Raw genomic sequence first — 72089 nt, 5'->3', positions numbered from 1 at the left:
AAGTGATGAAAATAGGTTAAAATATGGTGAGTTTGGTGTAGTTGCAGAAAAATGGAAAAAATAAGCAAAAATGGGCTCAAAATGTTCAAAAAACCTTCTTAGTTTCTTGAAGGCATCTGACCGCAAGGTTGAGAACCCCTAACTTAAGGTGTATATACAGTATATAACATAACATAACATAATAATATATATATTATTGGTTCAATATATTTATGTTATTGGTTTATTGGTAAAAACAAACAGACTCAAAAACAGTCTGAATTCTCATATTCATAAGCACGGACTCTGCTCAGCCACTTTTTTAAAAAAAAAACAAACACAAAAAACACTGATGTGTAATATCATTGAACCGCATATATAGACAATGTGCTTTACACCAGACACTGTATATACAGTAGCAATGTAGTTGTTTATTTATTTATTTTAATACAAAATGTACGTACTGTTCACTTTACCTCCTTTCAGTTACTATTTATTTATGTTATATTGTTTATTTGTTTATTTTATTTCTTGCACTATTACTGGAGTTGGCTTGTTTTAATCTCATGGTACATGTGTACAATGACAATAAAGGCATTCATCATCATCATAACCTTTCATCATATCTACATTTTTACTTTAAAAACTGAACAAACGTTCGTCTTTCCTCTCATAGAACTCAAGATATAAATTCAATTTAATTAAAAAAAGCTTTATTGGCCTGACAAACATGTTTACATTGCTAACGCAATTCTTCTTTAAATCTCATAGAAAATAACATTAAATCTGTAATCACATATTTTACAGCAGTAATTAAGCTCTGTGTGAATTCAGTGCAAAAACATTTTCTATTTTTACGTCCGCTGAGAGGAGGGACAGATAATCACCATAACGCTTACCAAAAACAAGTATACTGAAGTGATGCCTACATAAACTGTAAACTGAGTTTATAATAAAGATACTCTAAACACACTTAAATAGACTTATTTTTCCTTTAGTGAATGTATGAAAGTGAGCTGGAGAAAGATGAAGCTCAGGAGACATTAAGGCCAGAAAAAGAATCCATTAATTCCATCCACCCAGCGAGCATGACGTGATGCTTTAATCCACATCAGGATCACATCTGTACAGCACCGTGGCCCCGCCCCCCCCCATGCCTGTAATCCATCCATATGATCCGGAAACCCATGTCACAAGCAAAAAGGCTGACCTTTGACCCCACGCACCTCCTCTCTGCTCCTCCTGCTGCTCAGGACAGGAAAGGAAGAAGGGCGGAGGTCCCCCCCCCCCCCCAGGAGTCAGTGTGGCCTGTACGCTTGCATCATTTCCACTGCTCAGTTTTCCCATAATGCCACACACAGTGAGCTGCTCCACCACCAGGAGAGGAAGAAACCATCTGCTGCGTCACCTCCACTCACTGAAGATCATTTCAACACATTGTCAGGACATCTCACGCACTTTGGTCTCAAAAATTCAGAATTTTTCCCAATTGTTCCATGATTATTCAATAATCAAGCTGTAAATCTTTAGTTTTATCAGGTGATATGAACAACTTAGTGAGGGGGTGTGTCCTTATTGTTCTTCCATGTTTATCTTCCAATATGTCAGGAACTCCATCACATAGAAAGGTATATATGGTCTAGTAATAAGCTCCACCCACTCTCTCAGAATATAGAAATAGATCTGCTATACATCCTATATATCTGGTGGACATGTCAGCTCCTCTAAATAGTCACAAAGTCAGTGTGTGTTTGGGTCTGGAACATGTTTGGGTCTTCAGTAAACTACTTAGCATATGTCTCAGCTCCCTGTAATGTGATCAGTATAGAGCTATGAACATAGACTGTTCACATCACTAATGATTAGTCACAGATATGTGTTGGTTCTTGAGGGAGAGTCTTTTAAAAACCAAAAAAATACTTTTGTGACAGATTTTCATTGGCCCATAACTGAGTGTAAGAAAAAATCTGATCTATGGTGAATTTTTTATTGTTTTTGCTGTGTTTTAATATTTATTTTCTTCTCTCACTGGCACCTTGGAGTTGCACTCAAATTTCATTGTACCCTGTACAAGGACAATAAAAGGATATTCTATTCTACAGTATATTCTATTCTATTCTGCACGTACGCATGGAGTTACCGAGAACACGCAGTAGGAAACGATGTACACACACACACACACGTGAGAATAAGGGTTTAATGCACGGGGTTCTTGTTTTTGTGCACGCAGGGTGTTGGTTTTTTTTTTACGCGCGTGGCTTTTTGGCATTAATGTGACGCTATACTGATCTGTTTTAATTTATACTATGAATATCATTATTTCTTTGGATGTAAAACAATTTTTCTTGATGCGACTTCTTGTTTTTTATTTTGGACCAGTATTCATCCGATCAAACTAAAAATGCACAGTGGGCCTATTGAATAAACATGGAACAATTGGTAAAAATGTCGTGGGCCATTTGTAAAATGATCCTGAACTTTCTCCATCAGCTTTTATCCACAAAGGAAAAGTAAACGCACAACTGATGGTCAAGGAACAAAGATTTATTCATTTTCTTTATTTATTTCTTACAGTTCTCCCTGACCGATCCTAATCATTGTTGATCATGGAAGGTGATATGTGAGAAGAGAAGTGTGAGACATGGCGGCTGTGTGCGAGCTGTAAAAGCAGCTGGAGTCCTCCTGTCCTGTGGATGTTTGTGTTGTGGTGTTTGCACACAATGATTAGCTCAGAGGATGTCATGTGTGTGTGTGTGTATTCCAGACCTCCTGGGTGGGGTTTTATCCGGCTCCATATCTTGGATGTAGATCTTCCTCCAGCGCCAGACTCTGGTGCCAGGGAGTCCAGCGAGGAATGATGGGAAAAGGCTTGTGTTGACAGAAGCTGCAGGACAAAGGATGTTGGGAGTTTGTTTTAGCTGTTAACGCGGTTGTAGGTTCAGTTTCACTGCGTCTCTCCAGCCTCATTATTCTGTTTGAACAGAAAACATCTCAAACAAACAGAAAGCAAAAAACACAGAGCGATTCCCAAAGCAGCATCTGTTAGAAATCCTACTGCAAACTCAGAGGCAGCGGGAGTTAAATGAGCATCTTTCATTTTTTACAGATTTGTATAATACGAATGAGTTCAAATCCTGTCTGATTACTGTTGTGTCCTTGGGCAAATCTCTCTTTATCTGCTACAGGAAACTAAGGCCCTGTTTACACGAGAACATTTTCTCGTGAAAATACAAACCTTCTGTTGCATTTTGGTGATGCGTTTTCATGGCAACGGCGTTTTGGTGTTTTAAAACAGAACTTTTTAAAACGGGCTTCAGAGTGGAAGTTTTTGAAAACGCAACCCCCTCCGTATCCGTGGAAACAGGGAAACGAATCGTTCTGTATCACAAGCATGTTCACTGAGGCTACAGAGCCTCAGATGTTAGCTTTAGCTTTAGCTTTGATCTGATCTACAAAGTTAGACCTGACCCAGTCTGTAGCCGTCAGAAGAATACGCCCTGAACCAGAATAAAGGTGATCTCTCTTTAATCCTGAACCCTTTGATGCTGCACTATTCACACCCGTGTGTGGCGCACATATAGGTGTGTTTATTTAATAAATCAGCTTTATTTAACAGCAAATCGTTCTGCATTAAACTGTAAACATTTCAAACAGCTTCACGCTAAGCTACACACGCTACGTAGCGGTTTTATGCTGTGACACACACAGCTACACAACAAGTCAAAAACTAGTCATTTGTGCATTTTATAACATAATTTATACATTATTCACATCCTCACCAAACTGAAAATACAAGGATCAGTCTTAGTCGAACGTCAGGAGGGAGATGACCAAAAACTATAGAATAAAATCTATTCAGAAAGCACTAAATACTGTTTTATTCCACTTATTTACAAAATAAGATTCTTTAAAATGTGTGTTATCGCTCATTCTTTCCATCATTATGATCTATATTTGTTTTTTCATAGAATAGTCAAATGTTGTAGTTAGACATAAAGGGGACGAGAGCTAAAACAGTTTGAGAATCACTAATGTAGATGATAAATATCATTTAAATGAACGTTTTCAGACTCACTGACGCTCCTCTCACCAATTATAAGTTCATTACATTACTCAGCAGTTCTGCTCACATCCAACATTCACGGTTCTCAGTCGGGGGTCGTGGTCTGAGGGGGAGTTGGGGCTCGGCCTGCGGGGGCACAGGGTCCCATGAGGAGGAGGGTGTGAGGAAGGAGAACGTGATCCTACGTCTCCTTTGTGTCTCCGGCCTGAGTTACTGCAGAGATGTTCCATGAGGTCAGCAAAGGAGGTGCAGTTACACAACCAGGGACAGCTGAGGCTGGTAGTGTGCCATCGCTGCTTATTAAAGAATGAAACCAGAATGGAGGACACACCGCGGGAATATTTGGAGAGAGAGGAATGTGGTTGTGTTAAAATGAGAATTTAATGGGGAAATATCAAGCTTTGCTGCAGATCTTTGATGGAAACTTATTTTTCTTTAAGCAGGAAAATACTTTGGTCACACTTTTATAAATAAGGCTGACATTATGCTGTCATTATTATGACATGATATCTGTCATTAGCATGAATAACGTGTCATGAAGGCTGTCATTAAGTGTCATTTGTTACCCTAACCCTAAAACCTAGACCTAACCCTAGACCTATCCCTAAACCCTAGACTCTAGAACTAACCCTTCATTACCCTAAACCCTAAACCTAACCCTAAACCCTAGACCTAACCCTAAACCTAACTGTAAACCCTAAACCTAACCCTAAACCCTAGACCTAACCCTAAACTTAACCCTAAACCCTAAACCTAACCGTATACCCTAAACCCTAAACCCTAAACCTAACCATAAACCCTAAACCTAACCATAAACCCTAAACCTAACCCTAAACCTAACCATAAACCCTAAACCTAACCATAAACCCTAAACCTAACCATAAACCCTAGACCTAACCCTAAACCCAACCCTAAACGGTCAGGAATTAACCTGATTGGCTGTTGATCGCTTCAACCAATCAAACGTTGGCTCTGTAAACCCTCCACAGCAGGGAAATCTCCAGTTTCACCAACATCCTGTTTCTCCATCTTTAAACTGTAACATCTGTTGGACTTTGAGGGTCCTGCAGATGTGATAAAGTGCTAAAGAGGCCGTTCTTTCCTTCCTGAGAGAGGAAGTGTTTGTGTTAGATCTTCTGCTGCTCCTCTCCTGGTTGTGGGTTCAACTCCTCAGAGACAGGAAGGGTTCCTCTTTACTGGGAGCAAAGTTCCATCTGTACATTGGTCATAAACTGTCTTTGTATTGATCTACATATGGATTCAAATGCATTCTAGTGTTTTCTGAACATGAACGTGACCAACTTTAACATATATACAATGTACCAGAGCAGTTTGATGAGAACAAACACATGTTTTGATCATAAACACTAAAACATCTATACCTATATTAACTAATAGTACCATTAGAAATAAGTGTCCTGTCTCGTAGAATCATCTGTTTAATATCTTACTTGTCTTCCAGTGGTTTGTCTTTTTTGTCTTACTGTATTCTACCTTTTTCATGGTATCGTATTGTATCGTGCAGGCGCGTCTCACCCGTGGGGGATGCGACACTCACACTTTCATAGAAGCAAAAATTCATCCCCCACACTTTCTACAGAGGGATTCATTGTTGAAAACATATTGGTCCTGTTAGATTGATTGAATGTGATCAGCCAATCACAGCCAGCCATTTGACAGAGTTAACAGTGATGAATAAAGTGTTTGTAAAATGGCAAAAAATGATCCAAAAGTGGCAAAAATGTGGCAAGAAAAGAGTGAAAAGTTACTTAAATGGACCAAAAGAGGAAACGACTGGTATGTAATGGTTAAAGGTAGTTTAAATGAGCAAAATGTGGCAAACAATAGTAAAAAAGGGCAAAAATGTGGAAGAAAAAGAGGCAAAATGTGGAGAAAAACAGAAACAAGTGTTATTTAATGGGTAAAAAGAAGTTTATTTAGACGAGAATTGGCAAAAAATGGTTAAAAACTCCTCAAAAGTTGGTTAAAAGTATCAAAAAGAACTTGAGGAAAAAAAATTATATTTATTGGCAAAAGGAGCTAAAAAAGTGTCACATTTTTGGGGAAAAAGGGCAACAAGAGCCACATGTTGAGAATCACTGACTTAATAACGACGTTATCATGGTTTTAGTAAATTAATTTGTCCTAAAACATTGGAATCTTTGTCTGACTACAACATTTTACTTAATGATGGAATATATGAGTGATAACACACATTTTAACAAATATCATTTAGTAAATAAATGAATGAAACAGTATTTAGTGTTTCCTGAATAAATTGATTCCTATAGTTTTTATCATTTACAGTCATTTCCCTCCTGATGTGGAACCAACACTTTGTTTTTTTTGTTTTATGTTCTAATCAAGATCATTTCTATCATTTTGTGTGTTTTTGGTGTTATTTAAATTATTCTGTGTGTGTTTTTTTGTGTCATTTCATATGTTTCTCTGTTGTTTTTGTGGATTTTGTAGTGATCTTGTGTTTTTTTCTTTTATTTGGTGAGTCTGAATTGTCGTTTTGTGTGTTGCTGGTAATATTTAGTATGATTATCATTTTTAACTAAGAATAAAAATGATAAAACCCCATATTTTTAATGCTTTCATTTGTTAATTTTCATCTCTTTCTATGTTTTAATCGTCATTCGTGCTCGTGTGAACAGATACGGAACAAAATCATAGATAAATCCCCGGTTAAGGCCTTTTGTAGATATATAAATAAAATAGAAAACACAGGCAAGTATCAAAGGTTACAGATGTTACAGATGCAGGAGGACTGTCACCCAGCGGTGCCGTTTGTGCACTTTTGTTCTTCTCACTGAGTTTATGAGAACTCCAACTGTTCAGGATGTGCTCAGGAGGAAACATTCACAGTTTGTTGTCTTTTATTATGGGATGCACGCTGAGTTCAGCCTCTGCTATGAAACCAGATACTAGCAGCACCACCTGAGGGAACAACTCTAAGATGAACAAACAGAGATGTTTCTGCTGTGGGAGGAAATGTTTTTTCACTGAAGGAGTGAAAGAGATTCTTGTGAAATCGTCAGGAGTGAGAAAGTATTTTCTAACACGCCTTTCAACATGTGATGATATTAAGATCTGCCAAAATAACTTTATCTTAAATACCAATGTGTTCCCAAACACAATCTAACTTTATTGAAGTCAAAGTTCAACTTAAACTGCTCTCAGACCAGACTAGCAGAGACAGGCTGGGTTTGCGTCCACGTTGAGCTTTTCTCTTATCAGCTGCTTTTTAAAGTGACAGTGTTATGAAAAATTAACTTTCTAATGGTTTTTCTACAGTGATATACATTCCTTTAGCCTCACTCAGAGGGACACAGTTAATAAAGTTATGTTTCCTCCCTTGTTATTCCACGTTTTGTATAAAATCAGCTCCAAATGGGTGAGATATAGAAAATAAACCTCAAATACTGAGTTGTTGGGTTTCTTAGAACAGATGGAGATGTGTGAACAATAACAAAATACTGGATCTTTAACTCAAATTGGACAGTGTGGATATCAATTTCAGCAAAAAGTTAACATCTTGTTTCCCATTTTATTCATTGTTGTCAAAAGTTAAATGTTTTTAAAAAATGTAATTTGACAGTTTGATAAACATTCCACTTGTTTTTCATATTTGTACTTGAATTACAGTTAATTACCATTTACTTGTTCTCGCAAGTTAAAGAAAAATAAAATAAATTGTATTTCATACCATTTTGTACTTGTAAAGGTGACATTTGTAATTATTAATATTGCGATATATCTTGGCTAGGGTTAGCAACACTGCTGCTAACGTAGGGACTTTGTCGTTACATTTAGCAATGTCGGCACGTTTTCAGAACCCAGTTGTTCCATTGTTTTCTCAAAAAGCAACAACTAAGAAAATTATGCGAGTTAAGGAACTAGAGCCAACGCTGTGGTTCTCAATCTACGGCTCAGACGATGGTGTCGTCTACGACTTCTAGAAACTTCCAACTCCCAGTGAGGAGAGTTGGATTACAAGCTCCCTTTGGATCAGGATCAAAGTCCACTTCTTTGATCTGGATAAGAGTCTGCATGTTTACACCTGATCAAACGATGCAGGCTTAGCTTAGCTTAGCTTAGCTTAGCTTAGCCTAAATCAGAGATGAGCAACTTTTATCACAGTCGAAGCAACAAAAATGTGATTGTCTGATCCGAGGGTCACATGAACCAACATTCATCCCAGTATTATGAATAATTACAGCTCCGAGCCTTATCACAGAAAATAACAATGGTTTTGTGTGTATTTTCCTTTCATTTTGTGTTTTTCTTGTTGTTTTATGATTTCGGAGCCCTTTTTGTGTCTTTTTTAAGATGATCTTAGTGAGCTGCTTGGTGCTATAAAGTTTAAGAAACATTTTCTTAGTGTATTTGTGTTTATGGAGTCATTTTGTGTGCGTTTTTGTTATAATTTTCTTTGATTTTAGCTCAATTTCTCATATTTCTGGAATCTAGCGTGTATAGTTCTATGGTTTTTTCTGCTTTTGGGGTAATTTTATGTGATTATAGCCCCTGAGCTGCTAGTTACCAATGTCTGGCTTGTTGTAACTGTACTGTTGTTCACGACAATCAAGCTTGTTTTAGCTTCACCTGACACTAACTGATTCTCACTAGGTTTACTTTGTCAAATCTGCATTAAAATAATCAAACTATACTTGAGTCATCTTGACCAAGTTTAACCTACTTTGACTTTTACTTCAACACATCTTGTTACGTTCTTTCTTGCTGTGAAGCCAGGTGCATCATGGGTGGAACGGCACAAATCACAAGTGTTGCTTTTGTTAGTCTGAATGAAAAACATGTCCGTGGGGATTTTTGCTTGTTTTCTTTTGCTCCTAAACAGTGCAGATGTTCCCTGGCTTTCATTTCAAGTGTGTAGCATCTTCTGCACGCTAGCTAATTTACTTTTTGCTTCACCCGGCCTCGTGTGATGAGAAACAGACTGTTTGTGACGTCAGACGCGCTGTAATAAGTGATTGGGTGTTTTTGATTCTGTTGCCTCGGGATCTCCACGGACCGAGGTCAGAAAGTGAGTGTGTGTGTGTGCGCAGGGAGAGGTCTGAATTCAATCAGAGATGCTGACAAAGCTTTACGCTCTGCTTGGAAACAGATGTTTGCGTGCCTTTGTTGTGCTCAGCAGAGATTTAACCGTGAATGTGCTGCAGTTTTCTCCAGTTTTGAAACCTGTGTTCGGTGTCTCTGAGCTCAGCTGGTCACATGAAAAGGACATGGAGTGGTGAGAAGAAGCAGGTTCCCATGACATGACAGCGTTTGTTTGATGACCTCTGTGGGTGTGTCAGACACACCTTTGGTTTCCTCTCTGGGTCGTTCCTTATGGTTCTCACAGAGGTCGGAGGACGATCATCAGAACAGACATTTCTGACAAGTCATCTACTGATCAGTGATGGTGGAGATGGAGGAACTCCAAGTAGAACAGAACAAACATCAGAGGATCATTAGCTGGGTTTCCATTAGTATAAGTGATTGTGCTTTGAATGTGTTTCCATTGAACGTTGTTTTGGAGCTTCACAACTTCCATAAAATCTCTGTGAGACTTCTCAGCAGGAAGATGGAACATTCCAAACCTCCTGAGGACACTCTGTATTCCTCTGTTGTTTCATGTCTAATAATCACTAATCATTATTAAGTCTAATGCTAAGAAATATCTGAATCTCCTCTTCTGTCCACACGTACTGCGCTGTGAAGTGGTCATGTGACCAGATGTGACGAGTATTTGTGATGAAACGAAAGCTATTTCCTCCTGGGATTAATGAAGGAATTCTGATTCTGAAAGTGTTTCCGTTGAGCTTTTGCGACACATTTCAATATCGAAACGTCTGAAATTCCTCATCACGAAAGCGTCAAAACTTTTTAGCAATAATTGAGTGTTTTTTTTACATATTATTTCGATGGGTAATGGAAACACTACTACTGACAGGGTTGAAGACAAAGACCAGGAACCATCAGCTCCAACACCAGGACTCTTGAGAATGAAAGAGAGAAAACACAGACTTGCCAAAAGAAAAACATGACACAGCCTAGATATAGAAATGTAACTACTTTGAAGCTTTGTTTAATCTAAAACCCTGAAATTGTGGATGGATTGATTTAAAATAGTGTGGAGGAAAAGAACTAAACAGTGAGAAAGAATCTACTCAACGGTAAAACCAATGTTCAGGGAGTCAGTGTAGGAACAAAGAAGTGAGAGACGACCACAACCATTGGGTGTAGGCGGGGTCGGGATCCTAATCCAACAACACACCCATCAAAGTGGGAATGAAATAACTGAACTGGTTCTAATTACACACCAGAAGTAGGTTTTAGCTTTAGCCTTATTAAAAGACTTTAGTTTCTTTGTTAGCAATTAGCAGAACACAGTTAGCAGATTCCATTTATGGTAATTGGCAGCTTGGGAACATTCAGATTAATTTCAACCTTTAGTTTTCACCAGGGGTGGATTGTGACATTTTTGGAACCTTTTTAAGGGCTCATTTTTCATCCCAATAAGCCATCTTTTGCTCAATAAATACCACTTGTTTCTTTTTCCTCTGCGATATTTTTGCCCTTTTCCACTATTGTTTGCCACATTTTGCCCATTTAAGCTACCGTTAGCCATTACATACCACCTGGTTCCTCTTTTTTGCCCATTTGTTGGCCACTCTTCACTGCTTTTGGCCCATTTTAGTCACTTTTCACTTTTTTCTTGCCAAGTTTTTGCCACTTTTGGACCATTTCTGGTTACTTGTTACCATGTGAACCTCTACTCCGCTTGTCAAAAACCACAAAAACCAAAACGTAGCAGACCAGACTGGCCCACTGGAACAATGCCAGATAGCCACTCCTCCCATTGCCAATAAAATGCTTATTTTTAGGCTGTTTTTGATTCTTTAAATACAAAACATTTAAGAAAAATATGACTTTGCCAAAAGCACTTTTGGGTAACTACTGCAGTGTGTTGTTGATGCATTTTTATTCCAAGCAGCGAGCGACACCTTCCACTTCATCCTACACATTGTTTCTATTTATAATCTATATTATATTCAGCGATCATCAAGCGTGGTTGGAACTTCTTCTCCGTAGTTAAAATGTGCGTTCTCACCCCACGTCCCATCTTTGTTTCCAGTCTCTTAAAGCTGGGGTTCTCAACCTTGCGGTCAGGATGCCATTTGGGGTCATGAGGCATTGTGAGGAGGTCACCAGATGCCTTCAAAAAACTAAGAATTTTTTTTTTTTTTAATTTGGGCCCATTTTTGTTTATTTTTCCCATTTTTCTGCAACAACCTCAACATTGCTATATTTTAACCTATCTTCATCACTTTTTCTTGCCATATATTTGCAACTTTTGTTGTATTTTTCTTACATTTCTCAAATTTCTGACACTTCTACATCAAATTTCAATGTTTTTTCTGCATTTTTTTCCACTTTCAAGACATTTCCACCACGTTTCCACCTAATGTCACATATGTTGACCCATTATTGTCACTTTTAACCTCTTTTCACTATATTTCACGTTTATTCTTTTGCCAATTTAACCACATTCACAAGTTCCTACTTTTTCCACTTTTTTTTTTTTTTTTACCACTTTTTCTTGTCATTTTTTTTTGTTGCTCTTTTTAAAGCACCTTTGCTATATTAAATTCCATTTCCACCATTTTTGGTCACTTTGAACCATTTTATTAGTGATTAAAACAAGGATTTCCATCTTTAAGATGACTATAATAATAATAATAAACGTTCCTGGATAACAGTGGATATTATTCAGATGAATAAATAAATGTGGTTATCACAGATTCATAGAACAATGGACCATCATTTTACTGACTTAATGGATTCATGCTGGTTCTTCCAGTCTGGAAGCTGTCAGCTCCTTTCACTCTGAGTCCCATCAGACTGGGTCTTTGCAGCCATTTAATTGGCTGAACTGGGTGGACTGGGATGCCTGTGATGTCGAGTTCGTTACGTTTCATTGAGCTTGATTTGTCTAATCGCTGTGTTGAAGTCTGGAATTTAACTCTGAATGTTCCCGACTTATTGTAAGAGTTCACACTAGGGATGGACGATATGGACTACAGAGTTTATCATCATCATTTCTGGTATTTATCACGGTAACAATAAAAATGACATGAGAAAAATGTAATTGAATGCATCATCACTAGAATCTGCTTCAGTAATAAAACATTAATTACTGAGAACATTACTAACAGGATATTTAGGTGTAATAATCACAATATTTACATTACTGTCTAATGTCTGTGAACACGTGAAATATAATTAAAAATATTGCATTTTACAAGTTGGGATGGATGAATAGCGACATTAGCTTAATGCTAACATTCATGTTATCTTTTATCCTTCCAGTTAAATCAGTGGCTCAGTGGTTTGATGACATAGACATCCCCATAGGAAACATTGGACGTGACGCTTTGACCGACAGTAGAAAAGATGTAGGAACACATTCAAATGGGAAGGAATATAAATAAAAATATTAATAAGAACATAATTACAACATCCACTCGGTCCATGAATGGATTTTAATTTGCTTTTGGTTTCGTCGTTTTATTTGGCGTCCATAGGTTGTCATAGCAACCACAGAAGAATGTCCGTCGTGACGAAAAACATCTACAGATCGTTTACATCAACTGATTCTATCGCGTGAAAGTTAAGGCTGTAGGTTTGTCACGAGAAATGTCATCAAAACAATTCTAAAGCCATAATCTATTTTGAAATAAGGCAATTTGCCACAAAAAATACAAGATGTCCCCCATGTTTTTCATTGTAGGCAGGGGGCGGAGTCTACAGTCACGTGACCTGATGTCAGCCCATTGAAAAGACTGAGCGGGACAAACTGTAAGAATGTTACGTTCCACGAGCGTCATATCTAAAATGTTCACAACTTGGGAGCAATTTTGGTTGATCCTTACACGTACCTGATCCTTACACGTACCTGATCCTTACACGTACCTGATCCTTACACGTACCTGATCCTTTCACGTACCTGATCCTTTCACGTACCTGATCCTTTCACGTACCTGATCCTTTCACGTACCTGATCCTTACACGTACCTGATCCTTACACGTACCTGATCCTTACACGTACCTGATCCTTTCACGTACCTGATCCTTTCACGTACCTGATCCTTTCACGTACCTGATCCTTACACGTACCTGATCCTTACACGTACCTGATCCTTACACGTACCTGATCCTTTCACGTACCTGATCCTTACACGTACCTGATCCTTACACGTACCTGATCCTTACACGTACCTGATCCTTACACGTACCTGATCCTTTCACGTACCTGATCCTTACACGTACCTGATCCTTTCACGTACCTGATCCTTACACGTACCTGATCCTTACACATACCTGATCCTTTCAACGCTTGCGCGTAGCCTACGTCACTTCCTTCACTCTCAATCTTTACGACAGAGCTCCTGGGACGTGATATTTGAATGTAAACCGAAGACAACGTTTCTTAGTTATTTCAATAGTTCACATGCAAATATGTGACGTTTTTTATGGTGTTTGTTTTTGTTGATTAAGAAAAAAAAAAAGACAAGAAAGAAAAACCACCGCAAGACGATATAGACAAAAACTGATATTAATGATAACGATAATACAGAACATTGACAATAGCAAAACAAACTCTGCTGTAAAATAGGCCGATCAGATGTAGACGCGTTTCATGCATGTGTTGGAAGGATCTGACATGATCAGGTCTGCGTATGGATTCAGCCGTGACATGGCCTCGCTAACATCTGACACTTAATAATAATAATAATAACGATAACAATGGCTGGGATTTATATAGTGATTTTTTCATGGAGATTCAAAGCGTGTGCAGAAACCATTATTCATTCACACTAGTCATACCGGTGGTGGTAAGCTACAATGTAGCCACAGCTGCCCTGGGGCAGACTGACAGAAGCGTGGCTGCCTACGGCCCCTCTGACCACCACCAACAGTCATACATCACTATTAATACGAGGCAATGTGGGTAAAGTGCCTTGCCCAAGGACACAACGGCAATGACTTGGATAGAGCGGGATTCAAACCCCCAACCCTTCGTTATTGGACCACCCACTCTACCACTGAGCCATGGTCGTCCACGGTTACCTGTCATTCATTTATCATTCCTATGGTGGGATGACATATTGTTACTGATGGGAATGTTTTTGACGATCACATATGGTGGTTGTTAGTTGACGCCCGGTCAGTGTTTGTAGTCATGCACAGACTCAACGTGGACGTAAACAAACCTCAGAGCAGAGCTTCATGTTTATTGTTGATCCAGGCTGACGGAGTGGAATGACAACCACGTGAGGAAGTGACGCACGCGGTCTTTACACGACTCGCCGGCCGTGTGCGACGAGGCCTAGCGCTCTGACGGAGAACACCTGTCAGACTCCAGATCAAGTCTCTGCTTTTTACAGCTCCACTCGGCCTCCTTCTAACGCTACATCAGCCAGAGCAGGAGACGCCATCTGATCCCCCCCCCCCGTGTGTGTGTGTGTGTGTGTGTGTGTGTGTGTGTGTGTGTGTGCGTGCGTGTGTGTGTGTGTGTGCTGGAGATCTCCCCAAAGTGACAACGTGTGTTGTAGGTTCTCCTCTGACGCAGATAAACCGTTGAGTTGTAGTGTCTGGTGTCACGGGAACGCATAGCAACGCAAATGCTGCCTATAAATAAAAGGTCCATGTCCAGGTCTATTTTAACCCCCGACAGGGTCGAACCAGCGAGCGCCACTTCCTTTTACTACACAGCATTTACACGCACACGTTTCAGCATCTGCTCGACAGTAAAATACCTCCTGGATAGTTTGAAATAAAGTCAACAAACCTAGGATGAGGTTAAAATTCTCACGTAAAATGAGTATTTGTCACCTACAAACACATGATGGAAGTCATTTTTAATCACAAATTTTCCTCAAATCCTTCCACCAAACTTCCCACAATTAAATAAATATTAGTCACAAAATCAAAGAAATGTAAGTGAAGATCCTGCTGAGACTGATATCATCATATTATCAGTGTTTTACATACTTTATCTATTATGTTTTTCCATATTTGGCCCCTAAACTACAATGAGTTTATGGCCCCTGCCTTAAGTAGTGCAGGGGAGGGTAATCCAAAGGTGAGGGACACCTGAGTGGAAGCAGACAGAAAATCACAACAGATTGACAACAACAAAAATCAGGAACTAGAGAAAAACAAAACCATGGCGACAACCAGTGCTATAGGCTAATGCTAGGCTAATATCAATGCTATGTTAATTTTAGGTTAATGTTAATGCTTTTGCTAATACTAGGTCAATGCTAAGATGATGTTATTGCTAGGCTAATGCTAGGCTAAGGATAATATTAGGTAAATTCTAATAGTAATGCTAGGTTCATTTCAATGCTACGTTAATATTAAGGTAATGCTAACGGTAATGCTACGTTAATGCTATGTTAATGCTAAGCTAATGCTAATATGAGGGTAATGCTAATACTAGGGTAATGCTAAGTTAATGCTGTTGCTTGGTTAATGCTACGCCAATGTTAGGCTAAGGCTAATGTTAATGCTAATACTAGGTTAATGCTAATACTAATGCTAGGCTAATGCCAATGTTTGGCTAATGTTAGGTTAATGTTAATGATAAGGTTAGGTTAATGCTAAGCTAATGCCAATGCTATATTAATGCTAAGCTAAAGCTAGGGTAATGCTGGGCTAATGCTAAGCTAATGATATTCTAATGTTAATGCAAAGGTAAGGTAATGCTAATGCAGTGTTCGACGACGCTACCACCTGCATCAGAGTATTTGCATTTTCTGCAGGAAAATCAAAAAAAAAAAAAAGTTGTTATTGTGTAATTTTGTTAATTATTCATATTATTATTAGTTATTATTTCTTCACTGCCTCTGGCGTGGAAGGTTGTGGGTTTGAACCAATGAGCCTAAATCATTTTGTTTTCATGTGAAACTAAACTAAACCTTGCTTTTGCAATGCTTAACCAAAAAAGCCATGGCATCTTTTATTGTGAAAGGGCTGAATCTGGAGAGGTTCTTTAGTATTCCTGCAATAATCAGGAAGCAAGAAAATAAACAAAATTCATGATAACAAACAATAAAACCGGGAATCTTAAATTTAGCAGCCAGAATGAGCTACTAACGTCAGCATTAAGGAAGGCAAGCAGGACTGCAGCCCTCCAGGACCACAAACCATGAGTTGAGAACATGGTTTGAACTCTGGAGCTTCATAGCTGAGTGTGTGTTTACACTGTGACGGACTGCTGACGTGTTCAGGGTGTGTCGCACCCTGGGAAGTCTCCGGCGCCGTCTGACCCAGAGGATGGATGGATTTCAGTGTAAAGCGTCTTCACGTCGTGTGTCAGCAGCATCTTTTAATTTCACCTTCACCCTCGTCGTCGTCTTTTTTACGGAGAAGGAAATGTTTCCACCTTCATCTCATCAGGGTTCAGACCAGGACTGACGCTTTCCTCTGATTGGTTGAAATTTTCCCTGTGTGTATATTTGCGTGCGCCACATCAGCACATTTCCTCTGATTCAGCAACTCAAGATTTAAGTCCTAAAGGAGTTTTACAGTCATTTGAAATATTTTACTCCCATTTTGTGTTTTTGTGATTGTTTCCCGTTTTATGCTTTTAGTACATTTTGTGCATTTTTGTATAATTGTGTATATTACTCTCATTTTGTATGTTTTCTCTCAATGAATGAGTGATGACACATTTTAAAGAATCTCATTTTGTAAATAAGTGAAAGAAACAATATTTAATTCAAAACCTTTTTTGGATCTTGATCCCATTTTCATATCAAGAATTTCTGGCGACCCCAATAACATGTTTTTTTCTAAAATTAGTTTTTGATCATGTTTGAGCTCAGATATTAATTTTTTTTGTTTTTTGTTTGACTGCATTTCAGGTAAACTAGATTTCACAACGTGAAGGTCTAGAAATAGTTATTTAAGATTGAGTTGTTTTATTTAATTTTTTATTTTTAAATAAAAGAATAATTACAACATTTCAAAAATCTATTACAATTTTTCAGAAAGTTCAGGCGACCCCACATGGGGTCCCAACCCCAAGGTTGAAAAATACTGATTTAGTGGCTCCTTAATAGATTTATTTCTATAGTTTTTATAATTTCTAGTCATCTTGTGCCTGGAGTGAGACCAAAACTTACACTTTATTAATTTTCCACTCTGTCTTTCTGTCAAGTACCCTCTGTAGTGCCATCACGTACCGCCTAGGGGTACACGTACCCCCATTTGAAAAACATTGATCCAGCTGATACACAAACTCAGATATATTAACATTTGGGCTGTTATTAGCCATTTTTTGTACTTAAAAAGTGGTTTAATTTTTATTTTTGTTCTAATGATTTTATTTTGAAAAGCTGTCACTTCTGCTTCTCCTTTACTGCATTTGATTAGACGAGGACTGTTATAAATGTCATATTAACATTACTATACACTACCAACTCAATGACTATATACTGTATATGGGTTCAAGTTTCAAGACATTTTGAATTTATTGAGAAACCTTTTTTCTGGATTTTGGGTTACAGCCAATCAGAAGTGTTCTCTCTGCAGCCAATCAGAAGTGTTCTCTCTGCAGCCAATCAGAAGTGTTCTCTCTGCAGCCAATCAGAAGTGTTTGGGCGCCGATTGTAAAGCTGCTCATGTTGAAATAAATAGCAACATTTAGCAACAAACCACATTTAAAGAAACGTACACATTTCTAATTGTACTTTTGACCAGATTTGCTGCAACATTTGTGTTAAATCTAAATGTTATATCTAAATTTAAATGTTAAATCTAAATCCAAATGCTAAATCTAAATGTTATATATTAATCTAAACATTTAATCTAAATGTTGAATCTAAATCTACATGTTAAATCTAAATCTTGAATTTAAATGGGAGATGTTTAATCTAAATGTTAAGTCCTAATATAAATATTAGATGTTTAATCTGAATGTTAAATTTAAATCTAAAAGTTAAATCTAAATCTTAATGTTTAATTTAAAGCTAAATCTAAATGTTAAACTTAAAGCTAAATCTAAATGTTAAATCTAAATCTAAATGTTTAAATTAAATGTTAAATGTTCAATCTAAATGTTAAATGTTTAATCTAAATGTTAAATTTAAATCTAAATGTTTAATCTAAATGTAAAATTTAAATCTAAATGTAAAATTTAAATCTAAATGTAAAATTTAAATCTAAATGTAAAATTTAAATCTAAATGTAAAATTTAAATCTAAATGTTTAATCTAAATGTTAAATTTAAATCTAAATGTTTAATCTATGTCTAATCATCGCATTTCTGCTGTGTATAAATATGAAATTAATGACAAAAGGTAACTACATGAACCGAATAAAGCATGTTTGGCACAATTAAAGACGATGAAAGGGAAAGAAAACAGAAATGTGTAAACTGTTTCTATGCTACATTTTTTATTTTCCGTGGCAGTGTTTGCGTTTATGATCCACAGATTTAAGTAAATTACATTAATATGTTTTCCTGTTGCTGATAGAACACATTCAAGACTCATTTTAGGCAAAATTAAAGTAGAAAATAAAGGATATTTTGTCACTGTTTGATGCTTTGTGGTGTTTATTCTAGTTGCATCTCCAGGAATAAGGTTGAGTAAGTGTGAACATTAGTGACTTTATTCAGCCTCCTGGCGTCGTTCCAACAGTCAGTTCATGCAAAACATCACATGACAGTAACCTAATGTACAACACGTGTCAAACTCATGGCTCGGGGGCCAAATCCGGCCCTTTGGAGCGTCCGATTCGTCCCGCAGGAGAAAATAAAAATAACAGAGAAAACATGAATCATTGTGTAAATGAAACTCAATAAAATTTGCAGGTGCTCACAGTTTTCCTGGTGTTTATATCTCATGATTGCAATAATTTTTAATGTTAAACTGTTAAAAAAAAAACTCAAGATTCTTACAAATTTTCCACAAATTATTACATATTTCCCTTAATTAAATAGAAATTGATCACAAACTGTAGGAAATTTAAAGTGAAGCTTCTGTTGGGACTAATTTGTATTTTATGTGTACGTAGGAGTGCAAACTATGAAACAATAATGTTGAAATTAGTTGTTTTCCAATATAAAATATGTGGCCCACTTGAGATCAAACTGCTCCGTATTTGGCCCCTGAACTAAAATGAGTTTGACATGATTTACAACAATATAAATGTATAAATGAGTTCATCGTGTGTTTCAGTCTGAGTTTGACCAGCGTTGGGGATCAAAGTGCTTGGTGGGGAGAACAAGCATCCTGCTCATCTCATGTGTCATACCTCCATTAGTCCGTCATCATCATCATCATCATCATTTTCCAGTGTCTCTTGGCGTTCAGACCACTATTCCTCCCAGTGCAATCAAAGCAGATGAATGGGAGACTTCTTCCACTCATTCATCCTCATTAGGATCCATTCATCCTGGTCATGTTCCCACTGCTCCACGCGTTCCGTTTGAAAACACCAAAGTTCAAAGAACGTCTGGAGTCAAAGCTTTTGGACAAAATGTGTTTTTTTTTTTTTTTTTTACTAAAAAAAACCACCCATTTATTTGAAAGTGTAACAGTTGAGAAACATTCCAAAATGAAGTCATTTCACTTCATTTTTTATTTAAAAACAATGAAGGAAAAATAGAACTAAAACAAAACAAAATAAAGTAATTTTAACTAATCGTGAACCATCTTCATGGTGAATTACTGCCACCTACTGGCCTGGAGGCCTTTTATGTTACACAATCGTCACAAATTGTGTGCTTTTATTAAAAAGTATGTACACTAAATGTATCTTAAAAGAGAATAATCAATAACTTAAATGTAATAATTGAGAAAAAGGCCAAAAATGATCAGTGTAAGTTTTGTAAACTTTTGAGTGCACCTGTAACGTCTATATCGTGTTTGTTAAACGCCACCTACTGGACACGTCACACAATCGCTGAGATGCTTATTAATTGTTTACATAATGTGTTTTTTAACAAAAACTTTGAGTAAAACGTCTAAACAACAGATTTTTATGCAACATTTGGACTAAACCACGACGTATCTTAAGAGAATAATTCTTAAATATTTTTATAATTAAGGAAAATACCTTTATGTTCAGAGTAAATATTAGGATTTTGCGATAATAAATGATCAATGATGTGATCCAACATTAGTTTAGAAAGAAAAAGCCTTTATGAATTTTGATCTGTTGATATGAATAAGAAAATAACACGGACAGTTACGGACGTCACTTAAAAATAAAACATTTTGGGAATTTTTTCATTTTAAAAATTGCGTATGAAACATTGATTCTTAATAAAATTGTAATTATTGCGAGAAATACCAGATGTTCAACACATTTTAATAGAGTAAATGTCAGGAAATTTCTAAGCACAACTGCAACTAGATTTGTTTACGTCCACTTCCTCTTCTCATGTTTTTTTTGTAATTATTAAAAATCTTCAGGTGAATTACCGCCACCTACTGGCCTGGAGTCTGTGACGAGCATTAGTCGTACACAAGTCAAACATCGTTTTGAAAATTGCGTACAAATCATGTTTTTTAAATAAAATCATGAGTGGAAAAAGTAAAAACTTTAAAATAGTATGAAATATTGTGAGAAATACCAAATGTTCGACACATTTTAAGATGGTAAACGTTTGTCGAGAAACTTCTAAGCACAACAGGAACAGCTTTGTTTTTTACGTCCACAAACTGGTAAAATAAGTGAACTTGGATGTGACGCATTAGTTTAGAAGCAAAACACTTTTATAAATCGCAATCTGTTAAGTGTCGCACAGTAAGGGACATCGCAAAAAAAACAAAAAAAAAACAATAATATATATATATATATATATATATATATATATATAATTTCAGCAAGTTTCTTTTGTCGTATTTTTGAATAATTTGTTATGGTTTTCTTTTATTCAGCCAACTTTTTTTTCTCCACAAAATTTACCTTGTTTTGACTGTCAACTGCCAGTCTTCCTCAGAGGTATCTGCTGATTGCTTTGATGGGCATTCTTGGTAAATATTTCACAAACTCTAACTATTTATTCAGCCAATCTTCCGCTGTCGTCTTGTGAACCTTCTTCATTACCGCCCCCTACTGGCCAGGAGTCTGTGACGAGCAGTAGTCAAACATAAGCCTAACATTGTTTTAAAAATTGCGTAGGAGAACATGTTTTTTAATTAAAATCACGAGTGAAAAAAGTAAAAACTTTAAAATAGTATGAAATAATGTGAGAAATACCAAATGTTCGACACATTTTAAGATGGTAAGCGCAACAGGAACTATCTTTGTCCACTTCCTATTCTTCTGATGGTTTATTCGCTGATTATTAAGAATCTTCTGGTGAATTATCGCCCCCTAGTGGCCAGGAGTGTACACTGCAACCATCCGACGTGTATTTGCTTTAGCTCTGCTAGAACTGGTTTGAATGCGGTCCATTGAAATCCACCAAAGTTCCAGAACCAGAACCGTCCTGAAAACTAGTCCTCGTAGAGTTGCGTTCAGGTGAGAGCTCTCCTCTGATTGGCCACCAGGGTGGTCTGGCTCTCTCTCCGCCGCTCCTTCTTCCTCTCCATCCTGACCCTCCAGCACACCGCGCTGGACGCCAGCAGCACCAGGCCGGCCGACAGCAGCACCAGGCCCAGGTAGGAGATGGTGGACCCGTGGGAGTTGAAGCTGTAGGCCACGGCTGTGACCACCACCCCTGCGATGAGGACCACCACGCCAAAGGGGACGGTGCAGCGGTAGCAGGAGAGCTCGGCCCCGCCCGTGGCCGCCGTCAGCTGACCTTCGTTGACCAATGGGATGTTAACGGTGACGCTTGCCGGACGCTCGGCGCCGCCGGGTTTCTCCGCGTTGGCCGGAGTTCTCATGGCGCTCTTATTATCGTCCTCTGGCATCGCCGGGTTAGCAGGCGCTAACGTCGATGTCCCACCGCTCGCTGTGGGCTACGTCCTGATCTGAGGAGGAAAAATCAACTTATTTATTATTAACGTTAAAGAAATGATTTGTCTACGAAACGTTTCATTTGTTTGATGTTTTAACACATTTTTTAAGTGAAAAATGAATAAAAACAGTCAAACAATGCAAACTTATTATCAACTCTTTTAATGTTGGAAAATAATGCAGCTTTGCATTGTGGGAAAACACTTCCTCTTCTTTTCCATTGTTCGTCGTGTTTTTCAGTTTTTTTTGTTGTCCTTCAGTGTGTTTTTATTGTTTTGTGTTTCTGAGTTTCCCCTAAACTGTGTTTTTATGGGATTGGATGAGAAAGTTGTGAAATTGCCGCTGATTTCTGAGCTCCCTGCGTTTGAAATGTCATCTCCATCTCTCTCCAGGGAATGTCTCAGCTCATGCTGGACCCAGCGCTCCTGCGTCATTCCTGCTCGGAGCAGGTCAGGAGGCGCTCCGAGGTTACGTGGGTTTAATGATCAGAAGGTGTGTGTGTGTGTGTGTGTGTGTGTGTGTGTGTGTGTGTGTGTGTGTGTGTGTGTGTGTGTGTGGCCGATTGTTTAACGAGTGGATTCCTCAGCCTGCTGTGCCTTTGCTTCACTCTGGAAACACTTTGGTTAAATATTTCTACGAGATATCATCATATCTAAACAGATTATAAGCATCAGCCTATTCTGAGTTATCGAATTCAATGGATTGAAGGATGTTTGTTTCTGCAGAACCTGAATCATGATCATAGTTAAAGCTGATATCCAGAGGATGAAAAGAACATCTGGATGTCCCGCCCTAAACAGCTCCACTTCCTCCCCCTGCCTCTGCCAATCTACCAGAAGCCACGCCTCTACTTTTGTGCACACGCATTGCGGAACATAACAACAATGTTTAACACACCAACACACGTGTGGTATTGTTTATTCACTAATAAAACACCTATGGTAGTTTGATTAAAACATGTTTACTACCTGTCCATGAGAAATGTCGTCAAATCAGGGTCCGTTTGGAATCCTTTTAAAAGCCGTAAGCCCCTCCCCCTTTGAAAAGCAGCTCTGAGATGAATTTTGTTGCGGTCACAAAGATGTTTCTCCGCTAGCTTTGTACCCTGACTTTTCTTTAGTTTTGTAGTAGAAGCTTTGGAGTTTCGTAGCGTTCCTCCATGATGCTACGCTGCTCAGAGTGATACCTGTCACCTGTTGTGACGCCCCGCCTTGTTTACGCACACGCATTCACTTTGACAGTCAACGCTACACGGCGGGACTTATATACATTAATGTATATGAATGACCACCAGCAGAAGACATAGTTAAAGACTAGCATTTCAAAAGAATGATACATAAACATAGATTTCTCAGAAACTCCAGATAACATCTTTAATGTGTGTATTTTTTTTTTACCTTAGACTTGTAAATTTGATTATATCATTTTGGTCTACATTTAGATTCAACATTTAAATTTACATTTAACATTTATATTTAGATATAAAATTTACATTTAACATTTAGATTTAGATATAACATTTACATTTAACATTTAGATATAAATATAACATTTACATGTAACATTTAGATTTACAATTAACATTTAGATTTAGATATAACATTTAGACTTAGATTAAAATTTAGATTTAACATTGACAAATTTTTGCGAGAAATCTGGTCAAAAGTAACACAAAAAAATTCAAGTACGTTTTTTAAATCGTTGGTTTGTTGCTAAATGTTGCAAAAATGTTGCTGTTTTTTTTTTTTTAGCATGAGCAACTTTACAATCGACGCCCGATACAGATATTTACTTCTGATTGGCTGTGACCCAAACTACAGGAAAAATGTTCAGGTTTTGTCATTTATTTGATTAAAATACTGATATTTGAGCAAAAATGCTTTAAAAAATTGAAACCAAAGAGTGAAATATTGCCTTTTTTTAATCTCCAATAATTGAGATTAACAAACCTTAATCTAAATATATGTGTTTAATGTTCAGTAGAGGATCAGAGACGCTGTCACCCGTCCATCCACATTCTTACACCCACTTATCCTGTTTACAGTCGTAGGACCTGGATTACATCCCAGATTATTCATGGGATACACACACACACAGACACAAAGACACACACACACACACACTCTCTCTTTGGCCATTTTTCCCCTTTTCCAAAAAAATGTGACACTTTTTTAATTTTTTTTTTCATCCAAATAATCAACATTTTGCCCAAGTTTTCCTTTTTTCCCTTCATTTTCCCTCTTTTGTTCCACATTTTTCACAATTGTTTGCCACATTTTTATCATTTAAACTACCTTTAGCCATTAAATACCACCTGCTTCCTCTTTTTTTGCCACTTGTGACTGTTTTTGGCCAATTTTAGTCACTTTTCACTCTTTTCTTGCCACATTTTTGCCACTTTTGGACCATTTTTTTTTGCCACCTGTTACTCACGTGTTGTCACGTCACTCATCGGTGTAAACTTTTTGTTTACCGTCGTCAAATGTCTGGCTGTGATTGGTTTGATCACCATTCTATCAATAAATGCCTCAGTCACACAATAACGTTGAAATTACTCATCTTTTTTGTTTCTTCAGATTTTAGCTCCTTTTGCCAATAAATATCCTTTTTTCCTTATTTTTGTCCAATTTTGCAAGTTCAATCTGACACTTTTATCTAATGTTTGTCGATTTATTAACCTTTTTTTTTTTTGCCACTTTTCATCCAAATAATCAACCTTTTACTCAATAAATAAGACTTGTTTCCTTTTTTTTCACGACATTTTGCCTCTTTTTGTTCCACATTTTTGCCCTTTTTCACAACTGTTTGCCACATCTTGATCATTTAAACTACCTCATGTCATAGACCAAAACAAATGTTGACTAAAACTAAATAAAAATGTGCTGTCAAAATGACGACGGGTTATGATAAAAATGTGCATCATGATAAAAACTTTTGTATATAATTTGCAAGAAAAGGTTCTTGCTCTAATTTTGTGCAAAAACCACAAAAATTAAAACACAAAACTGCTCCAAAAACATACATTACAGAAAATTGGAGCAAAGGACAAAAACAATTACACAAAATAACCACAAAAAAAACAAAACAAAATGGACCAGAAAAATTCCAAAAAAAGAAAGTACACCAAAAACACACAACACAACAACAAAAACACAATGTAGTAAGTAATACAAATGAAAAATAAAAAATAAAAAATTACCACACACACACACACACACACGACAAAAATAAATGACTGAAAACATAAAAACACAAAATGATAATATATTCTACTCAAGTACAAGTATTGTTATATACTTGGTTTAAATTGTAGCAAGTGTAAGTAAATCATACATAGAATACCCCCCCCCCCCCCCACCCCCCCAGACGCGCCTGGCGCTACAACAGTTATTAATTTTTTCTCAGTGTCCCACTTGAGATCAAACTGCTCTGTATTAATTATACATTAATTATTAATGAGTGAAGTTAAATTAATGACTTTAAATGCAGAACCAGTTAACATTAGTGAACTCACGGTCGTGTTCCATGTACTTTAAAGTTTAAAAGTCCCAGGCGGACCCTCGGACTCCTGTGGCCGGGTTTGGGTGTCTCCTCTGGAGGCTATCCTGTCCCGGTGCTCCGCTCTCGGTTCTCGGTGCTCCGGTCCCGGTGCCATCCCCAGGCATCCACGGCTGGAGCCACTATTTCAAGGAGCGAACCCCGAAGAAAGCTGGACATCAGTAGATAGGCTGCGACATCCGCCAGGCCCCTTCACAATAAAAGAGAAGCGACTTTACAACTCAGGGCTTTTACTTTGCAGAGCCGTTCAGAGAGAGTTGGGACTAATCCGTTCAAATCAATTTATTTGATTATATATATATTTTTTTTTTTACATCTTTCATGGTCACAGTTTGGGTTCATGAAGTGAGCAGGTGTTTATTATTATTATTATTATTATTATTATTATTATTATTAGTAGTAGTAGTAGTAGTAGTATTATTATTAGTAGTAGTAGTAGTAGTAGTATTAGTAGTAGTATTATTAATATTAACAGCATATCTAAATTCATTGATATAAAAAAACTATGTATGGAACTACATAAACATATAAAGTATATACACATGCATATGACTGTGTAATGTATAAATAATAGGAAATCAAAGCAGTTATTGATGAGGTCAAGCAAACTTATGTTGTCGCAACTCTCTCTCTCTGGTTTTGAGATGCAGATAAAAATTGTAATCGCGTAGTTGATAATGAATTACAATTACAGCGTGATTAAAAAATGTAATTGTAATTTTGTTATCTGTTGCTGCAGTAACTGTAATTGAGTTTAGATAATTTACATTGTAATTGTCATGCAAATGATATAATAATTGATAATTATATTTTAACACAAAACTGTGAAACCTCGTTGTAGTACAGTTCTATACACATGTAGTTATTAATTATTAAATTATGTTTCATATCAAGCTTTCACTCATTTACCCTTTTAAAATAAATACATCTAGGGGTAAACTGACACACCAAAAATATTAAAACCAATATTTTAATTGATTAAGAAGCCTAACATGGTAATCAATAGAAAATGTATTTTTGCCAGTTTGTATATTCTATTATATTGTATTTTGTTGCTTTTGTATATATATTTTTTGTCACTACTTATTTTTTGGTATTGTGTATTTTTCTGTCATATTGGGTTTATAGTTGTTATTTGGAGTCATTTTTGTGGATTTTTTTGGTGGTTTTGTATATTTTTTGTCATTCTGTGTATTTTACTGTCTTATTGGGTTTTTCTTTTTGGTGTAATTTGAAGTCATTGTTGTTTATTTTTTCTTGTTTTGTAAATATTTTTGTCATTGTATTTTTGTTTTTGTCATATTATTGTTGTTTTTTGTGTTGTGTGGAGTCATTTTTGGTGTTTTTGTTGTAATTTTGTATTGTTTTTTTTCCGCCTTATTGTGTATTTTTTGCACATTTCCCCTGTGATCATTTATGATAGATAAATAGATAGAACATGTTATTAATTACTTTCATTTACTCGTAATGATTAAATTATATTCAATTAGTTCAATATAAATGATGACTATATGGGACAAGGCCTACAAAATTATTATTTATTTATTTCAGCATTTTTTAGTTCGTTTTTAGGAGAAAAAAAACCAAATATTCACGCATTGTCTTTAATAAAATCCCCCTTTTTGTTGATATTTTGAATGTTTTAATGTAGTAATTTACAGAGAACACTAGCGTACACTGGGGTGTTAAGTGTTAACTGGTCATTTAATCAAACAATGGTCAGCTTCCGGCAATCTCTCGCGTGTGATACGTAAAAAAATGGCTTCCCGACGCAGCCACGCTCGCCAGCTTTCTCAATAAAGGCCATTAATGATGTTAGAAACTGTGTTGACACGTTAAAAGTCAAATGAAACCATATTTCTGAGAGTTGGTTGAGCTTTTCGTGAGAAACATCTGCTGTTGCTCCTAGCAACACAAGCGGAAGTCAGTCACCAGCTGAAAGGATCACCAGTGAGAGCGTAACACGGCTCGTCATGTCGCTGCAGTTCAACGACGGGGATTTCGAAAGCGCCTGGAAGGAGCTGGATGAGCCGCAGCTGGACGGAGGATGGGAGCTTTTTACCGAGACGATGGGGGTCCAGATCTACCGGCTCTACGATAAGGTGAAAAACGGACAAAAACACTCACCGGTGGACCGGGACACCGACGAAGAGAGAAAAGAGCGATCATTTTGAACAGAGTCTGGTCCACCATACAGCCACCCTAACATCTGTATCCTCTCCCGTTTTCCCTCTTCATCCTTCACACATCACAACATTATTAATTTCAAACATTAAATTAAATTAAACTTAAAACTTATTCATTGTGAGGCCTAGTGGTCAGGTTGGGAATTGTACGGAAATTGATCAGTCAGCACCTGTTTTACCGGTTTAACCAGACTCCTTTAAAAAAACCTGACATTTAACTCTCACTTTGCTTCTGGGTGCACGTGACCAAATAAATAACGTCATTTTACTACCAAATATTATTAATGAGAATGAATAATTCCATTCGGGAAATGTTGAACTCATATAGGTTATTATATGTCATTTATTTTTTACTAAATATCATTACAAGTCTAAATAAACACCAATAGAAATAGACCTGAAACACAGTTTATCCTACAAACAGTAGAATAAAAACAAACATTTTTGTATTTTTTTTCCCACTATAACCAGTTATACAATTACTCTCCACACTTGTTTGTTTGTACTTCCATTAAATGTGTATTTTCTTTAATTTTAACATTCCTGACCAACATAAATAAGTCTTAATAGGATTTGTTTTTGTACTGGGAGTTTAAGACAGACTGGTTCTAATCAGAAGTGTGTGGTTTGAGATTAGTTGTGTACTGTGTGTGTGTTTGTGTGTGTGTGTGTGTCTTGCAGGAAACTGGACTTTATGAGTACAAAGTGTTTGGTGTTCTCTCCTCCTGTCCTGCTGAGCTGTGTGCAGACGTCTACATGGATCTGATCTATCGGAAACACTGGGACGGATACGTTAAAGGTAGAATAATGGGAACCAGTGAGGTGAAAGGTGGTGAAATGGGATTTTAAAAATCACAGAAATTGGTTAAAAGTTGCAAATTGTTGGTAATGGAATGTAAAAATTTAGAAAAAATGTATTAAAACTGTCAAAATATGGAAATTAAAAATTGTGAATGTGTTTACAATGGCAAAAATAAACATAAATTGTGGCGAAAGGAGGTTAAAAGTTAAAATAGTGGGTCATCATATTTAACTATAGGTGGAAAAGTGGTGGAAAGGGATTATAAGTGCTGAAAATGTGTGAAAAGATGTGAAAATTTGATATAGAAGTGTCATAAAGTTTATTATCATTTGCTCTATAGTATACAATCATCTTAAAGATGTAAATCATTGTTTTAATCAGAAATAAAATGGGTTCAAAGTGACCAAAAATGGTGGAAAAGGTGGTGAAATGGGATTTTAAAAAACACAGAAATTGGTTAAAAGTTGCAAATTAGAGTGGATAAAAACAGACAGAAAAAAGCGGTGAAACAGTTCAAAGTGTTTTTTTATTTTATTTATTTATTCAGTTCATTTCCGACATGGTTGCAATCACAGAAATTCACTTTGACATACAGAGCAGAAATCACACCGTTTTTTTTTTTGTCTTATTGCATGGCGGAACGGGAGACGGAAAAAGCAGCAGTGTCTTTTTTTCTTCTTGATTTGTGTGATTTATAAACATCAATTTGAAACAAACTGGAGGTATGAAAATCAGGATGATCTAACTTTTTCTTTGATGTTTGACCCTCTGCTCCTTTGATCCTCAGAGCTCTACGAGAAGGACTTTGATGGCTGTGCTGCCATCTACTGGCAGGTGAAATACCCGTTCCCTCTGTCCAACAGAGACGTATCCTTTGTGTGTGTGTGTGTGCGTGTGTGTGTGCGTGTGAGAGAGAGAGCAGCATTAGCTTCGTTTCCTTCACTCAGACCAACCCTTCAGTACGTCTACGTCAGGGAGCGACGGGACCTGGACGTGGACGGCCGGAGGATCTGGGTCATCCTGGCCAGGAGCTCCCCGGGGACGGCCTGTGAGGAGCGGAGCGGGGTCCTCAGGGTGAAGGACTACAAGCAGAGCGTGGCCCTGGAGAGCGACGCAGGCTCTGGGACTAAAGGTGAACCACAGAGAACCCTTTAACACCTGGATTATGGGGTTTTTGTGCTTATTTTGTCTATAAAATGGTCAATAAATGTGTTAGAAGGAAGTGTTTTATACAGAGCCTCATGGTTAGGAGTCGCTCATTTCACTATTTCTCAGACCAGCATACAAATCTAAGTTTGATGGATTTCTGAGTGCAGAACTCACTCACACGTGCTGTCCCTTAGAGGAGAAAAAGCCAAAAGTGGCAAATGTTGTGTAGATATTTGTTAATAAATGTGCCTGTGTGGCATTTTACATCAGCAAATTAATAAAATAAATAATAATAAAATATATAATAATAGTAATAATAATCATGCTAAATAATATATGTAATATAATAATAATAAAAATAATTATCACAAATATTTTGATCAATATTGTAATCACAATTATTGATCATGTTTTGAAAAAAAACAAACTGTTTTTATTACACTACTTTTAAACAAACATGTTTACAGTGCAAAATGAAGCTTTAGATAATAATTCTACTCATTAAATAATAATTAAAAAAACCCAGAAGTGTAAAATGTACCAAAGGCTAATGAAATAAATACATTAATACAGAGTGTAAAGCCTGTATTTTAAATGTAAACATTCTCATTCTACATCATGTGTTGTTTTTTTTAGTTTTTATGAACTACTTCGACAACCCTGGAGGGATGATTCCCACATGGCTGGTGAACTGGGCGGCCAAGGTGAGTAGTGCACGGCAGTGGGCGGAGTCAGAACAAGACGACGGCTGTTATTGTTTAAAGCAAAGTAAATGTACAAAATGACAGAAAAATACACAAAACAAGAGGAAGAAAACATGAAAAAAACCCACTAAGAATCAAATTTTTAGTGTTTTTTTGTATTGATTATATTGATTATTTAAAAGAGACAATGCTCATTAATAAACATTAATGAGCCAGATTTAGACGAAAGAGGCTAATTTTCATCTGCTGTCCTTTGAATTACAACATTGCAGGAAAATACAGTAAAAGACAAGAGAAAAACAGAAAATGTTACAAAAACACATAAAACTAGTACAAAAAATCAACAAAATGACAACAGTAATACACAAAATTACTTAAAAAAATATATAAAATTACAAAAGTACACAAAAAGACAAGAAAAACACAAAAAATGACTCCACAAACCCACAGTACTAACAAACTAGCAAAACACAAATACACAATTACTCCTAAAGCTAAAGCAAAATGACACAATATGAATCCAAAAACATATTTTACAGGAAAAATACACAAAATGACGATAGAAACTCTTTGTTCTTTCCTGTTATAATCAGACCTGCAGGGTTTCGCAGCCAATTTTTGTGATTGTTGCAGCCAAAAATGCCTGATTTTGCAGCAGCTTTTAAGAAAAAATTGCGATAATTTTAGGGTTTGTTTTTCTAACACCACATGATGATTAAAAATGATCTAGAACAGTGATTTGTTATTGTTATTGTTGTTTTCCTCCAGTTGAAGGGAAATTTCCAGCAGTTTGATTTTCTCCAGTGGGGTGTTGTTGCTGGGGAAACGTCTTGTGTTGGGGCGTGGCCTCTGTGGGAGCTCATTGTTGATATCAATATTATATTATTCTGATGTATAAAAACAATATGTATTTTTATTGAAAACGTATTGATTATTGAAAGTTAACATCCTGTTAATTTAAACTGAAGTGGACTTTATTCAAATAATGTGTGAATAAATTTGACATTAAATGTTGTTTACTTGTTTGTTTATGTCTATAATTAATTTATAGATGATTCACGTATAAGACACAACAGGAATCTATAAAGCTCACCTGTACTACAGTATCAGAGATTTATTTCACTCACACTGGTTATTACAGTATTATTTAGGACAAAAAGTTACTGATTTGTTTTGGATCCAATCATTCTAAATGAATTCATATCAATCATGAATCGAATCGGCAACAATGAATCGTGATTCGAATCGAATCGTTGCTAAAATGAATATTTCCGTCCCTCATTAAAGGTCACGTGATGCTATTTTTCACCATCATCTCCATTTGTTCTAAGAACCACAAAAACATCATATTTCAGGTTTATTTTCACAAACTCGTCTGTTTTCCAGAGTTTTATCCTCTGAAAAGTCACTTTCTGACCAACTCTACACAAACAGGCTGATTTACATCCTACTTATGCATATTCATGAGTGGGCGTGTCTATAGACGGGACACTGACTTCCTCCTCCCCACACGGTGACGTAGGCCCGCCCACTCTGTAGCTGAGCTCATGCTGCTTTACAAACACAGACAGAGCTTGGGGGCGGGGCATTCACCGGTACATACATAGACTGTAGTAAATACATATATAGCACTGTGTGAAGGATGCTGACATGCTCACCTTTGTGGGCGTGTCTGTTTACATGTCAATCACGGCAAAGAGCTTCCTGGAGGCGTGGCTTCTCCTGCTCAGAGCCGCGTCAAATTTGTCATCAAAGTGGGAATGCGTCATCAAATTATAACGAGGTGTTTGTGTTCACCCTGTAGTAAGAAAGTAGTAAATCACCCTCGAACTAATGATGAATCAATGAAAAAAACACTTTGATCATGTGTAATGAAGCCATAATAGAACTTTATCATGTTTAAAGAACAGAAAGGTTCATTTAGCTTAACATGGCCTTTAATAGCTGCTACTTTCAAAGCCAACACTGCCCCCTGGTGGCAGAAAACATCTATTAAATTAATTTATGATTTATTTATATAATTTATATTTATATCTTGTACTTTTTAAATTGTGTGTGTGTGTGTGTGACAGAGCGGCGTCCCTGGTTTCCTCACTGACATGCAGAAGGCGTGCAACAACTACAGCAGCTACTGTCAGAAGAAATGAAGAGAAGCCCCGCCCACTTTTTAAAATTTTTTATTTAAGGGTGTGGGTTGACCTTTGACCCCTGCCCTGAGTGTGTGGGCTGCTGCTGCTGCTGCTGCTGCTCACACAATCAATCAGGATCAATACATTTGATTAGTTTTTATTGATAAATGTAATATATATAATTTATTGTACTTGTGATCACTGGAGTTTCTCATCATTGACTTTAAAAATGGCTGGAATTGGAATTGTTTTACTCTGTAAATCAGCTGCTCTGTGATAATCATGTGACCTGATGACAGACAAAATAAACTTTCTTTGCATTTTAACATTTTTTGGTGTTTTTTATTATTTTATTCTGTTGACATCACAAACAGTTAATAGTATTTTTCTAACATGTTAACTTGGATGGATGGTTTGATGAATGGGTGGTTGGATGGATGAATGGTTTAGGATGATTTCCCGCCCTCTGCTGGTCAAACGTAGCAACCAAATGAATCAGAGAATCAAACATCTACTCTATTAGGGATGGACAACTATCATTACAAACATGTGATTATATCTGATCTAAAGTCACATGATCAACATTCATGTCAGCATTAGAATAATGACTAATCTGAGCATTAACACAAGAATTATCAAAGGAATTGTGTTTTTTTGTTGTCATTGTGTATATTTTCCTGTAATTTAGTGTGTTTTTCTTATTGTTTTGCGTGTTGTTTGAGTGGTTTTGTGAATTTGTGTTGCCATTTTTGTTCTAATTTTGTGCGTTTTTGTTGTTTTGTGTTTGAGTCATTTTTAGTTTTTTATGTTTTTCTGTTTGTTTTTTTTTCTGTTTTTGTAGTTGTGTGTTTTTCTTGTCCTTTTGTTTATTCTTCTGTAATGTAGTGTATTTATGTTGTTGTGTTGTGTGTTCTTTGAGTGTTTTTTGTGTAGTCATTTCCATCTCATTTAGTGTGTTTCAGTTGTTTTGTGTATTTTTGGAGTCTGATTGTTCATTTTTGTTCTAATTTTGTGTGATGAGTCATTTTTTGTGTTTTTGTTTCATATATTTTTCGTCGTGTGTGGTTTCGTCGTCATTTTGTGTATTCTTCTGTAATATTGTGTGTTTTTGGACAATTTTCTGTGTTCATTTTGGAAGCTGCACAAACTGGTTTTTATTTTCCTTAAACCATTGTTCCCATCACTGATTCTGGACCCACAACATAAGATCTATGACTTAAGTCAAGAAATATTCTTCATTTTAATCATTTCCTTTAATCTTGTGTTAGTTCCTTTGATGCAGTCTTTAATGAGTTGCTATAGCGATGGTAGAATTTAACCTTGAGATGTCCACGCTTTGATTTATTCCAGTAAAAACTAGGAGTGAAACATGGTTATTAAAATAAAAACGGCTGCAGATAGACGTTTGTTTAAAGCTGCTGTTTTAACATGTGATTAATGTAAATGATGATTATTTAGTGTTTATTAGATCATTTTACAGCAGGTTAAACTCATTCTGTTGCACTGGGATCTAAAACACATAAACTCTTGTTTTTCTCTGTCTTTATTTAAACTCATGTCACAGAAATACCTCACAAGCACAATTTTACACATTTACACCATATTTTTCCCTGGAATAAAAGCGACTGAGAGTCTAAGATTAGTAAAAGATGAATAATCGTCTCAAATTTTGCTCATAATCTTGTTTTATCTCAGGATTTCACTGAATATTAAATGTAAATATCTCTAACAAGGAGTGAACCCAAAAATCTTTCCCATAAAATGAGCAGCTGAGGGTTTATCAAATGTAATAAAACGGTTTACGTCAAATATGTCACGACCTCATGTTGTGTTATAGTCACAAAACAAAGGATTTGTTTAGTTTTTATCATTGTTTTTGTGTGTTTTTGTCATCAGTATGTGTATTTTTCTGCCATTTTGTTCATTTTTATTCATTTTGTGAATTTTTGTTTTGTGTGTTCTTTTGGAGTTCATATTTGTGTTTTTCATTCATTTTGTGTATACCGTGTATCCACATTTTTTGTCCTTTTGTGTGTTTATGGAGTCATTTTATGTACTTTTCTTTCATTTTTTGTTATTTTGTGTATTTTTCTGCCATTTTGTGTAATTTTGTTGGTATTTTGTTAATTTTTAGTCATTTTGTGAATTTTTGGTGTCGATTTGTGTGTTTATGAAGTAATTTTCTTTGCTTTCAGAGTCTTATCATGCATTTCTGTCGTCTTTTCGTTGTATTTTTGCCGTTATTTTAATTTATTTTTGTCTTTGTTCCTTACATTTGTTTGTATTTTTTAACTATCCATTTTTTTTTTACATTTCTCTTGTTATTTTTAGTCATTTTGTGTATTTTTTGGCCGTTTTGTAATTTTTGTTATGTATGCTTTCATATTCATTTTTATGTATTTCTGTTGTCTTTTTGGACTTAGTATTGTATTTCTTTCCCTTTTTGTGAATTTTTTTGTCTTTTTGTGTGTTTCTGGAGTCATTTTGTTGAGTTATTTTATGTACATTTCTTTTGTTTTGTGTGTTTTTGTTGCTGTATTGTGTGTTTTTGTGGTCATTTTGCATATATTTGGAGTTGTGTGTTTGTTAGTAAAAGTCTGCTCTACATACTGAAGCTCTGAGTGCACATACTGTATAACACAAATCAGTCTCGTGTATTTCTTCCCATACGTAACGTACGCCTTGGAAGGTTATTGTGACCTTTGTGCAGATTTCAGACATTCTTTTATCTATTTCTGGACCATGTGTAATGAATCAGGCCACTTTTCACCCAAATATACTTGTTTTCCACACGATTGTAAAAAGAGAAACGCCAGAAAAACACATAAAAGTCTGCAGTGGATAAAATATCTCCTTTGTGTACACCAATATCTCTAATAGTCATTTATCAAAGTGGGGGAAACGTTTTTAAGTGGAACTATTATTCTGTTGCCCCTGGCAGACACCGAGGCACCTGGGAAATGTGAGCGCTAGTTAACGTGCAGCAGCAGAAACTCTATCACTTTCTTAAGCTAATTAGCTCTCAGTATATTAGCAATCAAGAAAAGACACAGCAGCCAGCCAAGAAATATATTTATCTTCCATTTGTGAAAGAGTGGCAGCAGGAAAAAGTCCAGGACTGAATATTATTGAGTGAAATCATTCCAGGAGACACAAAAACAGCCTGAAAAAGTGAATGTTCAGCACATTTAGGAAGAATAAAACCAGAAACACCGTTAAACTTGTTAGTGAATATGAAGCAGTTTTAAGTATTTTTCAGTATTTAACTAATGTTCACTATTTGTCTTTGAAATAAAGAAAACATTTTTTCAGGCCAAAAAAACTACATTTATTTGTATATGTTGGGACATCTTTTGTGTTTCTGGTGGAAATATTAAAACATTTTATTTTTTAATTTACATGTGTATTTATTTTCATCCTTTGATCTGTTTTTCTGTCATTTTGTGTTTTACTGACGGTTTAGTGTGTTTTTGTTTTCCTATTGTTTGTTTTAGTCATTATGTGTGTTTTTAGAATCATTTTGTATGTTTTTGTGTATCTTTAAGACTAAATAATGCTATTACTACTCACAGACTAAATAATGCTAATACCATTCACAGACAAAATAATGCTAATACCACTCACAGACTAAATAATGCTAATACCACTCAGACTAAATAATGCTAATACCATTCACAGACTTAATAATGCTAATACCACTCACAGACTAAATAATGCTAATACCATTCACAGACTAAATAATGCTAATACCATTCACAGACTAAATAATGCTAATACCACTCAGACTAAATAATGCTAATACCATTCACAGACTAAATAATGCTAATACCATTCACAGACTAAATAATGCTAATACCACTCACAGACTAAATAATGCTAATACCACTCAGACTAAATAATGCTAATACCATTCACAGACTAAATAATGCTAATACTACTCACAGACTAAATAATGCTAATACCACTCACAGACTAAATAATGCTAATACCATTCACAGACTAAATAATGCTAATACCACTCACAGACTAAATAATGCTAATACCACTCACAGACTAAATAATGCTAATACCATTCACAGACTAAATAATGCTAATACCACTCAGACTAAATAATGCTAATATCATTCACAGACTAAATAATGCTAATACCATTCACAGACTAAATAATGCTAATACCACTCACAGACTAAATAATGCTAATACCATTCACAGACTAAATAATGCTAATACCACTCACAGATGAAAAAAATGCTAATACCACTCAGACTAAATAATGCTAATACCATTCACAGACTAAATAATGCTAATACCACTCAGACTAAATAATGCTAATATCATTCACAGACTAAATAATGCTAATACCATTCACAGACTAAATAATGCTAATACCACTCACAGACTAAATAATGCTAATACCATTCACAGACTAAATAATGCTAATACCACTCACAGATGAAAAAAATGCTAATACCACTCAGACTAAATAATGCTAATACCATTCACAGACTAAATAATGCTAATACCACTCACAGACTAAATAATGCTAATACCACTCACAGACTAAATAATGCTAATACCACTCACAGATGAAAAATATGCTAGTTTATAAAAGAGCTCATATAGAGGCTGATTATGTAACAGAGTTACATTAGCAGGTGTTGTAGTCCGACTGGTGAACATGTTATCTTGTGACCAGTTTCTTACAGCGATGCTGACCATAATGAGAGAAAACTATAAAGCAAATTCATTCAGAGATTATACTTTTAGAGAACATGCAAACCCTACAGATGGAAGCGTCGTGGATCTAAGGCTAATTTACCCATAATCGTTAGTTGAGTGTGTGGTTTGTGTGATGCTGTGGTGTAATTAGTCGTGGGTGAGTCAGAGCGTCAGTATGAGTACTCCATTACTCCATTACTCCTCTACTGTTCATGTGCAGATATGAATCTCTCTGGCTTTCAGTCAAGCCTCAGTGAAGCTGTTTGTTGTTTCACACTGAGCGCACGGAGCCAGTCATAAACCCGTCTGTGAACTTAAGTGCTGCTCCTTACACAGCAGGAAAAAACACTGCTCATGGCTGGATGGATGCAGCAGTTATTTGTATTTGGCAATTGAAAATTACCAACTACATTGTAATTGTAGGAGTTCTTATTATTTTTCTTCCACAACTCCTTTGTCCTGTCACTCCTCCAGACTATTAATACAGCACTAATGACATGTATGTCATCTCATAGGGACAATGTCAAGGATGTGCAGTCGACCTTTTTTGGAGCCAAAATGTCAAAGTCAAAGTCGTGTCAAGTGTGAAAAACCATAATATCTCTACGAATATTTATCGTACAGGTTCAGTGCTTATATTTATGAAAATTTCATCTCAAGTGGAGTATTTTATTTTATTGGACCAAAGCTGTACAACCTGCCTAGGGGTCAAGGTTCATGAAATCACAAAATTTGGCCACAAATTGAGGTACAGTGCTCAGACTGGTACCATTGAACAACATTTCCTTTCAACGTGTGACCGTGACCTTCACTCAGTCATATTTCAGGTCAAGGTCAGTCTTCTGTTTTTCCTGCATTATATACAGTAACTTGTCAACAAATCCAGATACAGGTTGTCATTTTTGCTAATTTTCAATTGCCAAATACATATTCACCTTAACTACAGGTCTTATCTAGTTATTATTATTATGTAATCATGTAATCTAGGCACACTGTCATGACAATCCTAATTAATTCTTGCTGTAGATGATTCCATACATTAGAGAAAAATAAATCCAAACAGCTGCAGCATCAGGAACTATCAAACAAGTGTCCATAATAGTTGGTGACAATATACAGTGACCATTACCTCACACAGCCTGCTTGTTCTTTTATTGAATGTTCATATTTATATTTGAATAATAATGTATCTATATTTTCTTAATTTGGTTTATACTTTTTTCTTACTATTTATGCCATTTAAAAAGTATTTATGCCCATTATTTATATAGTTTTTTCTTGGTTTTTTAAAATTTTTCTGACTATCTATGCATTTAAAAAAAACATTTTTTAAACTATTTATGTCGTTTTTCTGACTTTTTTTCTCTCTCACTATTTATGTAATTTTAAAAAACTATTTATGCCTTTTTTTCCCTACCATTTATGTCATTTTTTTCCGGACTATTCCGTTTGCTGCTCATTCATCTAAAAAGTTACTAAATGATTCAAAAATCTACTAAATAATGTGTAAATCAGGCTGAATGTTTCACTTTAATAGAAAACAATGGGATGTTTACAGACAGTGGGGCCGTGTGACATCATCAATCACATGATTTCAAGATGGAGGAACACAGGCTCTAAAACTGTAAAGTAGTCCTATTTTAGGCAATAGAACAAATATGGTGCATAATAATGTGTTTTGTTAGACATAGAAACACATTTGTGAAAATAGTGAAGGATAACTTTAACTAAAATGATGTGTTGTTGGTATTGCTGGGTATCCTCAGCTCTTTGCACAAACATAATTTCAACTTCAAATAAAAAATGATGTGAATTTTAAACTTGAATTTTGCACACCATACATAATGTTTATGTTGTTTTTTCTTAGTAATTTTATATATTTTTCTTGCCTAATGAGTATTTTTCTGCATTTTTGTCATTTTGTGAGTTTTTTGAGTCATTTTTGCTTTCTGCATGTAAGATGTTAGCATTTAGCTTAGCCTGTAGCATCTCCACAGTGCTCAGCTGCAGCACGTTGCAAGTAGTTACACATTTGTTTTGCACCTAAGAACAAAGCCCATAATATACGTTACCAAAGCACTCCATGTTTGTCTGATTATTTTCTTAGTGGAGGATGGGACGGCGCCAAGGCTTTCTGAGATTCCTACGTTACCTCTGTGTGTGTGTGTGTGTGTGTGTGTGTGTGTAATTGGTTTAATTCTATAGTTATTAAGCCGTCTCACAGATACTGGAAGGAATTCAAGCTGCAGCCTGGATCCTAGCAGAAGCTCCTCAGTCTTGTCTGGATGAGTCTGGTGCCATGGTGCTTACGTGGGATGATTGCACATGGCGTAGTTTGTTTTAACACACACACACACACACACACACACACACACACACACACACACACACACACACACACACACACTGAGCTGTGCAAACATTAAGGGAGGAAAACGCTGCAGCTTCCAGCTCTGAACTCAGAGGAATCTTATGTGAAGTCACTGTTTGTCTTTGTTTTAAATCTCATATCCAACCATCATCCAACCATCATCCAACCATACAGTGAACATGTGAACATTCACTCATCTCTTTGGTTACCTGTGCTGCATATGGGTTGCCAGATTTAAGGGTTTCCTGTATATCAGTCAGAGCAGGTGTTAAATAAAAGGCTGTTAACTTTCCACTTGTTAGCTTTCTGTTAGCATCTCTTATGCTAACGGGTCATAAATCAGCTGTAAAACACACTAGAAACAAATATATATTATCTAATTTATTTCCTATCTATTGATGACCTTGTTAGGTTTCCTAATCAATGAAAATATAGGTTTTCACATTTTTGCTGTGGGCATCTGAGCCTTTTTTGTGTCAGTTTAGTCCTATATTTATATATTTTTTGAATGCTAAAATGTGTGAAAGCTTGATATGAAACATGTTTTAATAATTGTTAACTACCCTGATTGATGCTAAATGAAAGATTATGTCCATCTTAACGTTAGATTTAGCATTTTGAAATAGATTTTTACTCGTTGCTGGTCTGTGAAAGTCTCTAAAATCATCATTATTATCATTACACCAAAAGGATTTATTAAATGAATTTTTCTTCATGAAAGATGATGGACAAACCCACTATGGTTTTATATCAAAGGATATTATTGAGCATCATTTATTTTTCCTCATATAATAAGATATATACTTTAAAGCTGGAATCTAATGTAATCAAATGCACAAATCATTAAAAAAATGTCAATAATGCACATTTCACATGAAGTGCAGAGAGGAAAAATGGAACAAAATACATTTCTGACGCTGAAAACGTCTGTGCAGTTTCATATTTCATATTTATTCCATTTTTGTGATAAATCTTTAGTTAAAAAACACGGAAACTTAAAGATGTTTTCCCTTCTACTACATTTATTAGATACTTTTAGCGCTTCAAGATGACTATTGTTGTAATTTGTGCTATAAATAAAGTTGAATTGAATTCATTTTTATTTTAAATATATTCTTAAGCAATTATTTCTTTTTTTATTTTTATTTTTATTTTTATTTTTATTTTTATTTTTATTTTTATTTTTATTTTTATTTTTTTCTATTATCTATTTATTTTTAGCACCTTTTGTTAAGTCTGTTATCAGGCCAACAATATACATTTGAAATGAAAGAATAAAATCTCCACATTTTGCATCTTTGTGGGCGTGGCTTAGTTCATGTGTGGGTAATTAGTCACAGCTGTAGCAGGGTGGCTAATCACCAATCAGCTGTGAGCTGCACTCAGCACAGCAAACAGTCTGCAGGGTTTCCTTTAGTGGCACCAAAGTGCAGATATATGTATGTATTTGTTGAATGTGGCTAAATAATCAACATGTGGTGCTGGGTCCACGAATCCTGGGAAAATGTTTTTTTTGGAGGCTCAGACAGATCAGGAATCCATGTTGTGGGTCAGAGATCATCACACCTGGGAATCAGCAACTTACAGACGGTAAGAAATGACCCCAAAGTGGGCCACGGGCCTTATTTTGATTCACCATTGATATTTATATTTAGTGTGAAATAACACTTTGATTAGTTGTGTTTCTGAAAACATTAGTGGGATTTTTTTCTTTGTATCTGGCAGCATTTTACTCCTGGGAATCACTAGAATAGGATGTTCACTAAGTAACAGATTACAAGTACTCACGTTACGGTAATTTCATTGATTTAATTGGTGTTTTGTATATTTCTAAATCAGCAATTTTACTTGTACTGAAGTATATTTTAAAAGTAGTAATTAGTTACATTTCTACAGCGAACCGTTAGAGTAAATTATTATTTTGTTTTGAAATGATCAGACATTGTGAAACTACAGAATAAGAAATGATCAGACAACAATCAAACGCATCACATCATAGCTGACCAATCAGATTAAACTTAATGCATCACATCATAGCCGACCAATCAGATTAAACTTAATGCATCACATCATAGCCGACCAATCAGATTAAACTTAATGCATCACATCATAGCCGACCAATCAGATTAAACTTAATGCATCACATCATAGCTGACCAATCAGATTAAACTTAATGCATCACATCATAGCTGACCAATCAGATTAAACTTAATGCATCACATCATAGCCGACCAATCAGAATAAATGTAATACATCACATCATAGCCGACCAATCAGAATAAATGTAATACATCACATCATAGCCGACCAATCAGATTAAACGTAAATCATCACATGTGTGTCGCTGGAAATTTCCCTCTTAGTGTGTGTGTTTTGTGTACTTTATTGTTGTTGTTTTTTTTTTTTTTGTGGGTTTTTGTTGGTGATTGTTAATATGTTGTATGATTATAATTTTTAACTAAAAACTAAACATGGTAAAACCTCTTATTTCTAATGCTTTCATTTGTTAATTTTCCTCTGTAGTACCTCCTGTAGTGCCGTCACGTACCCCTAGGGGTACACGTACCCCCATTTGAGAAACACTGGTCCAAATGAATGAGCTGTGAATTGTTTGTTCTTCCACTATTTAAAGAACACGTGTGGGTGGTTCTGGTTCTGGCTCCACTTTTCATTGGTTGTAATCTGAGTCGGTTCTAATGAATTGTTGCAACATGGCCAATGGTTGCGTCCCCAGGTCTCCACCTGACCTCGCCTGGTGTCGGCCTGAAATCCAAACGGAAAAAAGGCCAAAGAGGAAATGATGACTGTGAGAGTCTGAGGAATTCTGTCTCCAAACATTTATTTTCATACTTTAGTGTCTGGGAACCTTTAGAGTCACTTGGAGCTGAACGTTAAAACAGATGGATCTCCTGCTGCTCGCGTCTCTGTTCCAGTTGATTTAAGGCACTGTGTCAAACTAAAGGCCTGGGGGCCAAATCAGGCCCTTTAGAGCTCCAACTGTGGCCCACAAAATCATTGTTAATCACCAAATAAAAACCTTTTGAATTTGCCATTGTCAGTTTTATAAAGGAAAGAACTAAAGAAAATGCCTTTGACATTTCTGTTATAATTTTTTTATAGATATTTTTATTTATTTTATAAATATTTTCACTTATTCAATAAGTATTTTTGTTTATTTTATAAACGTTTACATTTATTTAACAATATTTTCCTTTATTTTATCAATATTTTCATATATTTTTTTATGCAATATTGGTATTCTTTCATTTATAGTTTATTTTATAAATATTTTTGATTATATATTTAATAATCATTTGTTTTTTTTATTTTATAATTACAGCAGAATTAAAATATGATATTGTGAAAACACCAGCAAAGTCTTTGGCACCTGCGTAAAACCAACCCTCGCTCCACACGTCATACCAGTTCTATAGACTTATGACAGACAGAACCCTAAATACCAACGTGTCCATGTACTGGTGAAAACTGTCCGAAGTCATGTCTGCAGAGATCACGACAACATCATCAATAAACTGTGTTCAGTTACAGTTTATTGAGGTTTTTTTTACATTTAAACGTAGTAAATTGTAATGTAACGTCGGCCGATTGCCAATCAGAGGTGATGCTTTGAGTTGTTTTTCTTTAATAAAGCAAATATCAAAGTGGTGGAGTCGGGATTCACTGAGACCAGTTAAAGATCAAAGGGGTTTAAACCTACATCACACACCACGTGTTTGCTTTCCATCCCCTCACTCTGTCCGTTCGTTACCGATCCAACCTACGAGAAACCAAACTCAGATCTTTGATCCTAAAGTGAATGAACATTATAACAACCCGTAGAGAACTTTCTCTTCACCAGAATCTGTTTAAATCAACATTACAACAAACACAAATACTGTGATGCTTAGCAGCATCTTTGGTACCAAAAGTGACATTTTGGTGTTTTTATGTGTTCAGCTCTCAATATTCTGCTCATTTTTAAGGTATATAACAAAAGTCTACATGAAACTACAGGCTGAGCTGAATCCACTGATATACAGGTCAGATATGTTACGTACCAAAAACAACGCCACAAAATCAGAAAATACACAGTGGAAAAAGTCAGTAATGATGACAAATTGTCTTATCTTTGTTGTTTCTGTTGCTGCGATGTGCATAAAACTTCATATTTTGATAAATTCAAATTGTCTCGTCAGATTAACGCCATCATTACACACGTCTGAGCATTTCTCAGTCGACAAATCTGTCCAAGCGCTCGTGTGTAAAATGGCTTGTCCCTCCTTTACCCAGCTCTGATTGGCCAGGGCTAAAGCCCACCCCCTTGGTGTTTGATATCACCCATTTCTACAGGCTCTGAGCTTTACGACGCTGTGTCAATCATTCTGATTGGTCAAAGCATTGCTGAACTAGAGCCATGCGTAACGGCACCAAAGAGTGGAATCAAAAGCAGCATTACGCATGGCACAGCAGAAACCTGAATTTAAATGGATGTGTGTTCATTTTAAGCCAAACTGCAACATCTGGTGATCAAACATAAAACTAACAATCATTGGAATAAATTTGACTGACATAATACAGTTACACTTGTTTCCTCACTTGTGGAAAATTTTGGCACAGTTGTGGCACAGTGAACTTCTGCCTGAACTTCTTTCTACAAAAACATGTCTAATGTTTATTTTTATCACCAAACTTGCTGTAGTTGATGTCCATACATTATTTCTGCTTTTACAGCCTTCGGTCATGATAATTGGCTTTATATTTGATGTAAATCTCTAGTTATTTTTGGGAAGACTACAGATTTCTGTATTTAAAACATGATTTATTGTCACTCAGGATCACTGATCCAGATAACTGACGATATGTGGAAAAGATGATTTGGACGTTGGTGGAGGTTAGACTCTCTGATCGATCTTCAATCAATCAATATATATCCCGATTACATTATTCTGCTTCGATGGGGACGTTCCTACTCATATTTATTCCCACGGTGTTGATAAAGTGTGAGTGGATGGATGGAGACGTGTTTTCAATCTGCTGTAGTTTCTTGGTGATGGATGCTGAGTCACTGTCACTGAACGTCTCTGATCAAAGCCGTGCTCGGGGTCAATGGGACACATTTCTCCATCTCGTTCCCTGCTGGGTGAACTGGGAGCTCTGACTCCTGGCTGCACCCACAGCCTTTCTCACTTTGCTGATGCATTTTTATTGTTTTTGCTCCAAGTTTCTTTCCAACTTGGCATCAGACGTTCATTTCTGAGCTGTTTTTGCTCTGCAGATTGTCAGAGAGACGTAGTGACGAGTCTTCAGTGGCCCTCGTCCTCTAAGCTCCTGTTGATAGGATTTCAGTCTCTATCAACCAGGAACGCCCACACTTTCATAGAAAAAAAAATCCCCCCCCCTCACTTTTTACAAAGAGATTAATTGTTAAAAACGTATTGTTCCAGTGTGATTGATTAAATGGCGATCGAGCCAATCACAGCCAGACATTTGACGAAGGTAAAAAAAAAAAAAGTTAGAGATGAGTAGTGTAAGTAAAGTGACAAAAAAATGAGTAACGGGGGCGAAAACATGGCAAGAAAAGAGCGAATGGTGACTAAAACGGGCCAAAAGCAGTCGAGAGTAGCAAAAAATTGACAAAAAAGAGGAAACAGGAAGTATGTATGTAATGGCTAAATGTAGCTTGAATGATCAAAATGTGGCTCTTGAGCTCAGGACCCAGACTCGGGAATTCTGGCATGATCCAAACAGCCAGTCGATTGAAATGACATTTTATCAAAATGGCTTATTGTAACACTGGTGTCCCCCAAGGCTCTGTCCTAAGCCCCATAACATTTAGCTTTAAACACATCCGTCATTGTTTACCTGCAGATCGTTGGGTTTTTGTCATAGAAAAATGTCCTCAAACTAAACGGGAGGATTCTCATGTGTCTTATTTTAGTCCTTATGGCCTGTTTTTAGTCGTTTATTTAGTCTGTTTTTAGTTCTTTAGGTATTGTTTTGATTCCTTTTTTGTTTTCAGTTCTTTTAATCTGTTTTTGTCAGTTTTTTTTTAATCACGTTTGGTCTGTTATTAGGTAATTTTTTTTGTGTGTTTCTGTCTCATTTTAGGCCTTATTGTCTGGTTTTAGTCATTTTAGTATGTTTTGATTCCTTTTTTGTTTTCAGTCTGTTTTTGGTTTGTTCTTAGTCCTTTTAATAATTTTTTTTGTCCCATTGGTCAATTCTTTACCTGTTTTTTTTTGTCTATTTTTAGTCTGTTTTTGGTCCTTAACGTCTTCTTTTGCTTCTATTTGGGAGTTTTTTCAATCTGTTCTTAATCCATTTAATCAGTTTTTGTTCTGTTTTAGTCTTAGTTTTTTTCTCTGGTCTCATTTTAGGCTTTTTGGTGCATTTTAGGTCTGTTTTTGCATGTGAAAATCCATGGGAAAACAAACATCTCGGTGTGGAAAATGACTCAGTTTCTGTGTTTACGAGACGGTCTAATTATTTAAACCAAAACACATCTCATTGCTACAAATTGCCTTTTAATTTGCTGGTGTTTCAGCAGCAATTGTTTGATTCCAAACGTCAATAATCCTGACCGCAAGAATTCCTGAAGTAAAGAAGACATTCCACTAACGCTGTGGGCGACGCAGGAATGTAGTGAGTCATGGATCAGCGTGTATAAATAATAAATCAAGTCCAATCAGACACCTAGCAGGTAGGAGTGGGTTTTAATGCTCTGTGTGGAGCCACCAGTGTTGGATGGAATGTGTCTCCACTAAAGCTCACATGGGCAACAATCATCATTGTGGGGCCAATAAAGATGTGATAATATGATCCGAGGGCCATATTATCAATATCAACATTTATGTTAGCATTTACAATCTGAGCATTAATACAGAAAATACCACATTTTTAAATTTTTTTATTGGAGATCTTTTGTGGTTGTTTTGTGTATTTTAGTTAGTTGTTGTCCTGAGTATAGTTGTTGGTATTTTGTGTTTTTGAAGTAATTTATGTGAATATTTGCTGTTGTTTATGTACATGTCTCTGTCTGTCTGTATATTTTGCTCCCAGTGTGTGTAAATATGTTGTCATTTTGTACATTTATATGTAATTTTGTGTATTTTTCTTTCATTTTCTGCGTTTTATGATGTAATGTGAAAACATGTCATTCTGTGTTTTTGGAGACATTTTTGTGTGTATTTGCCGTTTTTTTTTTTTTTTTTAAATGTTATCATTTTGTGTAATTTTCTCACTAAATTAGAGCGTGGGCCGTATGTGGCCCCCGGGCCACCAGTTGCCTATGTCTGCACTATAGCATCACCTTTTTAAAGAAAGCAGATCACGTTACACACAAACATGTCATTTGTGGGACAGTGGGGTTGAAATGTGTCCCTGGGGGCCAATCAGACTGACTCCAGCCTTTTAAAGACGTCTCCTCTCGCTGCTGATCCTCATTCGTCTCAATCCTGGGATTCAGGAGAAACTCAAAATGTTTGCCTTCCTCACAACGTGTTCCTGTTGAAAAAATGGCTTTGAAATCCAAACATTTTTATATATTCTTGCTCCTCTTTTGTGTATTTTTTAGAATTGAAATTAGACTGAGGGCCGCATGTGGCCCCCGAGCCGCCAGTTGCCTATTTCTGGTTTGACTCATAATGAATTAATGCGAATGGACCAGTCCAAACCTTTTCTTACTAGAAAAATTGACAAAAACACTTTAAAAGTACAAAATTATGACATTTTATAGGCAGACGTTTTTATAAAATTAGATTATAATTAGAAGTGACAAAATCCCAACGGACTAAGTCCAAACAATTTGATGCGAATGGACAAATCCCAACATCTTATTAGAAAAAAAAAGTCATTAAAAATGTCTCACATGAAACTGATGGTTTTGTCCATTTTACTTTAGTTCTGTTCCATAACCAGTTACGCTATGGTAAAGGTCATAGGGACCAATTGTAACCCCGGGGTGACCCTAATGAAGTGGACCAAATGTTGAATAACATTCCCATCAGAACACTATGGCTGTGTTGTAAATGTCAGTGACTGTACAAAACATATAGGAATTAATTTGTTGCAGAAAGTATTTGTTGTTCTCAGTGAAATGGTTCCTAACTTTTGAGACTTTAGGTTGGTTCTTCTGTTGCGCAATTTTTTTTTCACAATGTAAATGTTGAAGTGACATGTCTGAATTACTCAATCCTTGTGTTTTTAAGACATTCTTCTGTGATGAGTCATTGTTTAATAATAAACAATAATGACTAGTGTAAGAAAAAAGAGGTTTGACCTAAAAAGAAAAACTGGAAGATGAATTTTATGATTTAACCTCAAAATTAGACGAACTTCAGACGATTTTCTGGCTTTCCTGATGCCTTTTCTGTCCAACTCCTAATGTCTGGTTAAACAGATTAAACAGTTTAGTGGAGAGTCACAGAAGAAGGTCTAGAAGAGGAAAATGAAAACGGTTCCTGGAAACTTAGAGGACGGAGCAGAAGAGTCTGAGACGGGAGTGGGAGGGAGCTGAGAAAACTGTAGCGTAAATCCAGTAGCGATGGAGGTTGTGTGTTTTAACCGTCAGATGCTCGGCTGTTGGGGAGGAAAAGAGGGGAGGGTCCCTCTCGGGTTGCTGCTGTCCCTAAACAGTCCTGAGGGACCCTGGAGCAGCCTGGCTGTCGCTGTCTGCCTGCATGGGGCCCCTCACCGCCTGCTTTGGGCCTTTTCAGCTCAGGATAGCGTCGGTAAAGACTAATGACACTGGAGAGAAAATACTGAGCATCAGAAACCAGTGGTTTTTATTCAGAATGCCTTCACTTTGTTCTTGTTGTTGTGTACACTAGTTAAAATCACTACTCCTGTTATGCATTCATTCGTTAAATCGTCGGGCTCGTAAAATCTACGGATGTGTACGAGCCCAATTTTTTTTTTTTTTTTGATTTGGGGCAAAAACGAAAGCCAATTTCTCATTTATTTGTGAGTCAAATATTTCGATGGTTGGTGGTACCGAATCATTGACACGTACCAATACATGAATGGGGCCCCATACCTGTCACGGGGGCCCCATTTTTCAAATGACTACTCTTCCATTAATGCTCATTGAATAGGGCTGTAATCTGACGTGGATGTCTAGAGCCTCTCTGAGACCTTTTTTTACTCCGTGGAACCGAGTCATTTGACTGAATTCTCAGGAACGTGGTACGTGATATTTGGGGGCGGGCCCGGCCGTAATTCATCAGAACTTGTTGATCAACTTTCCAATGATTAGGACAGATTTATCCTTTAATCAGACCAGGAGCGTCTAATGAAGTTTATCTAAACCAGTGGTTGTCAACCTGTTCAGGCCGTGACCCTCCAAAATAAAGGTCCCAGAGAGCGGGGACCCCCACTGTAGGTGAAGGTGGTTGAACACAGACATGAACATTGTAGATCAGTCATGTGGAGACAGGACCATCTATAAGGGGGAATAAAGGGGAGAGATTTTTGGGGTCCATCCATAAAGTCAGTAAAATGATGGTCCATTGTTCTATGAATCTGTGATAACCACATTTATTTATTCATCTGAAATTAGACTTTAAAAACCACAGAAATTGTTTAAAAGTTGTAAATTAGAGTGGATAAAAAGAGACAGAAAAGCGGTAAAAAGTGTTCACTGTCAATATTGAAACATTTATTTTAAACTGGCAAAAAAATAGGCGTGACAAATGGTGAATGTGGTTAAATTAACAAAAATAAAATATGGTGAAAAGACGTTAAAAGTGACAATAATGGATCAACATTTGTGACATTAGGTGGAAAAGTGATGGAAAGGGTTTAAAAGTGTTGAAAATGTCTGGAAAGTAAAAAAAAACAATGTGTGGAAAAGTCATTAAAATGTGATGTAGAAGTGTCAGAAATGGAAGAAATGTAACAAAAATACATCAAAAGGAGCAAAAATATGGCAATAAAAAAGTGATGAAAATAGGTTAAAATATGGTGAGTTTGGTGTAGCTGCAGACAAAAAGTAAAAGATGAGCAAAAATTGGCTCAAATATTTAGAAAAAGCATATTCATAGTCTTTTGAAGGCATCTGGTGACCTTAGTCATTTTTTACCCTAATTCTTATTTAATAATCCTAATTTGTTTGGATTTAGTGCTGTTATATTTTGGGACTGGGATGTTGTTTGTTTGGGTTTTGTCATTTTACAGTATATTCATACATGGGGCTAGGATTTTTGTCTCTGAAAAGCGTTTGGTATTTTGTCATGTTGTGCATCAATTTTAACCCCAATTCTTATTATATTAAATGTTTGTTTATGAAATGCCATTATTTCTGGGATGTTGTCAGTTTCTCTAATAATGGGTTGGTATTTTGCTCGTTTGGATTGAATCATGTTATACAGTATTTTTACACAGGACTGTGATGTTGTTCGTTGGGATTATGGCCTCAGCGACTGTAAATCCAGGCGTGACGCTGCGTCTGTAGTGAACTGATACGCTGCAGTGACTCCCCAGGGTAAACTTGGTTTATATCCCCGCCGCGGTCGAGCAGCAGAGAGCGATATTTCTGCTTCTGTCCACCAGGAAACGTGACACTACATTTTTAAAATTCTCCTGCTGTGGAGTTGAAACTGCAGGAGCTGCGTTTGGGATGAATGGCAGCTCGAGTGGCTCAAAAAAAGAAAAGGAAAATAAACGTTTGCATGCTTCTTTAAAGAGACTTTATATCAACTTTCAGAAGTTTGTGGTGCAAAATAAGGATTGATGGAAGAGTCGTGGGTGAATAAATCAAACCTTTGACTTGGAACAACACGCAAACGTCATAAAATCTTTTGAACACACTGTAGATAGTCTTAAAGCCTTAAAGCTGTTAACCCATCATCATAAAACCCAGGCAGCATAAACACTGTGTGAAAAAACAACCATTAATCCTTCGTCCTGTAGCTCGTTGCTACTTTAAATGATCTATGCTGTTCACAAACATGTGGAAGAATGTTAACCCAGTAAATGGAACCAGGGGTTTGAAACCAGACAACTTAGTGTTTAATGATGGGAGGGAAAAATAGACGAAGAAGAAAAACTTTCTCTGCATTCAAGGTAACGACAAACTTTTTCGGAGCAAGGTGTGAATTGGAGGCGGAGTCGAGGACTACGACAATTAAATGATCAAAGGTTCCTTCCTGTCAAATCCAAAGATCTACACAATGGGGCCAATGGCGGGGCCAATAAATGACGGGGCCAGTGACGGAACCAATGATGGACCAACGATGGGACCAATGGCGGGGCCAATGAATGACGGGGCCAATGGCGTGACCAATGGTGTGACCAATGACTGATGGGGCCAGTGACGGAACCAATGGCGGGGCCAATGACAGAACCAATGATGGACCAATGATGGGACAAATGGTGTGACCAATGAATGACGGGGCCAATGACAGGACCAAAGAATGACGGGGCCAATGACAGGAACAAAGAATGACGGGGCCAATGGCGTGACCAATGAATGACGGGGCCAGTGACGGCGCCAATGAATGACGGGGCCAGTGACGGCGCCAATGAATGACGGGGCCAGTGACGGCGCCAATGAATGACGGGGCCAATGACGGCGCCAATGAATGACGGGGCCAATGGTGAGGCCAATGACGGAATCAATGGCGGGGCCAATGACAGGACCAATGAATGACGGGGCCAATGGCGTGACCAATGAATGACGGGGCCAATGGTGTGGCCAGTGACGGCGCCAATGAATGACGGGGCCAATGACGGCGCCAATGAATGACGGGGCCAATGACGGCGCCAATGAATGACGGGGCCAATGACGGCGCCAATGAATGACGGGGCCAATGACGGCGCCAATGAATGACGGGGCCAATGACGGCGCCAATGAATGACGGAATCAATGGCGGGGCCAATGACAGGACCAATGAATGACGGGGCCAATGGCGGAACCAATGACTGGACCAATGACGGGGCCAATGCTGGAATCAATGGCGAGGCCAATAGCATGACCAATGACAGGGGAAATGGAGGGACCAATGGTGGGATCAATCAATGATGGAACCAATGACAGGGCCAATGAATGAAGTGACTAAAGACAAAACTAATGATGGGACCTACAGTATATTGTGACACTATGAACCTTTTTTTTTGTTTACTACTTTTTATCTGTGTTGTTATCCACTCTAATTTGCAATTTTTAACCAATTTCTGTGGTTTTTAAAATTTCACCACCTTTTCCACCATTTTTGGTCACTTTGAACCATTTTATTATTGATTAAAACCAGGATTTCCATCTTTAAGATGACTATAATAATAATAATAAACGTTCCTGGATAACAGTGGATGTTATTCAGATGAATAAATAAATGTGGTTATCACAGATTCATAGAACAATAGACCATCATTTTACTGACTTTATGGATGGATCCCAAAAATCTCTCCCCTTTATTCCTCCTTATAGATGGTCCTGTCTCCATATGACTGTTCTTCAATGTTCATGTCTGTGTTCAACCACCTTCAGCTACAGTGGGGGTCCCTTCTCTCTGGGACCTTTATTTTGGAGGTCGAGGGCTGGAAAGGTTGAGAACCCTTGCATTAGATAAAGCAGCCCATCTTCATCTTAGCTCATTATTACCAACGCCACAAAGTGTGGAAGGAGGATATAGGTTTGAGCTGGAGTTATTGTCCTTGTGCCATTTTTCTTCAAAGGGGACAGCTTTTCTTAGAAACCGTTAGTAATTTTATATTCTGATGTAATAATGTTTTCTTTGGATTTAGGACATTTAGGAAAAGGTTGTGAGTTATAATGAGAACCAATCTGATGGTGGATGTTATTAATATTATATTAAGGGACATCTGTTGGGAACAGATCAGATATTGATCAGTTTTTTATGCATCGGTGAGAATTAACTTTAAATGCTTTTTCCGTCTCGTCCTGTTTTAAAAACATTTGACCACAAAGTGAACGAAGAATGACTTAAAGTGGTTGAATTGACGACTTGAGGAGTTTAGTGTTTGTATGAAGTAGAAGAATGGATCATTGATGGAGATGTTGGACAGTGACGGTCCGTCTCCTGCAGGAGTGGCTGCTCTGCTCCGGGTGCTCCTGGGTGGCAGTGGGGGCCTCCCCCCGGCTGGCGCCTGTAATTTTACCTTCTCCATTCATCAGCCAGAGATATTAATAATAACAGCACATCTGGATTCACTTTACTGTCTCCTGTTAACCCTTTCCTCCTCCTTCCTCCAGCTCAGGTCTCTGTCGCTCTTCATTTCTCTCTCTAATCCACCGCTGACTGATTTCCTTTTCCTTTTCAACAGACCAAAGCCCACAGCGTTACAACTCCATGTGAGCTCCCATCAGTCTATTTAGCTGTGTTTATTCATGTGAGTGAACAAGACTGATGATCTGACTACGGGAACGCTCAGGAAAACATGAAATAAAAGAAACCAAACGTATACGTTCATTCATCTTCTGACTATCGACGGCTCTGGGGTAGGGGGGAACACCCTGGACAGGGAGCCAGTCCAACCAGACTCCAATTAGCTTAGCATACATGATTAGCTGGAGAATGGTACCTGGAGACCATTGGTTCTATGCCTAGAATTATTATAGGGTCATTTCAACAAATTTTCAGGACATTCCACGCACTTTGGTCTCAAAATATTATGAAATTCGATCAGATGAATGCTTTTTGAGATATGGACAATTTTGTGAGGGGGTGTGTCCTTATTTTTCTTCCATTTTCATTTTCCAATATCTCAAGAACTACAGCACATAGGAAAGGTAAATGTAGTATTTTATGAGATTTAAAAAATATTTACTTCGTAACACTGGAGGCTGCACAAAAGGGGTGGAGCTAAGTGAAACTGCTAGGCATTGATTGGCTGTTTAGCTTGTGACTGTGGTATAGTAATAAGCTCCACCTACTCTCTCAGAATATAGAAAAAGATCTGGTGGACATGTCAGCTCCTCTAAATAGTCACAAAGTCAGTGTGTTTGGGTCTGGAACATGTTTGGGTCTTCAGTAAACTACTTAACATATGTCTCAGCTCCCTGTAATGTGATCAGCTTAGAGCTATGAACATAGACTGTTGACATCACTAATGATTAGTCACAGATATGTATTGGTTCTAGGCTCACACGCTCTGGAAATATGAAAATATACTTTTTCATTGGCCCATAACATTTCCTGAGGGACAGTTGTCTGAATAAATGAAATCTTAAGATAAAAAATAATCTTGCAGTTGCTCCACTGATGATTTGATGATTTTTTTTTTTCTGCTTTTTTCCTCTCAATTGTTTAATTTTTATTTCAAGCTGAACCTTTTTTGTGTGTAAAAGTCGACTCCTCCCGTCTGTAGGTGGAGCCGAGGCCCTGGAGCTGGGGCCCTACCGCTGGCCACCGGCCGCCAGCGTTGGCCGAGCGCCCGTCGCCTGAGCCCCCGCTGGTGGCAACAGGTGACAGAGGTCTGCTGTGTGTGGAGCTGACAGGCCTCTCGCTACGCACAGAAACACTTGCTTCATTACCAAACCCCCCATCCTCCGCCTTCTCCTCGTTCTCCTGCAGAGACGGGGAGACAGACAAGAGCAGAGTGAGGCTTTACTGCTGCTCCTGCGGCAAAAACGCTCTGTGTGCATCACTCATCTGCTCATGAGTCAACACTCATGATGTCACACGCTCGCCTGCCAGCCTCACACACAACTATACTGTATTACCCAATTTTTGTATAAAGGACCTTATTTATTTTTTTTTTTAAAAGGCCGGCGCGTGGGCTCGTTTTTTTTCCATGAAGTGGGCCGGAGCAGTACCTCCCAGAGAGCGTTAGACCATAGCGCCACAAACAACCTGCTAGAAAACACTTATTCCTCCTCCCCTGCAGAAATAAACAGCACTCAATTAGCCGCCTTATTTTTGGAGCTCCATCAGCTGCCAGACGAGGTGAAAATACAAGCCAGCAGACGCGGCCTGACACTTCGAGTCTGACGTCTCCAAAAAACGTCCACAGGCTTGCTGTAGCTATCGAGGACCCAGGGATGGCTTACGTCTGCGAGACAAATCCAAATCCTTGTGGCGTGAACAATGGCGGCACTATTATACAGATTCACACGAGGACAGCCCACCTTGATTTATGAAGTGTGAATTAGGAGCCGAGGGTTTCAGGGTCGGCTGAGGGAGGGCGACGGTGTGGCACAAATGGACATCTGTGTCTCGTCCCCACCCCGACACCACCTCTGCCTGCCAGTTCTCAGGGAGTCCCCACACCCTGGCATGGCGGCCATGGTCTTGGCTTTTAGAGATCTGTGGAAAATGGGCCAGAAATGTGCTGCGTGGCCCCCCACACTACTCGTTTGGCTTCATTTACAGCAGGCGGCAGGTTGATGGAGTGCCGCGTCATCCATCAAACGTTAACGTGTTTACTTTGATTCCATCATAATAAAGGCTGATCTGAAGCTGCTTCCTTTGGGAGTTTCTTACATCGCTAACGTTGCACTGAATCAACTAAACGACACGGTTAGAGATTGTGAACTTTGATACGATCCCAAACAATTTGGGTTAGGGTTGGGGTGATCCCATTTTTTATATCAAGAATTTCTGGCAACTCCAGACATTTGTTTTTGATAATGTTTCAGCTCAGATATATATATATATATATATATATTTTTTTTTTTACGGCATTTTAGATTTATAATTCACAAAGTGAATGTATAGAAATAGAATTGTGTGTAGTTTTAATTAAGAAAAAAGAAGAATTATTATTTTTGTAATAATTAAAAAATGTATTTAAAGTTTTCAGAAATTTCAGGCAACTCCACTTGGGGTCCCGAACCAAAGGTTGAAAAACAATAATTTATTGTCTCCTGAATAGATTTATTTCTATCGTGTTTATCATTTCTGGTCATCTCACGCTTGGGCTGGGACCAAGACTGATTCTCTCTCTCTCTCTCTCTCTGTCTCTCTACACCCCCTGTTGTGGCGTTTGAGAAACACTGATCTAGAGAATGAACGGGTGCAGATTCCCACAGAAACACTCCATCCTCTGAGTGGAAACGGGAGCTGCGTGATCGAGGAAAATCAGTCGGACTGATCTTATCTTAAGTACTCTGAGGTACGTTGGGTACTCTGATGGTCCAGTATTAATCAGTCTTCCATTTCAAAGGCAGTTCCCCGTTTATCCAAGTCCTCAAGGGGAAATAGTGTCAGGATTTAACAATTCTATGCAGATGACACCATGATCTTTTGCTGACTATCTGCCTTTGAATGTCACATTTAAAATACACAGGCATAAAATGTGATGAGGGGTGTAACATAATAATCAACTCACAATATGGTATAAGATACAATATAGGGCTCACGATACAAAACACTTTTTGTCAAGCACAAATGTGTAAATCTTTAGTCTGAGGGCCTTTCTACTTCGGACTTTCCATTCATTAGCTCCTCTTTCAGTGCTGCACCAATGCTTGGGCCTGTGTGGGATTCAAATATTGTAGCTCTAACTGTTCTGTAGCTTTGAGAGTGAACACATCACTGTTTTCATCCATGATCCGTCTCAAACTCTGCTTAGAAAAGGCTTCTCCATCACATTTCAATGCCTTTTCTGCACATTTTGTCTATTTTCCCGACGTTTTCAGCATTTATAAACCCTTTCCACCACTTTTCCACCTAATGTCACATATGTTGACTCATTGTCACTTTGAACCTCTTTTTGCCAATTTAACCACATTCACCATTTGCCATGCCCATTATTTGCCAGTTTAAAATAATCGTTCCAGTATTGACACTTTGAACCCTTTTTACCACTTTTTCTGTCTGTTTTTGCCAACTGTAATTTGCAACTTTTAATCAATTTTGAAGGTTTTTAAAATCACATTTCACCACCTTTTCCACCATTTTTGGTCACTTTTAACCCATTGCATTTCTGATTAAAACAAGGATTTACATCTTTAAGATGACTATATTGGCCCAAATGATAATGAACTTTCTGCCACTTCATCAAATTTAAATGCCTTCTGTGTAGATATTTTTTTTGTAACAATTTGAGCCCATTTTTGCTTATTTTTACCTTTTTTTCTGCAACTGCACCAAACTTTCCATATTTTAACCTCTTTTCATCACTGTTTCGTGCCATATTTCTGTTCCTTTTAATGCATTTTTGCTACATTACTCCCACTTGATCAAATTACGATGCTTTTTCTGCACATTTTTTTCAATTTTAAAGACATTTTCAGCGCTTATTTTATTTTTCACCATATTTCATGCTTATTTTTGCCAATTTAACCACATTCATGATTTGTCGTGCCCACTATTTGCCAGTTTAAACTAATTGTCCCTACATTACCCCAGCCTTTTCTTCTTCAATGTTTTTTCACCAAACCTCCAGCAGTTTATCCATCATTTCTCAGAACAACAAATGCACTTAAAGCTACTCCAATGGTTTAGAACGAGTGCGTGCAGGGACGCAGGGTAAAAAGTCAGAAGAAGACATCATTAGGAGTTACGAGCAAGACATTAAAATAGTTGTAGCGATGCCACGCAATGACCCAATTTGTGCACTTTTACTTACGTTGTGTTGTGTAACGCCTAATCTTAGCTTGGTCGTAAACCCAGAGCGTTTGTGCTCAGGTTCCTGCAAAACTAAGGGCTGTGTTTTATTCACTTTCACAGAGAAAAAGAAGCTTTATATCAGCCCCAGCCGCGGACGCTTCGTCATTTTTCACGCCGCAGACGTTGCAGCGACACACACTGGGTCCGTTGCGCTCTCACTGAGCACTTTGTTCTCCCTTAACGACTTTGTTTGGATGCAGAAGTTTTCTGTCTGTGAAACTTTATGGAGCAGTGGAAGGAACACACACTCAACGTTGGCCTGTGGCGGCTTTGTTCCTCAGCGAGGGAAACCTGTGGGAAAAATTAGCTGCATGCACTAATTATAGAACTCGTTAAAAAGCGCTGATACTTGACAGAGTGTCAGTGTTCTCTGCAGCACGAAGACGACTCTGTGGAGTCACGCGGTGTCAGACTTCCATCTCTCTGCCATGTATTCATCTGTTGTTCACCTTTTGATTTAGCAAAAAAAGACCTTTTTAGAGTTTTTGGGAAGTAAAAGCTACAGGAGATGAAATATTTTGATCAGATAAAAGCCTCATCAATCAATAACTCAAAGATAATTTGCTTAAAAGAAAAAGTGTAAATGGTTGAAATCAGGGGTGGAGCAGTGACTTCGTCGACTCTCAATTTACTTTATCAAATTCATTTACTAAAACCATAAAAACCATAAAGCTGTTGTCAGTGATTCTCAACATGTGGCTCTTTATGTCCTAATTTTTATGATTATTACCCCAGAAAACCTTAAAAGGGGGAAACTTCTTAACCTCTTTTTTTACCTTATTCTTTGGTCATTTTGAAACTTTCTGGACTTTGTCCAATTTGTCCAAAATTTTTTTTTTTTAGCTCCTTTTGCCAATAAATATTCCTTTTTGCAAGTTCTTTTTATCCACTTTTATCCAGTTTTTGTCCTTTCTTTAACCATTTTTTCCCCCACTTTTCATTCAAATAATGAACCTTTTGCCCAATAAATACCACTTGTTTCCTTCTTACTCCACATTTTGCCCTTTTTCACTATTGTTTGCCACATTTTGATCATTTAAGCTACCTTTTGTCATTACATCTTCTTTTTTTATCTTTTTTTTTTGCCACTCTTCACTATTTTGGCCCATTTCAGTCACTTCCAATTGTCTTCTTGCCATGTTTTTGTCTGAGGGTCTTTATCCTTTGAACTTTCCATTCATCAGCACCAATGTTTGGTCCTGTGTGTGATTGAAATACGGTTGGTGTTATGTTTCATGTACAGGGTCATATCTTGGTAATATGGTGCTCCAGGCGAGAGTAAACTTTGAGAGTAGACTCAGGTCCATCCTGCCCCGGTCACATTACATTACTGCGGGTTGGTCCCCGGTGTAGCAGGTTCAGAAAGCCTCCGTGGTCCCGGACCAGGAAGTCCAGAGTCTATGGACTGACCTGGTCATTTATTCAAAAGAAAACGTGTCAAGTAAATGTGAAGGATGGGTTGAAATGTATTAATAATATCTTTTATTTATTTATTTTTTTATTTCACTTTGAGAATTACATTTTTGCACCCCTCCAACAGACGGCGCCCCAGGCGACCACCTGGTTCGCCTATGCCCAGAGCCGGCCCTGTTCACGTAGCGTTTCATTTCCCAATCATGGTCTCAATGGTGTGGCTCTAACTGTTGTGTAGCTTTGAGCAGCACCTGAGAGTAAACACATCACTGTTTTCACTCCTAAATTTGTCTCAACCTCTGCTTAGAAAAGGCTTCTCCATCGCATTTTAATGCCTTTTCTGCACATAATCAGCACATTTAAACCATTTTTACCTAATGTCACATATGTTCAGCCATTATTGTAACTTTTAACCTATATTCACCATATTTCACGATTATTTTGGCCAATTTAACCATATTCACCATTTGTCATGTCCATTATTTGCCAGTTTAAAATAATTGTTCCAATATTGACACTTTGAACCCTTTTCTTACCACTTTCTCTGTCCGTTTTATTTTTTGCTACTTGTTTTTGTCACTTTACTCATTGCTGTTAACTCTTTGATTACCTTCATCAAATGTCTGGCTGTGATTTGTTTTATCACCATTCATTCAAATCAATTCATTTTCAACAATGAATCTCTGTAAAAAGTGAGGGGATGAATTTTTGTTTCTATGAAAGTGCGGGTGTGTCTTTAAAATTGATACTCAAAAGTCAATTTTCATCTCAACTGTAAACACTATTATTGACATTGTTGGAATGGTTTGGTGCACTGCATTGTGGGATGTGGAGTCCTGTAGACGGATGCATGTAAGGGTTTTTCCTTCATTATTACTTAAAGTTCTTGATTGTCTTGATTCTATTTTTGTTCAAGTTTGTTCCCAAGTATTTGTTGTGATATCACCTCATGACAGAAAATGTTCAATTTCAGCCAGATTTGGATCTTTTAGTGAAAACCCCAAAATAAACATTCCCCATTGTTTTTGCCACAACTTTCAAAGAAAACAGCAGAAATGTGTTGAAGTCATTTTATTGAGCCAATGAGCAACTTTAAAACCACAATCAGACAACTTGTGCTGCTTTTTGTTGCTCTAAAAAACAGGAAATGTTAAAGATGTTGATGTAAACCTCTTTTGTTCACCGATACAGGATCAAAACAGTTGTGACCACAGTGGGCGACAGTTCCGTCTGAGGTTTGGTAATAGACAAGGAAGCAGAGCAGAAGAGCTCTCCTAAGGGACTTTTACTCTCCCTTAAACAGTGCACCGACACGCTCTGGTGGTTGACGTTAGCGAGTAGACCAAGGACTGCTGAAAACACACAAACCCTGACGATAGAAGAACTTTGGGTGATTGTGCATCGTCTGTTCTACAAAGGACATTCTTAGTTCTGATTGGATGAGCTGTACTCAGCCTTTCTCTAATCAAACTCACCCCTAACCCTCACAAAAGCCTAATTGTGATCTAATGTTTCTGATAAAATATGTAATTATCTTATATTTCGACATGAGACTGGGAATTTGTCCATTTGTAAGAGGTTGGCATTCAGTCCCATCACAGAAAGCACCTTAACCTCCATGTGTTGGAGAACATGCAATCTCAGCACGTCACTTTAAACCCATTGCACTGTCTTGTTTCTGCAGCGATGGGAATAGTTTGTATTTGACGCTCCTGATGAGCCGAGGCTGCTGTGACACGCAGGAATGTAATCTGCCATCAGACTTGTGGTCGGGGGCGGCAATTAATTATAATTAAGCTCCCAGCAGGAGCCATTACTGGGATTGTTTGCGTTTGGGTTTGCAGAGGAATGGAAAAAAAAAAAAAAAAGCGCTAAACAAACGAGCAATTTGCACACCTCCCAAGTGCCAGAGTCAACAGAACGGCACCCACTCTGTGTCTGTGTGTATTCAGCCTGGCCTCAGTGTGTGAATGATAACCTGAAGGTGGTTGAACACAGACATGAACATTGAAGAACAGTCATGTGGAGACAGGACCATCTATAAGGGGGAATAAAGGGGAGAGATTTTTGGGGTCCATCCATAAAGTCAGTAAAATGATGGTCCATTGTTCTATGAATCTGTGATAACCACATTTATTTATTCATCTGAATAATATCCACTGTTATCCAGGAACATTTATTATTATTATAGTCATCTTAAAGATGGAAATCTTTATTTTAATCAAAAATAAAATGGGTTCAAAGTGACCAAAAATGGTGGAAAAGGTGGTGAAATGGTATTTTAAACCACAGAAATTGGTTAAAATTTGCAAATTCGAGTAGACAAAAATGGAGAAAAAGGTAGTAATAAGTGTCAATATTGGAACAATTAGTTAAAACTTGCAAATAATGAGCATGAACAATTGTGAATGTGGTTAAATTGGCAAAAAATAAGAATGAAATATGGTGAAAAGAGGTTAAGTGACAATAATGGATCAGCATGTGACCTTAAGAGGAAAAAGCGGTTGAAAGGTTTTTTAAGTGCTGAACATGTCTGGAAAGTAGAAAAATGTGCGGAAAATGCATTGATATTTGATGAAGAAGTGTCAGAAATAGGAGTAATGTCACAAAAATACATTAAAAGGAGCAAAAATATGGCAAAAAGTGATGAAAACAGGTTAAAATATGGTGAGTTTGGTGGAGTTGCAGAAAAATGGTAAAAAAAAGCAAAAATGAGCTCAAATTGTTAAATATTCTTCATTTCTTGAAGGCATCTGGCGACACCCTCCCAGTGTTTCGCGACCCCAAGGTTGAGAACCCCTGCTATACCTGAGCGTGACTTCTCCTGCTAAAGGAAGGTCTGCTTTTCTTCACTGGATGAGAACCAGCGGGAAACGCCACAATGACCCTCGCTCTCCTCAAACAAGAAGATTTGTTTTATCCTTAAAGCGGTGCGCGTTAAGAGTCTTAAAGAAGCAGACGTGGCATTAAAGAAAAGGTCATTACACGGTGTGGTTTACTGGCGCTCCGTTAGCTTCGAGGAGCAGGCGTCTGTCTTAAAGCTGGAGAACGTTTTAAGGAGGACTATTTGGTTCCCGTGGTAAAACAGTAGGAAGGGATTAGAAGAAACAAAAACAAGTCAGCGTTAAATGAGGCTGCAACGCTGCGGAGACGTAATGAGAACCACGTTTCTCTAAAGTTAGCTAAAGACGAGCTAGCTCTGGTTAGCCACTGCACATGCTCCGTTCACAACAACGTTAGGACTATAATGATGCTAATCAGGCAATGCATTCACGAGACAAGCTGTGGTATTGGCTAGGGTTGGAGTCAATTACATTTTTCAATTACAATTATGTGCTCAATTACTAATGTTTAACAATCACTGAGTCTGTAATAAATAACCTAATAAAAGTGAACCTTACTCTTGCATTAACATTAGCCTAGCATTAGCTTTAACATTAACTTTAGCATTTATTTTGTCTTAGCCTAATATTAGGCTAGCATTAACATAACTAGCTTCATAATTAGCTTAGCATGTATTTCAGCAATAGCTTTAACATCATAATTAGCTTTAGCATTAGCTTAAACATTAACTTGAGCATTAATTTAGCATTAGCCTATCATCAACATTAACCTAACATAAAAAAAATATCATTAGCATGTCATTAGCATTAGCTTTCTGTTAGCATCCTTATGCTAACGGGTCCTAAATCAGCAGTAAATACACTAAAAGCAAATATCTATCATCTAATTTCTTTCTTATCTATTGATTACCTTGTTCATAATAAATGAAAATATAGGTTTTAATATTTTGGCTGTGGGAATCTGAGCCTTTTTTGTGTCAGTGTACCCCTAAATTCATTTTATTTAAATTGATATGAAACATATTTTAATAATTGACTACACATGTATAGAACTGTAAACTATAGATCCACAGGTTTGCGTTAAATTATAATTGACAATTCTTATAGAATTTTCATGGCAATTATAATTGCAAAGTCAAGTAGCTGAACTTGATTACAATTCGATTACAATTACGTCAGCGACGCATTTTTAAAATTACAAATATAATGCCAGAATTGTAATTATTAATTACACAATTACTTTTATAATTGGCAGATACCAGGGTTGGGGTCAATCTATGATCAAATCTCAACCGTTCATTAAAAAAAACACCAAATTTACCCATAATACACTATGTCTACTCCACTGCTGTCATTTAAAATAACAGGACGTGATCCAAACAGAAACATAACCTCGACTTTAATACAAATAAATGAAAATATGGAGCAATTTTAAAGCAGATATGATCCAGAATATCATAGCAAGGCAACAGAAAATAAGAACTATTTCCACTATTCTAACAGTCAACACTTATTCATTTGTTGGAATGCATTGTTTGCTTTGGTCATTGTGTTCCTCAAACTGTGGGGTCTTCTGGGACCCAAATGAGGGAAGCATGTAAATATCAGCAAATAGTTCCTCAACATTATGGAGAAGGTTGGATCTAAAATGTGTTGATTAAGATTAAAGATTTTAGATTATAGAAGGATCTGTGGAATGAAAATGTGAATTAAAACTGGCCTGTCGACATTAAAAGAATCAACACACAAAACATCTAATTGTCTTCATTCTTTTAGACAATTAAAAAAACAAATTCTGGACAAAATTAAGATTATTTGTATTTAAAAAAAATATTTATTCTATAAATTTATTTTAAAAATTAAATTTAAAAAATTAAATTTAAAAACATTTATTTAAAAATGTAAAAAAAAAACGAGTTGAAAGTGCCAGATAATGGACATGACAAATAGTGAATGTGGTTCATTTGGCAAAAAAAAGATTGGCAGAAAACACATTGAAATATGACGGAGAAGTGTCAGAAATGGGAGAAATGTAGCAAAAAATGCATTAAAAGGAGCAAAAATATGGCAATAAAAAGTGATGAAAATAGATTAAAATATGGTGACTTTGATGTAACAGAAAAATGGCAAAAAATAGTAAAAATTGTTCAGAAAATTAACTTTTTGAAGGCATCTGGTGACCCCAAATGGGGTACCTACCACAACGTTGAGAACCCTTGCTTTATGATATGTGCTGGTCAGATGAAAAATACAAGACTGACATTTTCCAGACCCCCCCCCAACCCCCCATCATCATCATCATCATCATCAGTAAACCCAATGAGTCGTATGAGCTGGAGTGAATTAGCTCATTGAAGAATGAAACAGAGATGCATTTATCTGATGGTTTATGGCTGATGTGCAGCTGGCTCAGTTCTTCCATTAAAATGAGTTTTTCAAAGAGCAGGACTTTAGACAGCTTCACCAAATGTGACACTTTCCATTGCTGCTGCTGCTTAGCGAGCCTTGTTTATTCGGGAGCTAATTTGGCGGCTTTATTGCAGACATGTCGTCCCGTCCCAGATGTTTACAGGCCGTTTAATTTCATATTCAGCCTGTAAATTGTGCTTTGCCTCAAAGGGAGGAGAAAGCTCTAACTAGGTGACATGATTGGTTGGTTTGCTGAAGAAAAACCTGGATTTTATACGTGCTAATGTTGCTTTAAAGCCGTATCTGCAGAAACACACGTGGACTAACGATTGGTCTAAATATGCCTGAGATCTGAACTGTAAATGTAGTAAAGGAGAGGCTTGTTTCTGTTCTGGGTTTGATTTAGTGTTCAGTCGTTACATACTTTCTGTGGTTTAGTGCTAAGTGCTGGTTTTCTGTTGGGTTAGTGGTTACATTTGAGGGTTTGTTATTACGGCGAAACACACAGAATTCCAACTGCTTATTGGAAAAATTGACAAAGTCCCAGTCTGATGCATTAATCAAAAATGACACATTTTATAACAAAGATGTTATTATATTTAGAGTTAGTGATGAGGACTTTATTGTGTAGATTACATTAGATACTTTACGTGGTTTATTGTTTGGGTTTCTTATGTAATATTACAGATAATTCCAGCAAGTTAATTTTGTCGTAGTTTTATACTGTATAATATATTAAAGTTTAATATATTCAGACAGCTTTTTTTCAGGGAGTTTACTTTGATCTCCTTCTTCAGAGGTGTCTGCTGATCGCTTTGATGTGTCCTTGACTTCCGCGTAGTAATTCCAGCTGTTTTTTGTTTTTTTTGTATTTTTGAACAAAATGAATCATTATTATTCAAAAAGAAAACAAAAATTAACATTCTGGAAATATTAAGCAGATGTCAAGGACCAAACTCTGTCAAAGCATTGGACGCATCAAAGCGATCAGGAGATCAAAGTAAATTTCCTGAAAACAAGTTGTCTGACTAAATGAAACCGTAACATACATATTACAGATCCTGGAGTTAATCGTATACCTCTGAGATTCTAAATCTGTTTTTCCTGGAGCTAATGTCACTTGTTTTCTTTGTTCATGATGAGTTTTTGGTCGTAGCATGATATCTAACCTTTTGGCTTTTGCTTTCAGTAACGTTCAAAGATTTTCTGCCTGAACTTTCCTCAACGTATCGGAGGAAATAAACAAACCTATTGTAATTAAGGCTGGGACTTAATTGTGTTAATTGCGATTAGTTATTACAGAAAAATAATGCAGTTTTTTTTTTTTTTTTTTTTTTTTTGCACTTCAGTGTGGAAATGTTCTCATTTCACAAGTTCTCGGTATAGCCATAATATTGACGCACAACCCACAACACAAGAAACAGGTGAACCAGGGGAGAAGTTGTTTCTGTGCTTTGTGTGTCCATGAGGGACAAATGAACAAAGTCAGTGGATAAATGACTGTAGTGGACAATCTAAATGTTAAATATTAAATTGAAATGTTAAATATAAATGTTACATTTAAATATAAATGTTAAGTCTAAATGCTAAATGTAAAATCTCAATGAGCTTTTATTTTGGTACTTCAGGTTAATTTGCATGTTAGCTAAATATTTAGTTCCAGTGACATTTAGATTTAACATTTATGATTTACATTTAACATTTAGATTTATCACTTAAATTGGACATTAAACGTTTAGATTTATTATTTAACAAATGATAATGATCAATGATCATTTCACAAATATTGCAGCAAATCTGGTCAAAAGTAATGTAAAAAAATTCACAGGTTGTAAAAAGTTGCTGTTTTTTAGCATGAGCCACTTTACAATCAGCGCTCCATATTTATACAACGATTTTGTAGATTGTGAGAAAACAGGAGGAAAAAATCGTTGGAATGGGATGGAGTGTGTAGGCTGAGGAAGCCGCAGGGGGCGTGTCCTCCTCCTCCTCCTGTTGGGGATCTCCCTCTCGACAACAAACCCACATTCAGAGCGGGGGGCACATGCATGATGACGTCACGCACGGTGAGGAGGATAAAACGCGGCTCGCGTGTCACGCTCAGCGCTTTCTCTGCCGCGGACGCGCCCGCAGCATCATGCCCGTCCCAGGCGCACGGAGCCCGCGGACACGTCTGATCACTGAGCCGCAGTTTGAACACCAGCACTAGGTTCTACTCATGCTGCCACGGACACACGTTTCTTGGTTTCTTTCACGGAGCTCCGGGATGGGAAAGCTGTGAGAGACTTTCTCTCCTCACGCGTAATTACGCACCGGACTTTACGCACACGCAGCTCTCCGCCCGCCATGGAGCAGCAGTCCCCGCCGTGCGTCCTCATGTACGTGCTGGTGCTGTCCCTGGGGCTCCTGGTGCACAGAGGGCTCTGTCAGCACTACTACCTCCTGCGGCCCATCCCGAGCGACACGCTGCCGCTGGTGGAACTAAAAGAGGACCCCGACCCGATGTTTGACCCCAGGGAGAGGGACCTTAACGAGACCGAGCTGAAGAGCGTGCTGGGGGACTTTGACAGCCGCTTCTTGTCCGTGTTACCGCCCGTGGAGGAGCGGTACACCGGGAACGATGAGCTGGATGAGTTTGACGTCCAGCGGGGGGGAGGAGCTCTGCCCAAAGACATCCGGGCGGTGGACTTTGATGTTCAGTTTGGGAAGAAACACAAGGCGAGTAAGAAGCTGAAGCGGCGGCTGCAGCAGTGGCTGTGGGCCTACTCCTTCTGCCCGGTGCTCTACACCTGGACCGACTTGGGTAACCGCTTCTGGCCCCGGTACGTGCGCGTGGGCAGCTGCCCGAGCAAGAGGTCGTGCTCGGTACCGGAGGGCATGGTGTGTAAACCCGCCAGCTCCACGCACCTCTCCGTGCTCCGGTGGAGGTGCGTGCAGAGGAAAGCGGGGCTGAAGTGTGCGTGGATCCCTGTGCAGTACCCCATCATCACGGAGTGCAAGTGCTCGTGTTCCACTTAAACCTGGACGTGCACGCGCACCCACCCGCTGTATATCCGTGTACAAAGTCAGTATTATTCATCCTGAGCAGATACTTTATTTGTGGAGAATATTTGGTTCTTTATGTTTTGTATTTATGGAGCCGTGCGCGAGCGCGCGCGCGCGCGCGCACAGAGACTGGATGAAGATGATGGACCTTATGAGTTTAAAAGGTGGATTTATTCTGTAAATTATGGAAATGTGCTATTTATTCTTTATACCTGTCCAATAAAACGTCTCTGAAACGATGTGAAACGCAGTCTCTGGTCAGTCACTCACGGTCAGTCCGTGCGCGTTTGGAGTACTTGGCGCACAGTTTACGCACGTGTGTCTGTTTGGAAGAGGACGAGGGACAACTTTGATGGAGAAAATTACTTTGGGCAAATCGAGTTCAAAGGCCAAATTTTTGCGAATAAAGTAGAAATGTAAGAAAAAAAGTTGACATTTCGAGAATATTGTTAAAATATAATGTTAAGTTTAAGGTCCAAAAGACTAGATTAAAGTCAAAATTTTCAAAATAAACTTAAAATACTTGGTGATAACAGTTGTAGGTTTGCTACTAAAGTCAAATCTACAGAAGCTGACTAGGGCCAATTCCACTGTAAAAAGTCCTTCAGTGATGTCATTAGTATTACATTATTTTACGAAGCATATCTGCACCAATAAATCCATTAAAAAAGTCTTTGTGAAAGTTCCAGATAAGTAATAAAGAAAATAATTTTATATCCTAAAATTGGTTTTTACCAAACTCATTAAATCCATTGAACAAACTAAAATTTTGAGCGTTTACCAAAACTAAAACTCTATGACACGCCCACATACTGCAGGGTGAACTGTATAGTATAGATCAGCTAAAGATTACTTGGATCTAGTTTAGTTTAAACTAAACTAAAATATATGTAAAGGGTTAACTAAAGCTGCAAAAAATGCTTTTCTTGAATAAAAATGTTGGACAAATACCTCTTTCTTAACTGTAACAGATTTTATTAGGTATTTCTTATTAATTTTATCAGACTGTCAAAACATCAACATATTTTGAGTGTACATATAATTTACTTTATGTAATAAGTATGACGTAGTCTTCTTTTCTTTTCCTTCATAAAACCATTAAATACAGAAAAATACACAGTTTTGAGTTTTCTGAAATAAAAAAACAAAAGTTCACTAAACGACTAAAAAGGGTTTGGAAAATGTGAACTTATTTTTTTGTTGTTAGATCTGAGCAGCAGTTTTTACAGTGTATACTCCACCATGTCCATCAAAAACTGACCCTAATGTGTTTCCGTAGCTCCACAGACGGACTGAATGATCCATAACTTCACTAGTTTTTACTTCTGAACACATTCAGTTTTTTATAATATCTCTTCAAAGATGATACAATGCTGTGTTTATGAGCTAAAAGCAAACCTTTGACTTTTATCACCTCATCGTATTTTGAGTTTCTTTGCGACATTTTGATTTTATTCTCAATTTTAATGTCGTATTTTGACTTCATTCTTGATTTGCTCATAATTAATTTCTCCATCTAAAGCTGCTCCTATTTGAGCTATTGCATCACTGGCCTAAAAAAACCTCTGTCAAACTGGCTTCATGATGGAAAAGAATATAAAACCATGTGTTTATATCAGACTAACATGTGGGTCAGTTTGTGCAGAAGTGTGAACTTATTTTTGGTGATTTCTATTTATTTTTTTGCCTGTTTTCTGGCGTTATTGCATGTCAGAGGTGGATTATTTCTGTCTGTGGGTAGAAATGATTCGAGGAGAACAATTTCCATTTATTGTTGCACTACGGAAGCAGATTAGGGCCAGTTTTGGTGGAGAAAATAATTTTGTCCAAATGTCCAAAGATAAAAGTCAAAGATTTGCTAATAAAGTAAAATCTACAGAAGCTGACTAGGGCCAATTCACCATATGACAACAAACAGCAGATCGTGGCCATGTATCGATGAATGCGTTAAACCAGGGTTTTTCAAATGGGGGTACGTGTTCCCGCAGGGGTACGCAATGGCACTCCAGGGGGTATTTGAGAGAAAGCGAGAGAGAGGGGAACATTTGGTCCCACCCCAGCCACGAGATGACCAGAAATGATAAAAATTAGAGAAATAAATATATTCAGGCACCACTAAATCAGTGTTTTTCAAACTTGGGGTCAGGACCCTAGTGGGGTCGCTAAGAGCAGTGTTTTTCAACATTTTTCAGTGAAAAAATCCCAAGGCACACCACCAACCGAAAATGTTAGAAAAATGAAACTTTGTCGCCTATATTAACAATATACAGTTATTCTTATCAAAGTTTCTTTTACTATTTCTTATTTTAATAAAATGTGTTTTTAATAGGAATCAAATGAACAAAAAAATCTCACAATTTTTTACATTAATTTTTTCAAAATAAAAATGTAATTAAAAATATGCAGTTATTTTTTATTTTTTTTATCAGCGTCTTGAATACAAATATAAAACAAAACATAAAATATGATTAGAACTACAATTTAACTTTATTCTGTTAAATATTGTTTTGTTTTCCATAATGTATTTTTTATGTGATATAATTTTATATTATATTTATATAATATATAAATATATATATATATATATATATATATATATATATATACATACACACACACACACACACACACAAGTGTGCCACAGCCCAGTGGTTGAAAAACCCTGGCCTCGAGTTTAAATGGGGTCACCTGAAATTTCAGAAAAATTTAAATAGATTTTTTTTTATTATTATTATTAATCATTAATAAAATATAATTTATTTTTATTTATTTATTCAGTTTTTTTCCGACATGGTTACATTCACTTTTTTTACTTTTTTTTTTTTGTACATGTACATTTTTTTTGTTTTTATATTATTAAAACAACACAGTCTTAAACAACTGTATTTCTATATTTTCACTTTATGAAAATATAAATCTAATTCAACTAAAATACAGTAAAGAAAAAATTATATCTGATCTGCAACGTGATCAAAAACTAGTTCTAGAAGAAAAAATGTTTTTGGGGTCACCAGAAATTCTTGATATCATAATGGGGCCACGATCCAAAAAAGGTAGAGAATCACTGCACTAAGCGCTGTTTGTCTCCACTTAATTAGATTCTTTAAATTATGTTATCAATATCGTTAATTCCATCATAGATGAAGAAATAAGAAAAAGGGGTTCTAGAACCATCGTTAAATATTCATCAAAGTTGGGTTTAATATCAAAGAGATTCTTTCTCTTTTATCTCATAAACACAGCGTTGTAAAGTCTTTAAGGACGATGAAGTTATGGATCATTCAGTCTGTCTGTGGCTGTACAGAAGCTACGGAAACACATTAGGGTCAGTTTGGATGGACATGGTGGAGCAGATGGTGAATTGGTCCTAGTCAGCTTCTGTAGATTTAGTATTTTGACTTTATTTTCAAGATTTCAAATTTAATGTCAACATTTTGACATTTATTCTTGATTTGCCCAAAATTATTTTCTCCATCAAAATTGGCCCTAATCTTCTTCCGTAGTTGCACGTAATACGGCCATATCTGGCAACACGTGCGCTCCCTAATTCCCCTACCCTTAACTGAGCAGGTATGGAAGATAAACAGGCGTGCATGTGCTCTTCTTTGGGCTCCAGTTATAAACTCTATTGTGGTTTCAAAGCTGATGGATTCAGTGGCTGCAGCTGCTCACATGTTTCAGTGAAACACACGCACACACACACACCCTCCTCTCCTTTTGCAGCCCAGTGGGAGGTGAGATGACCAGCAGAGATGAATCTGAACACTGTGTTTTATTGGTGTGGAATTTGGGCTGAAATTAGCTTTAGTAACACAAAGATTGCACATACGCATAATATTAGGACTTAAACTAGGGCTCACCAACCTTTCTGATACTGTGAGCTACGTCATAGCTACGTCATAGCTACGTCACAGCTACGTCACAGCTACGTCACAGCTACGTCACAGCTACAACTAATGTCATAGCTACTGATTAGTCTGAAGGATTTAGAAAAGCACGTCTTAATAAATGTTCATGGTTTTACTTTATTTAGAGGGTAAGATAATAATGAAGGCTATAGCTGTAACTTAAAAAGGTAGGAAATGTTTAAGTTTCAAGATGCAACACTTTATTTCTCCTACTTTATGCAATTGTTTCAATATATTTCATAGAAAATTGTCATCTTCTTATTTTACAAACTACTTTTAACTGGTTGTATAACATGTAACAATTGCAAAATGTAACAATTGTCATATTTTATGAAAAGCTATCTTGACTTCATATATATATATATATATATATATATATATATATATATATTCAAATCAACAAAGCGTCTCAACAAAATGACTAATAACACACATGGACTACAAAACAACACAAAATTTCAATTTAATTCAATTTTATTTGTATAACGCAATTTACAACAAAGTCATCTCAATGCGCTAAAAATATAACATTCATAATAAGAAAGAAAAAAACCAACAAGATCCACATGAACAAGCATTTAGTGACAGTGGGAAGAAAAAACTCCTTTTAACAGGAATAAATCTCTGTTAGAACCAGGTTCAGAGGTGGCAGCCATCTGCGTGGACTGGTTGTGGTTAGTGGACAGAAGGACCAACAGAACAGGATAAAGAGATAGAACATCAGAGTGTTCCAGACTAGTTGAGCCGTGAACCACAGATCAGGAAGTGACATCATCAGCTTCATGACACTGAAACAGAGCAGAGGGAGAAGAACGAGGAGAAGACACTGACTGCAGAAAAACATGATACATTATTATCAAATCAGTCTGTTTCGGCCTTGGACCTCACTCCCAGTGCCTAGTCAGCACTTATTATAAAGGTGATCAATCTCTTCCTGTTTATTGGTAAGATAACAGTGACTCTAAGGTCTGTAAATGTGACCGTTCTCAGACGAGCCCATGTTTAAGGACGATAATAATAAAGAAATGTACAAAATTAGTAAAAAATCTTAATATGACAACAAAAATTCACCACAATACTTGCAAACAACATGACTACAAAAAACACCCACAATTGAAAAGAAAACCACACAACAAGTCAAAAACACAAAATAACAGCGAAATTTACAAAACAAAGACAAAAAGCCCACAAAACAACAACAACACACTAAATGAGCCCTAGAAACACTGAAATGACACCAAACACAC

At 37.1% G+C, this 72089-nt stretch overlaps 3 protein-coding genes across 4 annotated transcripts; 2 read left to right on the top strand and 1 right to left on the bottom strand.

Moving 5' to 3' along the window:
* Positions 1 to 21236: 21236 nt before the first annotated feature.
* On the bottom strand, positions 21237 to 25771 carry tmem100a (transmembrane protein 100a). Its single transcript, XM_028456236.1, has 2 exons — positions 25551 to 25771; positions 21237 to 22050 (listed from the first exon to the last, which is right to left on the bottom strand). Exon 2 carries the CDS (start codon positions 21988 to 21990, stop codon positions 21592 to 21594), a length of 399 nt encoding a protein of 132 aa, XP_028312037.1. The 5' UTR covers positions 21991 to 22050; positions 25551 to 25771; the 3' UTR covers positions 21237 to 21591.
* Positions 25772 to 27512: 1741 nt separating this feature from the next.
* pctp (phosphatidylcholine transfer protein) lies at positions 27513 to 32890 on the top strand. 2 transcript variants are annotated; one of them, XM_028455165.1, is made up of 6 exons: positions 27513 to 27696; positions 28462 to 28579; positions 29370 to 29449; positions 29543 to 29714; positions 30368 to 30435; positions 32508 to 32890. In XM_028455165.1, the coding sequence occupies exons 1-6, from the start codon at positions 27568 to 27570 to the stop codon at positions 32580 to 32582; spliced, it is 642 nt and encodes a 213-aa protein (XP_028310966.1). In that variant the 5' UTR covers positions 27513 to 27567; the 3' UTR covers positions 32583 to 32890. The 2 variants fall into 2 exon arrangements, with proteins under 2 accessions (XP_028310966.1, XP_028310965.1); XM_028455164.1 differs by lacking the exon at positions 32508 to 32890 and having other exon boundaries at positions 30368 to 30549.
* Positions 32891 to 66013: 33123 nt separating this feature from the next.
* On the top strand, positions 66014 to 67076 carry nog1 (noggin 1). The gene has a single exon (XM_028455687.1). The coding sequence runs from the start codon at positions 66236 to 66238 to the stop codon at positions 66905 to 66907; it is 672 nt and encodes a 223-aa protein (XP_028311488.1). The 5' UTR covers positions 66014 to 66235; the 3' UTR covers positions 66908 to 67076.
* Positions 67077 to 72089: the final 5013 nt, after the last annotated feature.

The sequence above is a fragment of the Gouania willdenowi genome, chromosome 8 (genome assembly GCF_900634775.1).
Source record: "Gouania willdenowi chromosome 8, fGouWil2.1, whole genome shotgun sequence".
Taxonomy (NCBI): domain Eukaryota; kingdom Metazoa; phylum Chordata; class Actinopteri; order Blenniiformes; family Gobiesocidae; genus Gouania; species Gouania willdenowi.
This window is presented reverse-complemented; position numbering and strand designations above follow the sequence as displayed.

Excerpts from the sequence above, each read along its gene's own strand:
- tmem100a (XM_028456236.1), bottom strand. The coding sequence starts at position 21,990 with ATGCCAGAGGACGATAATAAGAGCGCCATGAGAACTCCGGCCAACGCG.
- pctp (XM_028455164.1), top strand. The coding sequence starts at position 27,568 with ATGTCGCTGCAGTTCAACGACGGGGATTTCGAAAGCGCCTGGAAGGAG. Across the intron at positions 27,697-28,461 it reads TCTACCGGCTCTACGATAAG|GAAACTGGACTTTATGAGTA; the intron begins GTGAAAAACGGA and ends TGTGTCTTGCAG. Across the intron at positions 29,715-30,367 it reads CGCAGGCTCTGGGACTAAAG|TTTTTATGAACTACTTCGAC; the intron begins GTGAACCACAGA and ends TGTTTTTTTTAG.
- nog1 (XM_028455687.1), top strand. The coding sequence starts at position 66,236 with ATGGAGCAGCAGTCCCCGCCGTGCGTCCTCATGTACGTGCTGGTGCTG.